Source organism: Schistocerca gregaria, chromosome 4, assembly GCF_023897955.1.
Source record: "Schistocerca gregaria isolate iqSchGreg1 chromosome 4, iqSchGreg1.2, whole genome shotgun sequence".
In the NCBI taxonomy this organism is placed as follows: Eukaryota; Metazoa; Arthropoda; class Insecta; order Orthoptera; family Acrididae; genus Schistocerca; species Schistocerca gregaria.
In genome coordinates, this window is record NC_064923.1 from 213,197,810 (window position 1) to 213,269,898 (window position 72,089).

Below are 72,089 nucleotides of genomic sequence, written 5' to 3' on the forward strand. Positions count from 1 at the left end.
AAAGCCAGCAAACTTTCCTGCTCTGACTCCGCCTGAGCCCTCGCACGGTGCTCCTTCCGGCTCTGTAAAACATAGTTTACAGAGTTAAAGAGCTTTCTATTGAGAACGGCTTGCTATTCCAAAACAACCAGCACGCCGGCAAACAGAAAAGAAAACTCGTGCCGCCCTCCACACTATCTCCCCTGGCTATTTCTCCTCTACAGAGAGCATGCCAAGGGAAAAATGTATTGCTCCAGATATCTCCAACACGAACCGTGCAAAGGAAAATAACTGAAACTAACATTCCCTTAGTGCAGAGGGAAGAAAAAGAGAGGAAAACTAACCGAGGAATACTTACATTCCCGTATGTTCCTTTTTTCAACTTGAGAGCGAATGCTCGAATATTGAATAAAGGTGTTTTACACGGTAGTTCCTAATCGAGTAAAAGCTTTTTTTATTTATTTTTCTTAGCCGTTTTCTCTCTTTCCTAGACCAACAACGAAGCACTCAAACTGTCAAAATGCCTTTTTCTTTGTCTGCAGAAAACTGAGAAAAATCCAGTAGCGCAATGAATTTTGCGATGAGGATAACACTTCAATATTGGTACTCGGTGGAAATACATTCTACTTATGCGGGACTTTAGATTTTAATCGTTCGATGCAGCAGAGAAAAAAAAGATACAAGTCGTTGTCTAACTTATGCAGGACCTCAAAATGTAAGATACACATTTGGTCCCAACCTAACACCATTGTGCAACAAGAGTGGCAGTTCCGCTGTGTTACAGATAACAGGTGCATCAAAGTATACAAGTGAAATGGCACGGCAACTAATGGCGTAGTGAGAAGGCTAAGTACTCGAGACAGGACGATTACAGTGGGAAAACCCATAAATAGCATAGTGAAATTATGGCGGCACATCGACCAACAGTCTTGGTGAAATGATGCCTATAGTTTCACCAAGGCCTCGCGTATGTGAATGATGTTGATCTCCCATAGACTTCCGATCTTGTATCATGTGACCCATCTTTCCGGCAAGCTGAAACAACATCTGGGGATGGAAAAGGCTGTTTAGCGACAGAGGATCTCGAATGGCTCCATGATCACGGAGTGGAATTCTCTCATCGAGGAAATGAAGTTCCGTCCTATTTACATCAACTTGATGACTGCATCAAACTATACTGTCACGTATCTGTGTTGCTTTAAAGTGTAGTACAGTATTAAAAAAAGCTACTTTGTCCGGCCATAATAATTCGTAATGAAGTTCATTTGTAGTAAGTTATTTCTCTTTTAATGTACATTTCACCCTGACAGGTGGTGCAAATGCAGTGATTACTTCGACATTTTCATTACTGCGTAATCACATAATCAGCCACACAAATTAATCCTGCAGAATCTGAGACGTACGTCGAATAGAAGGCAAGAGTTTGTGTTTGAATTGTTAACTGTTGTGGTGTCCCACATTTTCTCTGCGTGACTGAGCACTAATGTGCCTCCCGGTGTTCAGCCGAGTAGTTGAATCCACCGCAGGAAACAATATTTCTGTGAGCGATTCAGTTGTCTCCTGCAGGTGTAACAGCTGTATCTTTGGTGCGACACCAACAATACGAGGGAAATTAAGAGATTAAACGACCAATTAAAGCAATACATTGTTTTGTCGACTTTTCCACGTAATCTCCCCCAACTTCTATGCACTTCGACCATCTTCTTATGAGTCGTCTTGACCCCTTCTTTAGCCTTTACTAAGTTTTGTACTTTTTGTTTTACTTCTACCTACCTCTGGTGGAAGGGGCCGCGCAATCCGTGACATGGCCCCTCTAACCACGCGGCCACTCCACACGGCACTTTCCTGGTGACGGTATTGATTGCTCAGATGCTACTGTTTATATAGTTACTACTCATGTTATTTTATTATTTTTGCATGTGATCCTATCCTCTTCATGCACGACGTAGACTAGTCAATTTTTATTTCAAAAAGTAAAAATGATTATGCTGGTGGATGTCTTTTAATGACACATTTTTTAAAAAATTAAAAATTCATCGAACAGTTGTTTGCGGTTTATGATCGTATTTAGCGTCTTTGCCACAGTTGTGTGGAGAAATTGTAACGCTGTGTTGTGTACAATGTAGCAATGTTGGATTTTATTTCTGTGATGTATTCACATTTTCATGTCTTAGTTCTTACGCTCTCTGAATCTGTAAATCAGATCTTAGTATTATATTTTATTTGTGTAGATAAGTACACTTACAAAACATATGTAGGTGTTACGTATGTTTTGTAAAGGTTTTGTACACAGCTTGTTTTTAAAACTGTGTACTGCAATGGGAACAACCTTTACCGAAATAAAGTAATTACGGCTCGAAGAAGGCGCCACCTCTCCTAAGTTTCCTAGTAATTTCGAGTTTGATAATTATAATTCGTTAAGGAACGTTAGTTGGGTCCATACACGTATATACCAAATTTATTTACTGCTATTTTGGACGGACATTTTACTTGGCAAACATTGGTATGTTCTGGATTCGATACGCTATCCTCTTACGTTTGTACTCTTATGCACATGTCATGGTATGCATTTTAATTTTTAGTTTCGTTCATAGATTGTTTTCAGAATGGGCGTAAAACCGACTAAATAAACGTATATTTTAGTTGCAGTCACTACCAGAAACAAGCTCGGAATCTTACGTCAAGTTAAAAAATCATCAGCGATAACACAGATGCTACTGTCTACTGATACGAGGACGATTCAACGCTTTGGTTGTGTTACCGTTATCAGATGCTGCAAAACGATGGATAAGGAAGAGGAAAACGACAGACGCAGAATACGACATCACACGTGAAGAAGAATGCGAATATCTCTTCGTCTAAATATATTAATTGACACTTTCCATTGATATTGCCGTGTGTTTCAAATCTCCTCTCGAACTCGTGATCCACTGCGTTCGTAGGAACGAACGCTGCAGCAGAGTATAACGGCGTCTACTCGTAGAAAGAAGAGGGGGTGCCTGCTTCATTCGTAGCCGCTTTTAAAGAACGGGCCAGTCGTCTGACGGAGCAGACGGGATAATCTTGCAGCACGCGTCGAGAAATAAGTCGGCATAACTCACTTCTGCCCCCGGCACGTAGCTCTCTCGGAAGAAATGAGTCTCTGGGCGCGCTGCTGCGAGTGGAGCAACGGATGATGAATCCGCGTTCATTTGCTTCCTTCATTTTCCCGAAAGAGAATAAGCTGACTCTTGTATAAACACTGCCCTGCTCAGGATAATCTGCTGCGGTACATCTCGTCCTCACAGAACGAGTGAGCACTTTAAAGCACCACATCTGCGCCAAATGTGACTCATGTACGATGAAGACAAATGTTCATACCTTGAGTAGTTTTCCCTCCCGTGAGGTAAAAGCATTGTTACGTGTTTCATTGCTGTTACATAAATACGAAGAAATCTAGAAAGGGATTTACACACACACACACACACACGCACTTGCACACATACACACACACACACACACACACACACATATATATATATATATATATATATATATATATATATATATATATATATATATATATAGTCATCCATTGATCGTGACCGGGCCAAATATCTCACGAAATAAGAGTCAAACGAAAAAACTGCAAAGAACGAAACTAGTCTAGCTTGAAGTGGGAAACCAGATGGCTCTACGGTTGCCCCGATAGATGGCGAGGCCATAGGTCAAACGGATATCAACTGCGTTTTTGTAAATGGAAACCCCAATTTTTTATTACATATTCGTGTAGTACGTAAAGGAATGCATGGAGAGCTGCATCAAACCAGTCTCAGGACCGAAGACTACAACAACAACAACAACAACAACGTAAAGAAATATGAATGTTTTAGTTGGACCACTTTTTTCGCTTTGTGATACAGGGCGTTGTAATAGTTGCAAACGTATACGTACGTGGTATCGCGTAAAATTCCGCCAGTGCGGACGGTATTTGCTTCGTGATACATTACCCGTGTTAAAATGGACTGTTTACCAATTGCGTAAAAGGTCGATATCGTGTTGATGTATGGCTATTGTAATCAAAATGCCCAACGGGAGTGTGCCACGTATGCTGCTCGGTATCCTGGACGACATCATCCAAGTGTGCGGACCGTTCACCGGATAGTTACGTTATCTAATGAAACAGGAAGTGTTCAGCCACATGTGAAACGGCGACTACGACCTTCAACAAATGATGATGCCCAAGTAGGTGTTTTAGCTGCTGTCGCGGCTAATCCGCACATCATTAGCAGACAAATTGCGCGAGAATCGGGAATATCAAAAACGTCGGCGTTGAGAATGCTACATCAACATCGACTGCACCGTACCATGTTTCTATGCACCAGGAATTGCATGGCCACGACTTTGAACGTCGTGTACAGTTCTGCCACTGGGAACAAGAGAAATTACGGGACGATGACAGATTTTTTGCACACGTTCTCCTTAGTGACGAAGCGTCGTTCACCAACAGCGCTAACGTATACCGGCATAATATGCACTATTGGGCAACGGAAAATGCACAATGGCAGCGACTAGTGGAACATCAGCGATCTGGGCGGGTTAATATATGGTGCGGCATATTTAGAGGTAATCACGCTGTAACAGCATGGGTTCTCAGAAATGATAAGTTCACAAAGGTACATGTATAACATTGGAACAACCGAAAAAAGTGTTCAGACGTACTAACGTTCAGCATTTTAATTTAAAAAACCTACCTGTTACCAACTGTTCGTCTAAAATTGCGAGCTATATCGTTCGTGACTATTACAGCACCATCTATCACAAAGCGAAAAAAGTGGTCCAACTAAGAAATTCGTATTTCTTTACGTACTACACGAACACGTAATAAAAAACGCCTATTAAATAAACGCAATTGATATCCGTTTGACCAATGGCAGCGCCATCTAGCGGGTCAACCATCAGCGATCCAAATGCGATGCAGAATGTCGTCGCTCATGGAATCTTTATATTTGTCCCAGAGGACAGAAGCTGGAGATGGAAAACATGTCGTCAATAATTGGCGAATATGATGAGGAGAGGAACTCAATGCTGCATCTGCAAGTGTAATATCCCAGTGGTTGTCATCTTCCAGCAAATGTAATTCGTGACACGCATCATGATATGTGTCGTTCAAAATGCCATTGACTGTTCGCAGGTATTTCGAAAGAGGTCGGTTCAGGAACATTAACCAACAATAAACGCAAGAAGAAACATTCGCGTTGCTTTGGATGGACTGTGTATAATCGGCCTAATGTATTTCCCGTGAATATACCGTTGCGTCCTTCAACCGGAACACCTCGCTTGCGTGGTTCCGACTTTTTTGACTGTTTGTCCCACGTGAAATATCGTGGCACATCAGTATACATTAACGTCTTGGCGAATTGACTGGAAAAACCTGGTTGGTTGCATAGTGCGAAAAACTTAGTTAATGTGGTTTTGGGGGCAATTGATGCACGTTGTAGAGTAGTCTCTTCCGTGAAATAAACACGCTGCCCATTTTCAAGGTGCACGGCCAAATGTATAGCAGCATGGTCTCTTTCGCTTATCGGAAAACCCAAAATACGCCAAACTGCTTCATTGCTGTTGATATATGGACCCATTTGATACCGTGTTATTTCATCGTTTTCTTTAACATTGTGAACAGAAAATACAGCCATATCACTGCCCTTATGGAGATATTTGCATATATATTTTATGGACTTCACCGAATTGCAGAGCTCAATGTTTATGTGTGCTTTGTAGATTTTACACAGCAATGGTGAATACGTAACCACCCAGTGATTGTCAGTGTCAACTATTGTACCGTTTGACATACGTTATTGATGTGATTGACCACCATGGTCAGTGTCTGTACGACGATACAATGGATAACCATCGATATTAGTGATTGTATCATTTATACAATTTGTTGGAAAACGTTTCCTACGTTTTCCACTGTCCATGCACGGCACCGTCATGTTTATAGCATCGCATGGACCATGGATCGTGTTAGCGGTAACAATCTCATACAATTATTGATCGACATTCCGATCCGAAATTTCTGCTGAGATAATTTTATCAATTTCTTCAGACTGTATTTTTTCGACCAAACAAATCAAAATATGCACGTGTGGCAAACCTCGTTTTCGCCATTCAACAGTATACAGCCAGCAACGTGTTTTGCCAAACAAAGAGGATTGTATAATCAAGTTCATCAACGATTTTAACTTTTGTCTGAAGACACGTGCACTGATATCGTATCTATCTATTTCAGTTTGACCTGGCAATAACGCAATTTGAATTTCATCCCACTTTGGATTACACGTAAATGTAATGAACAAATCTGGTCGTCCGTACGCGCGCACAAGTCTCATGGCGTCTTGAATATATTCTTGCATGTGACGTGGGCTACCAATATATCATGATGGGAGAATATGTGAAGTACCGATGTCGTTGATATTAGTTATTCCATCTACGTTACCTACAATATCATCACGCAAATGAATGTATTCCTCAGCTCGAAGTTTTGCATGATTATACCTGATGTATCGTAATCACTCGCTTTCAATTTTCGCTTAAATATCAACGATATATTGATGAAACATCTGGCAGCATCGGAGAATATTATTGTCTTTATTGGCATGAATCATCAACCGATATGAGTAGAAGTCCATCGCGCTCACTTTCTTGCAGGTTTCTACATCTGCAAAGTAAAAATACACTCCAGGAAATCGAAATAAGAACACCATAAATTCATTGTCCCAGGAAGGGGAACTTTATTGACACATTCCTGGGATCAGATACATCACATGATCACACTGACAGAACCACAGGCACATAGACACAGGCAACAGAGCATCCACAATGTCGGCACTAGTACAGTGTATATCCACCTTTCGCAGCAATGCAGGCTGCTATTCTCCCATGGAGACGATCGTAGAGATGCTGGATGTAGTCCTGTGGAAGGGCTTGCCATGCCATTTCCACCTGGCTTCTCAGTTGTACCAGCGTTCGTGCTGGACGTGCAGACCGCGTGAGACGACGCTTCATCCAGTCCCAAACATGCTCAATGGGGGACAGATCCGGAGATCTTGCTTGCCAGGGTAGTTGACTTACACCTTCTAGAGCACGTTGGGTGGCACAGAATACATGCGGATGTGCATTGTCCTGTTGGAAAAGCAATTTCCCTTGCCGGTCTAGGAATGGTAGAACGATGGGTTCGATGACGGTTTGGATGTACCGTGCACTATTCAGTGTCCCCTCGACGATCACCAGAGGTGTACGGCCAGTGTAGGAGATCGCTCCCCACACCATGCTGCCGGGTGTTGGCCCTGTGTGCCTCGGTCGTATGCAGTCCTGATTGTGGCGCTCACCTGCACGGCGCCAAACAGGCATACGACCATCATTGGCACCAAGGCAGAAGAGATTCTCATCGCTGAAGACGACACGTCTCCATTCGTCCCTCCATGCACGCCGGTCGCGACACAACTGCAGGCGGGCTGCACGATGTTGGGGCGTGAGCAGAAGACGGCCTAACGGTGTGCGGGACCGTGGCCCAGCTTCATGGAGACGGTTGCGAATGGTCCTCGCCGATACCCCAGGAGCAACAGTGTCCCTAATTTGCTGGGAAGTGGCGGTGCGGTCCCCTACGGCACTGCGTAGGATCCTACGGTCTAGGCGTGCATCCGTGCGTCGCTGCGGTCCGGTCCCAGGTCGACGGGCACGTGCACCTTCCGCCGACCACTGGCGACAACATCGATGTACTGTGGAGACCTCACGCCCCACGTGTTGAGCAATTCTGCGGTACGTCCACTTGGCCTCCCGCATGCCCACTATATGCCGTCGCTCAAAGTCCGTCAACTGCACATACGGTTCACGTACACGCTGTCGCGGCATGCTACCAGTGTTAAAGACTGCGATGGAGCTCCGTATGCCACGGCAAACTGGATGACACTGACGGCGGTGGTGCACAAATGCTGCGCAGCTAGCGCCATTCGACGGCCAACACCGCGGTTCCTGGTTTGTCCGCTGTGCCGTGCGTGTGATCATTGCTTGTACAGCCCTCTCGCAGTGTCCGGGGCAAGTATGGTGGGTCTGACACACGGGTGTCAATGTGTTCTTGTTTCCTTTTCCAGGAGTGTATAATTTAGACAAAAAGAAATTAATCGTGCACAAAAATATAACATTAGGTAATGACATGTGTAGATTGTACCTGTTGCTGGACTTCTTTGTCTCATACTTTACTTAATGATATCCATCTTTTCCTACACTGGACCCGCATTCGAGAGGACGTCGGTTCAATCCCGCGTCCGGCCATCCTGATTTAGGTTTTCCGTGATTTCCTTAAATCGCTCTAGGCAAATGTCGGGATGGTTCCTTTGAAAGGTCATGATACACTTGGCCCTGAATCTTAAACGTTGATTGAAAATTGCGAACACCCTCATTCTGAACGATTTTTGGTGCTCGAAATGATGTCATTTGAAAGCACGAATTGTATTTGCGAATTTTACGCAAAAAAATTATACTGAGATGTAGCTCCAGCCAATAGTGTTTTCAATGGTTCTGGCGGCGAATTCAATGGTGGCAATACAACTTTTCCAGACTCGAAGCAGAAACCGGCCGATCCACCTTTGTATTCTACATCTACATCTACATCTACATGACTACTCTGCAATTCACATTTAAGTGCTTGGCAGAGGGTTCATCGAACCACAATCATACTATCTCTCTACTATTCCACTCCCGAACAGCGAGCGGGAAAAACGAACACCTAAACCTTTCTGTTCGAACTCTGATTTCTCTTATTTTATTTTGATTATCATTCCTACCTATGTAGGTTGGGCTCAACAAAATATTTTCGCATTCGGAAGAGAAAGTTGGTGACTGAAATTTCGTAAAAAGGTCTCGCCGCGACGAAAAACGTCTATGCTGTAATGACTTCCATCCCAACTCGTGTATCATATCTGCCACACTCTCTCCCCTATAACGTGATAATACAAAACGAGCTGCCCTTTTTTGCACCCTTTCGATGTCCTCCGTCAATCCCACCTGGTAAGGATCCCACACCGCGCAGCAATATTCTAACAGAGGACGAACGTGTGTAGTGTAAGCTGTCTCTTTAGTGGACTTGTTGCATCTTCTAAGTGTCCTGCCAATGAAACGCAACCTTTGGCTCGCCTTCCCGACAATATTATCTATGTGGTCCTTCCAACTGAAGTTGTTCGTAATTTTAACACCCAGGTACTTAGTTGAATTGACAGCCTTGAGAATTGTACTATTTATCGAGTAATCGAATTCCAACGGATTTCTTTTGCAACTCATGTGGATCATCTCACACTTTTCGTTATTTAGCGTCAACTGCCACCTGACACACCATGCAGCAATCTTTTCTAAATCGCTTTGCAACTGATACTGGTCTTCGGATGACCTTACTAGACGGTAAATTACAGCATCATCTGCGAACAGTCTAAGAGAACTGCTCAGATTGTCACCCAGGTCATTTATATAGATCAGGAACAGTAGAGGTCCCAGGACGCTTCCCTGGGGAACACCTGATATCACTTCAGTTTTACTCGATGATTTGCCGTCTATTACTACGAACTGCGACCTTCCTGACAGGAAATCACGAATCCAGTCGCACAACTAAGACGATACCCCATAGCTCCGCAGCTTGATTAGAAGTCGCTTGTGAGGAACGGTGTCAAAAGCTTTCCGGAAATCTAGAAATACGGAATCAACTTGAGATCCCCTGTCGATAGCGGCCATTACTTCGTGCGAATAAAGAGCTAGCTGCGTTGCACAAGAGCGATGTTTTCTGAAGCCATGCTGATTACGTGTCAATAGATCGTTCCCTTCGAGGTGATTCATAATGTTTGAATACAGTATATGCTCCAAAACCCTACTGCAAACCGACGTCAATGATATAGGTCTGTAGTTAAATGGATTACTCCTACTACCCTTCTTGAACACTGGTGCGACCTGCGCAATTTTCCAATCTGTAGATACAGATCTATCGGTGAGCGAGCGGTTGTATATGAGTGCTAAGTAGGGAGCTATAGTATCAGCGTAATCTGAAAGGAACCTAATCGGTATACAATCTGGACCTGAAGACTTGCCCGTATCAAGCGATTTGAGTTGCTTCGCAACCCCTAAGGTATCTACTTCTAAGAACCTCATGCTAGCAGATGTTCGTGTTTCAAATTCTGGAATATTCCATTCGTCTTCCCTGGTGAAGGAATTTCGGAAAACTGCGTTCAATAACTCCGCTTTAGCGGCACAGTCGTCGATAACAGTACCATCGGCACTGCGCAGCGAAGGTATTGACTGCGTCTTGCCGCTTGTGTACTTTACTTACGAGCAGAATTTCTTCGGATTTTCTACCAAATTTCGAGACAATGTTTCGTTGTGGAACCAGTTAAAGGCATCTCGCATCGAAGTACGTGCCAAATTTCGCGCGTCTGTAAATTTTAGCCCATCTTCGGGATTTCGCGTTTTTCTGAACTTCGCATGCTTTTTCCGTTGCCTCTGCAACAGCGTTCGGACCTTTTTTGTGTACCACGGGGAATCCGTTCCATCTCTTACCAATTTATGAAGTATGAGTATCTCAATTGCTGTTGCTACTATATCTTTGAATTTGAGCCACATCTCGTCTACATTCACATAGTCAGTTCGGAAGTAATGGAAATTGTCTTTTAGGAAGGCTTCTAGTGGCACTTTAGCCGCTTTTTTAAACAAAATTATTTTGCGTTTGTTTCTGATGGATTTGGAAGAAATGGTATTGAGCCTAGCTACAATGACCTTGTGATCACTAATCCCTGCATCAGTCATGATGCTCTCTATCAGCTCTGGATTGTTTGTGGCTAAGAGGTCAAGTGTGTTTTCGCAACCATTTACAATTCGCGTGGGTTCGTGGACTAACTGCTGGAAATAATTTTCGGAGAAAGCATTTAGGACAATCTCGGAAGACGTTTTCTGCCTACCACCGGTTTTGAACAAGTATTTTTGCCAACATACCGAGGGTAGGTTGAAGTCCCCACCAACTATAACCGTATGAGTGGGGTATCTATTTGTTACGCGACTCAAACTTTCTCTGAACTGTTCCGCAACTGTATCATCGGAGTCTGGGGGTCGGTAGAAGGAGCCAATTATTAACTTAATTCGGCTGTTAAGTATAACCTCCACCCATACCAATTCGCACGGAGTATCTACTTCGACTTTACTACAAGATAAACCACTACTGACAGACACAAACACTCCACCACCAATTCTGCCTAATCTATCTTTCCTGAACACCGTCTGAGACTTCGTAAAAATTTCTGCCGAACTTATTTCAGGCTTTAGCCAGCTTTCTGTACCTATAACGATATCAGCTTCTTTGCTTTCTATTAGCGCTTGAAGCTCATGGACTTTTCCAGCGCAACTACAACAATTTACAACTATAATTCCGACTGTTCCTTGATCCAAGCACGTCCTGTAATTGCCAAGCACCCTTTGACATTGCAGCCCATCCCGCACTTTCCCGAGGCCTTCTAACCTAAAAAACCGCCCAGTCCACGCCACACAGCCTCCGCTACCCGTGTAGCCGCCAGCTGAGTGTAGTGAACTCCTGACCTATTCAGCGGAACCCGAAACCCTACCACCCTATGGCGCAAGTCAAGGAATCTGCAGCCAATACGGTCGCAAAACCGTCTGAGCCTCTGATTCAGACCCTCCACCCGGCTTTGCACCAAAGGTCCGCTGTCGGTTCTGTCAACGATGCTGTAGATGGTGAGCTCTGCCTTCATCTCGTAAGCAAGACCGGCAGCCTTCACCAAATCAGATAGCCGCTGGAATCCAGAGAGAATTTCTTCAGATCCAAAGCGACACACGTCATTAGTGCCGACATTGCCATCACCTGCAGCTGACTGCACCCTGTGCTCTTCATGGCATCCCGAAGGACCCTTTCCACATCAGGAATGACTCCTCCCGGAATGCACACGAAGTGCACACTGGATTTCTTCCCCTCCTTAGCCGCCGTATCCCTAAGGGGCCCCATTACGCGCCTAACATTGGAGCTCCCAACTACCAGTAAGCCCACCCTCTGCGATTGCCCGGACCTTGAAGGCTGAGAATGATCCTCTGAAACAGGGCAGGCAGCTGCATCTGGCTCAGCCAGAGACAATGCCTGAAACCGGTTTGTCAGACGCACCGGGGAGGCTTTCTGATCAGCCTCCGGGGACTGTATTTGAGTAAATGACAGTATTGGCACTATGTGTTCACAGCACCGATTACAATTTGTGAATGTGACGAATAGCCGATGTCCGACTCATATTAAAACGCAAAGGCGAAGAAGTGGTGCACGTGCCAATGCGCGATACACTTGCAAACGTTGTTGTTCAATTGTCCAGAACGTGTCGGTGACTCGTTGACGGGCCAGTCTTTGTCACAATGCATTAACTCGAAGGCGTGCTTTGCGTTGCTCTTGACATTCATTAGCACGCCTGATTGAGACAGGTTTCTTAAGGTTTCATTCTCCGTCAATTGATCTTCTACCGATCTATGTAACCGACGGTTCTGGACTAATTGTGAATTCCGAGTCCGTCTACCAATATTTCCTCCTCGTTCACGAAGAAGTGGCATTGTTTTATGTACGTAACTAACATGTGAATATAATACATTTAATATTCACTGAAATGCGGCACCTGAAATATCAAAAGACACCATACAAAAAAATTAAAATGTCAAAATAACGAAACACACATAATATAACGCACTCAAATTAAAATGCCGAAAAAAACGGAATCTTATGCACGTGACTTATATCTGAATATAATACGCTCAATATTGCACACAAAAATTCAACGCCACCTACCACGCTGATTTATGAATGTAAATTTTCGAGGCCCCAACTTGCATGCATACACAAAAATTCATTCAAGTCGATCCACCGTTTAGTTGCAGTATAGATAAATAACCTAGACACCAAGTGCAGCGCCATCTGCCGAGCTGATTTATGAATCGAAACCATCCAGGGCGCCACCCAAACGCATACAAAAAAATTCATTCAAAACGGTCCATCCGTTTAGGAGAAGTTCAGTGACATACACACAGACGTCAGACCGCAGGCTGGTTTGATGCATCTCTCCATGCTCTTCTATACTGTGCAGGGCTCTTCATTTCCGAATATCTTTTGCAGATAGCATCCTTCTGAATCTGCCTACTGTATGCACCTCTTGCTATCTCTCTACAAGTTTCACCCCTCACGCATCCCTCTAGCACTAAACTGGTGATCCATTAATGTCTCATAATTTGTCCTATCAACCGATCGCTTCTTTTGGTCAAGTTGTACTACAAAGTAATTGCCTCCCCAAATCTATTCAGTACCTCCTCATTAGTTACATGATCCACCCATCTAATCTTCAGCATTCTTCTGTAGCTCCACGTTTCAGAATGTTCTATTCTATTCTTTACTAAACTTCTTATAGTCCATGTTTCACATGGCTACTTTCCACACAAATAATTTCAGAAAATCTATACTAGATGCTAACACATTTATCTTCTTCAGAAATGCTTTCCTTGCCAATACCAGTCAATGTTTTATGCCCTCTCTTCTTCGGCCATCATCAATTATTTTACGCCCCAAATAGCAAAACTCATCTACTACTTTAAGTGTCTCATTTCCTAATGTAATTCACTTAGAATCACTTGATTTAATTCGAATGCATTCCATTATCCATGCTTTCTTTTTTTTAAGTTCATCTTATATCCTCCTTTCAAGACGATGCGCATTCCTTTCAACTGCTCTTCGTCCTTTGCTGTCTCTGACAGAATTGCAGTGTAATCGGCAAACCTCAACGACATTATTTCTTTTCCCTGAATTTTAATTCCTGCTCTAAATTTGTCTTTGGTTTCCTTTACTGCTTGTTCAATGTACAGATTGAATGACATCAGTGATAGGTTACAACCCTATCTCACTCCCGTCACAATTACTGCTTCCCTTTTATGCTCCTCGACTCTTATTACTGCGTTTGGTTTCTGTAAAAATCGTAAACAATCTCCCTTTCCCTGTGTCTTGTGCGTTTTACTCCTGCTACTTTCAGAATTTCGAACAGAGTATCCCACCCAACATTGTCAGAAGCTTGCTCTAAGTCTTTGTGCAAAAGTATTTCAGCAAAACGTTCAAATCTGAATTAGCTTCCGTGGCCTGTGCAATTTTCCTGTAGTTCATAGGAAAGGATTGAAGTAATTCAGAATCGTGAACATCGATGTGACAGCAAGATGCAGCAAAAGCTGTCAAAGTCTATATTTCGGCCAATCGGAAGACGTGAAAGGGGATCCTCATTACCTTGTTGAGCTGTCGGACGATAAACAATCTCGTACTGGTATAGAACCAACAACGTCCTTATTTTCAATTTTTGGGCAGTTCTTACAGGAACCGATTTCGTCGGATGAAACAAGGACTGCAAAGGCTTTTGATCCGTTACTATGTAGAATTTTCTGCCATACAAATAGTGGTGGAACTTCGCGACACCATACACAAAGCCAAAGCCTCTTTTTCAATTTGTGAATAGTTACACTGAGCTTTGAAAAACACTTTTGATGCGAAAGCAATAGGCCTGTCTTTATGACCAAATCTCTGAGAAAGCACTGCACCGATTCCGTAAGAGGAACACAAGTGGTTTGTCAGGATCAAAGTGAACTAAGCATCGATCACTGACCAATACATCGTTTAAGTTCTTGAAAAGGTACTTGGCACTCATTTATCCTAACACAGGGGACATTCTTGCGATTCAACCAATGGAGTTGCGATTAGTGCAACATTCGGTAGGGACTGAAGAGGATGTACACCTTGACTCTTCATGACATGACCAAGACACTGCAACTCAGGTTTTAAAAAAAATCACATTGTCCTATATACACTTTAGTCTTGCCTCACGTAACACACGAAACAAAGCAGGTAAATTTGCAATATGTTCTTGAAGTGCACGACCTGCTATGACAATATCGTCCAAGTACGAGGGTGAGTCAAATGAAAACCTTAAATTTGTAATAAGAAATCGAAATTTCGTTCCGTTATCCTGTAAGTTCGTAAGCGTGCTACAAACAGCGTGCAGAATATCCTGTAGGTGGCAGCATAGTGCAGCTTCACACATACAGTCGCAGTATCAGTAGAAAGATGGCCGCCCCACTTGCGACTTGCACCAGAGAAGAACAGCATTCTGTTATTCGGTTGTTTGTAACCAACTGAAATTCATCGACGAATGAAGGTTCAGTACGGTGATGGATGTTTGTCACAGCAGCAAGTCTACGAATGGAAAGTTCGCAAATGATGTGACTTCAGTGGAAGATGCTTCTCGTCCAGGTCAGGCACAAAGAGTTGTGACTCCACAGAACATTGGAGCAGTTGAGGCCATAGTGAAAGAAAACCATCGAGTGACACTGAATGACATTGAAGCATGTTTACTGATTAGTCGTGGGTCAGCACACCACATTCTGCATGATGTGCTCCAGTTCCACAAAATGTCTGCAATTTGGGTGCCACGGCAGCTGACTCCTGAAATGAAAGAACGTGTTTATGCTTGTGAAGAACTTACTCGGCGCTTTGAACGAGAAGCTGATGGCTTCCTTGCAAGAATCGTTACTGGGGACAAAACCTGGGTTCACATCCACCAACCAGAAACGAAGAGAGCGAGCAAGGAATGGCACCATTCCTCATCACCAAGTGATTTCTATATGTTTGGACCACTCAAAGACGCATTGGGCGGAAAGAAGTTCAGTTCTGATGAAGAGGTACGCCACGCGGTGCATGAGTGGTTTCGCCGAATACCAAATGAATTTTTTTCTAAAGGAATTTATCCACTTCGTAAGCGCTGGAGGACTTGCATTGACCACGGGGTAGATTATGTTCAAACGTGATACAGCTTTGTACCACTTCTGCACAATAAATAATATTTTAAAAATATATTTAAGGTTTTCATTTGACTCCCTGTCGTAGTTAGAACAGTTTGGCACTTGTGCAGTCAAGTGTTCCACATGCTGTTGAGAAATTGTGGGTGCGGAAGCACTGTCAAAAGGCAAACGCAAAAAGGCCAAATGATTAATAACTACATACACTTTTTGAAATTCTTCGTCGAGTGGTATTTAAAGATAAGCACCGTGCAAATCAATTTTTGAAAAGTAGCATCCAGTGCCTAGTTTATCCATGAGAACCTCTAGACGTGGCGATGGATAAGTATTGATCACAGTTTGTGTTTTGGACTTGCCCATTGGCTTTCTGATAAGGGTGCAATAACTCCGCTATCTTGTAATTCTTTTACGTTATGGAGCGACTTTGTCCCGTAATACAATGGGAACAGATCTGGCCCGGCAAAATTTCGGCTGAACATTGTCTTCCAGAGTAATATGTGCAAAAAAGTTGACTGGTTCTGCAAGGTTCTCAGGTGAGCTTCTGTGAAGTTTGGAAGGTAGGAGACGAGAGACCGACAGAATTGAAGCTGTGGGTTGCGAGTCGTGCTTGGGTAGCTCAGATGGAAGAGCACTTGCCCGCGAAAGGCAAAGGTCCCGAGTTCGAGTCTCGGTCCGGCACACAGTTTTAATGTGCCAGGAAGTTTCAATACTTACCTTGAATGTCCAAAGGTGTCGCAAGCGATGGGTGACATGCAAAATAATTCAGAATCCTATGATATACACAACGTTCAAACAAGTCTGTCACACAGTTTGTTGAACTTTACAATCTGGTGTTGTAGCACTCTCTGCTAGGCCCTGATAATACTCTGCTAATCCTGTCCACTAATGTCCGTATACTGAGTCGATCTGAGCGGCCGAGGATAGCAGGACAGGCGTTTATATTCACTTCGACTTGAGAGAGCTTCTGTCGCACTGCGGTTCTACTCCACGCAACATTGGCTGACGTCGTTTCAAAGCGTTCTCTGATCTTGCGTTTTTCGCCTTCGTTCTGGCGCTTGTGGTTATGCCAGAACAAAATCGTCATAATTTCTGAACGGTTTGCATTAGGACGTTCGAACTGCACAGTTGGTCGTGGGGCATGATAGGAATTAGTGTGCATTTATTAGTATTCTTTAGCGAAGAAGTCCACTTTCATTTAGGTGTGTTCATCAATAAGCAAAAGTGAAGCATTTGGGGGACTGAGAATCCGTACTTCGCGATCGAGAAGACTCTTCGCCCTCAAAGTGTGAACGTGTAGTGCGCAATGTCAAGACACGGAGTAATCAGTGCGATATTCATTGATGGCACTGTGACTATCGTTTTGGAAGATGATTTCATTCTCATTATCCAAAGTGATCCAGATTTCGACCAGATGTGGTTCATGCAAGAATGAGCTCGACCTGATCGAAGCAGGAGAGTGTTTGATGTCCAGGAGGAGCTTCTTGGGGCCCTTTTTGGCTCTGGTGTACACAGAGCCACTGGCATGGGCGTCGATTGGCCGCCATATTCTCTGGATCTGAACATTTGCGACTTCTTTTTGTGGGTCTACATTTAAGACAAGGTGTACAGCAAAACCTCAAAACCAAAGCTGAGCTGAAACCAGCTGTTGAGGAGGTCATCGACAGGCATCAAATGTCAGCCTGTACATCCCACCTTTCAGCTTCCTCTTCTTTGCTTAGGACTGGTTTTCCATTTGAGCTCTCGATGTTCAAACAGCTATCTCTATTTTCCCCACAGCCTCTTTAATTTTCCATTAGGGGGCATCTGTTTTTTTCCTAATGACATCCGCTTCTTAAATCTTGCTTTCGACCTCTAGCCATTCCTGCTTAGCTATTTTGCACTTCCTGTCAATCTTATTTTTTAGACATTTGTATTCCATCTGCTTCATTTGTTGCATTTTTATATATGTGCAAAACTCTACCAGGAGGCTTCCTCTTTCATTCCTCAGTCCATATTCATCTACTATGTTTCTGTCTCTTACTATCGAAATCCAAGCCCCCCCCCCCCCCCCCCCCGAGTATTAAATTTTCATCTTATTTAACTATCTGAATAATTTCTTTTATAACGTCATACATTTCTTCAATCTCTTCATCATCTGCGACTATATATATATATATATATATATATATATATATATATATATATATATATATATATATATATATACACTCCTGGAAATTTAAATAAGAACACCGTGATTCATTGTCCCAGGAAGGGGAAACTTTATTGACACATTCCTGGGGACAGATACATCACATGATCACACTGACAGAACCACAGGCGCATAGACACAGGCAACAGAGCATGCACAATGTCGGCACTAGTACAGTGTATATCCACCTTTCGCAGCAATGCAGGCTACTATTCTCCCATCGAGACGATCGTAGAGATGCTGGATGTAGTCCCGTGGAACGGCATGCCATGCCATTTCCACCTGGCACCTCAGTTGGACCAGCGTTCGTGCTGGACGTGCAGACCGCGTGAGACGACGCTTCATCCAGTCCCAAACATGCTCAATGGGGGACAGATCCGGAGATCTTGCTGGCCAGGGTAGTTGACTTACACCTTCTAGAGCACGATGGGTGGCACGGGATACATGCGGACGTGCATTGTTCTGTTGGAACAGCAAGTTCCCTTACCGGTCTAGGAATGGTAGAACGATGGGTTCGATGACGGTTTGGATGTACCGTGCACTACTCAGTGTCCCCTCGACGATCACCAGAGGTGTACGGCCAGTGTAGGAGATCGCTCCCCACACCATGATGCTGGGTGTTGGCCCTGTGTGCCTCGGTCGTATGCAGTCCTGATTGTGGCGCTCACCTGCACGGCGCCAAACACGCATACGACCATCATTGGCACCAAGGCAGTAGCGACTCTCATCGCTGAAGACGACACGTCTCCATTCGTCCCTCCATTCACGCCTGTCGCGACACCACTGGAGGCGGGCTGCACGATGTTGGGGCGTGAGCGGAAGACGGCCTAACGGTGTGCGGGACCGTAGTCCAGTTACATGGAGACGGTTGCGAATGGTCCTCGCCGATACCCCAGGAGCAACAGTGTCCCTAATTTGCTGGGAAGTGGCGGTGCGGTCCCCTACGGCACTGCGTAGGATCCTACGGTCTTGGCGTGCATCCGTGCGTCGTTGCGGTCCGGTCCCAGGTCGACGGGCACGTGCACCTTCCGCCGACCACTGGCGACAACATCGATGTACTGTGGAGACCTCACGACCCACGTGTTGAGCAATTCTGCGGTACGTCCACCCGGCCTCCCGCATGCCCACTATACGCCCTCGCTCAAAGTCCGTCAACTGCACATACGGTTCACGTCCACGCTGTCGCGGCATGCTACCAGTGTTAAAGACTGCGATGGAGCTCCGTATGCCACGGCAAACTGGCTGACACTGACGGCGGCGGTGCACAAATGCTGCGCAGCTAGCGCCATTCGACGGCCAACACCGCGGTTCCTGGTGTGTCCGCTGTGCCGTGCGTGTGATCATTGCTTGTACAGCCCTCTCGCAGTGTCTGGAGCAAGTATTGTGGGTCTGACACACCGGTGTCAACGTGTTCTTTTTTCCATTTCCAGGAATATATATATGTATATATATATATATATATATATGTGTGTGTGTGTGTGTGTGTGTGATGTGTGTGTGTGTGTGTGTGTGTGTGTGTGTGTGTGTGTGTAGAAATTCCCTGCAACACTCAGAAACAGATAAGAATACACAAATGTTTGAAACGTATCTCAAGTCTATAAGTTGCCACTGCCACTTGGAGATGTAAAAATGCACTTAATTTGGTGTTAGGTCTAAAAAATAACTGAAAAAGTACAGTTCCTCTGAACCTAGTGTACAGATGAGCCCAATGACCGTTGATAAAAATTAGCATTGTTGCGCAAAAACACTTTCTTGTAATTTATTTTACAGAATTCAAAGATGCAGGCGATGGTGCACTCTGCTATATAATTTAGGATTAGCTATAGGTTACTCTTCCAACAGACTGTGTATTAGCGAGGAGATCTCTCTCACACATTTTATGCTCACCAAACGCTCAAGTTTTACTCATCGTAATTAATGTCCCTATTATCTGTACCTACGAAACACAGGTCACTAGCGCTATTCTGATATGTATACAGCACATATACAGTAACTGAAATTTAAAAGTCCACACCCATGTGACGCAAGTTTGGATTATACAGGGCGTCTGGAAACATTGCTCTACGACAAAAACGGGTGAATAAATAGAAATTTACAGTCAGGTAGTAAGAGACAGAACTGGGCAAAGGAGCAAAGGTGGGGGGGGGGGGGGGGGGGGGGGAGGAAAGCTTTGTTTGAGGCCATCGTCTTGAGAGCACCTCGTAGATTTCAGACGAAAAGGGACATGTCAAACAGAGAACCAAACTAAAGAACAATGATGTTTTTCATATACGCATGCCTTTCTTCATTCTCGACTTATGACTGATGTTTCTTCCCTATAGGCTGACATCTCAAACACAGGTTTTCCTGAAACTGACAGTAAGTATTATATTACAATTTCAAAGTTGGGATATGGCATGATAGTAAGCGAAAGCTAAGTTAATAAATTAAGAATAATATTTAATGATTTTACATTGGTGTGTTGCCTCAGTCATTTAAAACTTTTTGAAAGATACAAGCGACATTTGACTGTATAGTAAGTTTTATTCCACAATCTGGATTTCGGTCTTAGGCATTAGACTTTAGAAGAAGTGTAATGACTTTTGATACTTGTAAAACTTGAAAATGGCCTAAGGCCAAAATGTAGATTGAGGAGTAAAACCTGTTGTAGAGTCAAATAGCGGTTATGTCTTACAAAACAACAAAAATATGTTAAAGCATCTAGACGGCCTTTCACTCATCCAATCTGGTAAGGGTCCTACATGGACAAGCAACATTCAAGAATAGACCCCCACAGATGTTCCATAAGACGTTTATTTCCTGGATGAATTACGTTCCATTAATATTCTTCCAATAAATCTCAGCCATTATAGTAGTTACTTTTTCTAGTGATTTACCACCAATAGTGTAATCTAATGAAAATTAAAAGGGATGTTTTGAAAAAAGAGACGAGAAAAGAGAAGTAATTGAATATCAAGGGCTCAGACGACTGAGTATGCGAAAGAAACGTAAAAGATGGGAACATATAAAAAGGTTATACCAGGGAAATTAACTTGAAAGCAAGGAAGAGAAGACGAAATAAATGAAGATTAGATGACACTCCAAAAAAAGAATTTCGTAAAATACTAAATGATCTAGTTGGAAACAACGACATTGCTCCAGTATTGTTATACCTAGGAAATCTAGACATGACGAAACTGTTTCCACCGATGTGCAATATATTTCAGATAGGTAAAATGCCTTCAGACTTCCAGAACTACGTAAATATTTGCATTTCGAAAAACAAGACAGATGCTGATATGTGTGAATATTACCAAAACATAGTTTAATAGATTATTGTTGCGAAATAGCGACACAAATTATTTATAAAAGAATGGAATAACTATTAGAAGTCTTCTTCGGGGAAACTAATTTGGGTTCTTGATGAATTGTAGACAATACTGCCTCTATGAGTTATCTTAGAAGACAGGATAAAGAGAGGCAAATCTAAGTTAACAGCATTTGTTGATTGCAAGAAAGCTTTTCACAATCGCTACATCCTTTGAACTTCGGAAGGTAACACGAGTAAAATAGGCAAAGCGAAAGGTTACCTACAACTTGTACAGAAACTAGACTGTTTTTGTAGGAGTAGAAGGACATAAGAGTGAAGCAGTGGTTCAGAAGGCAGTGGGACAGTTGTAGCCTTTCCCCAATGTTACTGTTTAAAGTTTAGGTCAAAGAAATAAAAACTTTGAGGCTTGCCAGTAACATTTTAGTTATGTCAGAGACAGGAAAGAACTCGGAAAAAAGGCTGAATGGAATCGACATGTCTTGAAAATACGTTCTATGATCAGTATCAACAAAAGTATCGTAAAACAGTGGTAATGAAAAGTAGTCGATTTAAACTGGGTGAAGCTGAGGGAACTTAAATAAGACACTAAAAGTAGTAGATGAGGTTTGCTATTTAGGCGGCAACATGACAGATAATTGCCGAAGTAGGCACGATATAAAATGAAGACTGGCATTTCTAAAAAAAAAAAAAAAAAAAAAAAAAAAAAAGGAGGAGTTTGCCAACAGCTCATGTACCTTTAAGTATTAGGAAGTCTTTTCTGAAGGTATTTGTCTGAAGTGTAGTCTTGCACGTAACTGAAAAGTGTAGGATGAAGATAATATAAATATTTTAAGTGTTACAGTTTTGAACATGGCTGTTATCCAGCAACCGTGTATTAGTTCAACATGAGATTAAACAGCCAAGCGTTTGCATATAACCGTTAGGTGCATTGACCTAGGTTTCGGTACCTATTAAGGGGTTCTTCATCAGAATGAGCAGTTGCTAAATCGTAAAATTACATTGCTATAAAACAATACTAAGAATTTTGAGCAGCTATGCGAAAGTCAAAAGAAACAAATACCTCTTAGCTTTTTCCACGTGTACCCATCTGGGAACAACATTCAGACCGATAAATGTGGGGCTAGGCAAGAGTAGGGACGGTCAGATAGGTAGGTAGAACAACTACTGTGGAGGAGGAAAATGACATTTAGAGCACAACCTGACTGAAGGAAGGGGCCGGTTAATAGGACTCATCCTGAGACAACAAGAGATCGTTAATTCAGTAACGGGGGGAATGTGAGAGATACTTCACCCACCTTCAGTGTTTTTGTTCAATAAATGTGCAACCAGTTGCTCAAAAGGAATTTTATTTCTTTACCGGTTTAGGCACCTAGTACCCTTCTTCTGAAGGTCAGAATTATCGCACTATTAGCGATATAAAGTTACAGAGGAAGACGTAGGCGTGAATACGGTAAGCAGGTTCTTATGGATGTCGGTTGCAGTTTTTTTGTGGTTGGCAGGAGAGCCAACACCGTGTTACTAGAGGAGGCCGAAAGGCACCCGATTTAGCTCACACAGGCTGGCGTGTGGTCTGGAACAGGACAAGGAAATTAGAATTTAGAAACAACGGACGTAGCTGATGGAATACTTAATTTTAATCCATTAATCATGAACGTCGCTCTTGACGGTACATAGTTCACAATATCAATAGTAACTGATAATGGCGCCTTGCTAGGTAGTAGCAAATGACGTAGCTGAAGGCTATGCTAAACTATTTTCTCGGCAAATGAGAACGTAAGTAGGTAGTGAAGAATCGCTAGCAAAGTCGGCTGTACAACGCGCGAGTGCTAGGAAGTCTCTATAGACCTGCCGTGTGGCGGCGCTCGGTCTGCAATCACTGATAGTGGCGACAAGCGGGTCCGACGTATACTACCGGACCGCGGCCGATTTAAAGGCTACCACCTAGCAAGTGTGGTGTCTGGCGGTGACACCACACAGTTGTTATCAGGAGTGAAGCGGTTTGCACTGGATAGACCAGCGTGGAGGTTCGGACAGAAGACAAGAACAAAAAACCCAAGAGAAGTGAAATTGTTCGTCTATTTATGGCAATACGCTACATTTATTTACTCTTAGAATCAACTGCGAATGCTCTGCATATTATACTTATTATCCAGAGTTATTACTATGGTTCTCTAGGGTCTTCTGGCGCTGATGCCTCTGCATAAACAACTGCATAATCTGTGAATAACATCATGGAGATTCCAACATTATCCACTAAATCATGCATACAGGGTGTTTGAGGAAGAATAGTAAATATCGTAGGAGCTGTTAGTATAGACTAATACGAATGGAACATTCGATTTAACTGGTGCCCAATTTTTACTGCTACACAGAAATACAGTAGTTTACAAAGTGTTCATGTCACCTGTTGGAACTCCAGTAGCTATGCGGTTAGCCGGTCGCAGTGGCCGTGCGGTTCTAAGCGCTTCCGTCCGGAACCGCGCTGCTGCTACTGTCGCAGGTTCGAATCCTGCCTCGGGCATGATGGGTGTGATGTCCTTAAGTTAGTTAGGTTTAAGTAGTTCTAAGTCTTGGGGACTGATGACCTCAGATGCCAGAGCTATTTGAACCATTTGAGCTATGTGGTTTGTTCATCGGCTATCAGTTTTGTTTTGACGTTCAAGTACAATTGAATCTTTAAACACCGTAATTTGTTGGTCAATCCTTCTGTACGTTTAAGCATTCCGAACATATTAAAAAATACTTAATGTGCAGACATGCTATTTGGGTTAGTTGTTTGCAACGGACACGCTACTTCTGCTTGTAGAGACTGCGGTACGCGGTTTTCTAAGCACAGACTACGCGGAAGAGAGTTCAGTTGTTCCTAGGAAGATAGACAGACAGAGAATGTCATGCTTCATGACACACTTGGTGCCTGGTCTTTTCCCATTACATCTTTGCCTACAGAGATGGCTGAAGAGTGTAGTCGATAAAGAACAAGGAATCTCAAGACATGAATTGAATTATCGGAGTATGAATAATGCAACCCTCTTGAAAGAAAGCTGACCGCCGAAGAGCTCCTCGAGGTATTGTCAAGAAAAATGGAATGTGCATTGAAGTCGATGGTGGAATTTATGAGAATATTAACTTTGAACTTAACCTTTTGGATTTGCCATCATCTTTTAGGAGTATTTATTTTGGTTAATATCTAACGAAAGAAGAAAGTACAAACTTGTTCAGGGAATTTAAGGAAAAGAGAAATACAAGTAAATTGGGAATGAAATAAATACTAAGTGCACGGAAGCTAATGCGATATGGCTCCATAAATATGTGAAGCAATCGAAAAATAAATAATTGTTGGAAGGGCTGACTCGATGTACATAAAAGTCGAAACAACGTTCGGTGAAATTAAAAGGAAGGGCAGAAACATGAAGATTACAATGCCATTTCCATTGGTAAATGCAGTGGGGAGAGCGGATGGTTGGAAAGAGTACACTGATTTCTTCTGTGAGGAAGAGGCTTACCTGACTACCTGATAGAAGAAGAAACAGAACTCGGCAGGGAAGAGATAGAGGATCCAGTATTAAAATCGGAATTCAAAGGAACTTTGGATGCCTTAAGTCCAAGGAATAGATAGAATTCCATATGTACTTCTAAAATCATTGGGAGAAATGGTGACAAAGCACAAAACGACTATTCGCGTTAGTGTGTACAATGAATGAGACTGGCGATACCGTCAGACTTTCGGAAAAAAATTACCCAAAAAGTTTCGAAAATAGCAAGAGCCTACAAGTGAGAGAACTATCTCACAATCAGCTTAGCTTCTCATGCATCCAAGACGCTGACAATAATAAAATACATAATAATGGAAAATATAATTGAGCATGTGTTAGGCGATGACCAGTTTGGCTCCAGCAAAGGAAAAGTCGTCAGACAGGCAGCTCTGACATTGCAATTGATATTGGAGGCAAGACTCAACAAAAGTCAAAACAAAGTCATAGCATTCGTCTACCTAGAGAAAGCGTTCGATAATTGTAAAATGGTTCAAGATGTTCCAAATTCTGAGAAACGTTGGGTTAAGATGTAGGGACGGAAGAGAAATATACAATATGTAGAAGAACCTAAACGGAACAATGAAACTGGAAGACCAAGAACAAAATGCTCCGATTGAAAAGACTGTAAGACAAGGCTGTAGACTCTCGTTCCTGTAGACTTCCGTTCCTACTGTTCAATCTGTAAATGGAAAAAAGAACGACAAATATAAAAGAAGCTAGAGCGGGATTTAAATTCAAAGAGAAAGGATTTCAATGGCGTATATCCCTGACTAAGCTGTTCTCCTCAATGGAAGTGAAGAAAAATTGCAGAATGCGTTGGATACAATAAAGAATATGGATTGAGAGTAAATCGAAGAAAAGCGAAAGTGGCAGAAATGAGAATACCGAGAAACTTAACATCAGAATTGTAGGCTACAAATAATATGAAGGAATTCTGCTACGTAGGCGGAAAAATAACCCATGGACAGAGCAAGGAGGACATGAAAAGCAAACTAGCACTGGAAGAAAGGGCATTCCTGGTTACAGAGATATACTTGTGTTAAACATGGGCCTCAGTTTCTGAGAACGTACATTTGGATCACCGAACTCTATCGCTGTGAAACACTGCTGCAGGAAAATCAGAGCAGAAGACAATCGAAGCATATGGCTTGTGGTGCTACAGAAGAATGTTGAAAATTAGGTGGACTGACAAGGCAAGGAATGAAGAGGTTCTCCGCAGAATGGGCGATGGAAGGAATGTATGGAAAACACTGACAGCAAGGAGGGAGAGGATGATAGGACATCTGATAATATATGAGGATATAATTTCCATGGCACTAGAGGGAGCTGTAGAGGGTAAAAACTGTAGGGAAAGACATAAATTGGAGATACATACTTCAAAAGCAGTTATTCTTTACAATATCTAAGAGAATAGGTACGGCGCGAGTTGAAATGGAATGACCACATACAGCTATCGCGAATAAGGTAGTTGCCAGACATATTCATTAGAAGAAGCCTCAGGAAGTGCAACCCATTAAGTGAAAAAGTAGCTTACGATACACTCGTTCGACCAGTACTTGAATATTGGTTGTCAATACTTTAGGTGTCATTTGAGTATTAATCGATTGTACAATAATGTGGCTAGCTGTGTTAAAGTGAGGAAGCAGTTGTAATGGTATGTTTCAAACGTAAAGTCTCAATTTATCGATGTGTTTAATTAAAATGATTATGCAATGATAACTGATCTGAGAAGAAAGAAGTGTAATGGAATTTTTATTTACGAAAAGAGGAATTATAAGGCAATTTCTTTAAATCACTCTTTTATTAGTGCGTCGCCCTGTTTTCACTTACCGTTTTCTTACAATTTTTAAAGGATCATGATAATATCAGAAGTAGAAAAGGAACCAAGTGTGTTCCAAAAATGCTTCGATTTGCAATTAACAGAGAACTCATTGAACCTCACAAGAGTCTCCGCGTAGATATAGTAATTTTCAGCTTAATCATAGCGGCGCGCAAGACAACGCCTTATCCAGGTTTGCACAGAATAGGGGCATGGACTAAATATTTTCATTTTTTTTATTCAACCAAGGCCAACTTATGTCATTCAGAGACAGTTCGATTTTTCTGTGTTGTGTATCTATTTTAGTTCCGGTGTCTGTGATCAGTTTTACAGCACCAGTTATGGTAGGTTTTATGCCGAAGTTCATTATTCATGCAGTTTGTACTTTTCAAAATTCTTCCAGTCAGATTATTCACTTTACCAGTATTAAAGGCTTGCCTTCTCATTACAACAGTTCAGTTTTCTGTTACGAATCATTATTACTTCCCCACAGCTCTTATTATTCGAAACAGTATTTAAAGGGAACTTTCAATATGGCATCCGCGTCAGAGAACCGATAGAGGAAATAAAGAAGATCAAAAGAAGAGCAGTGTGTTACGTTACAGGTTCATTTAGCAAGCACGAAAGCTCACAGCGATGATCGGCCAACTCCAGTGGGAAACGCTGCTAGAGAGGCATCACGGTGCGGCTTATTCTAAAGTTGGCAACGGCCTCGCCGCAGTGGATACACCGGTTCCCATCAGGTCACTGAAGTTAACCGATATCGAGCGTGGCCAGCTGTTGGATGGATGACCATCCGGGCCGTCATGCGCTGTTGCGATATTTCGGGATGCACTCAGCCTCGTGACGCCAATTGAGGAGCTACTAGACCGAATAGTACAGTGTGCTGACAACATGCCCACCGTATCCGCAGCCTCAGCTGAGCTGAGGATGGTCTTGGTGGGCCACATGTGGCCTCATGACGGAGTGCTTTTTTTATTCTAAAACTTATGAGGGCGTAGAAGAGCCTTCATATATGTTGTTACCTTCTACATACATTTTGGGAAAAGACTGTTGTTGTTGTTGTGGTCTTCAGTCCTGAGACAGGTTTGATGCAGCTCTTCTTGCTACTCTATAATGTGCAAGCTTCTTCATCTCCCAGTACCTACTGCAACCTACATTCTTCTGTATCTGTTTAGTGTATTCATCTCTTGGTCTCCCTGTACGATTTTAACCCACCATGCTGCCCCCCAATGCTAAATTTGTGATCCCTTGATGCCTCAGAACATGTCCTACCAACCGGTCCCTTCTTCTAGTCAAGTTGTGCCACAAACTTCTGTTCTCCCCAATCCTATTCAATACATCCTTATTAGTTATATGATCTACCGATCTAATCTTCAGCATTCTTCTGTAGCACCACATTTCGCAAGCTTCTATTCTCTTCTTGTTCAAACTTGTTATCGTCCATGTTTCACTTCCATACATGGCTACACTCCATACAAATACTTTCAGAAACGACTTTCTGACACTTAAATCTATATTGGATGTTAACAAATTTCTCTTCTTCAAAAATGCTTTCCTTGCCATTGCCAGTCTATATTTTATATCCTCTCTTTTTCGACCATCATCAGTTATTTTGCTCCCCAAGTAGCAAAACTCATCTACTACTTTAAGTGTCTCATTTCCTAATGTAATTCACTTAGAATCACTTGATTTAATTCGACTGCATTCCATTACCGATGTTTTGCTTTTGTTGATGTTCATCTTATATCCTCCTTTCAAGACTATGTCAATTCCATTCAACTGCTATTCGTCCTCTCCTGTGTCCGACTGAATCACAGTGTCATCGGCAAACCTCAAACACTTTATTTCTTTTCCCTGAATTTTAATTCCTGCTCTAAATTTGTCTATGATTTCCTTCACTGCTTGCTCAGTATACAGATTGAATAACATCGGGGAGAGGCTACAACCCTATCTCACTCCCTTCCGAACCACTGCCTCCCTTTCATGTCCCTCGTCTCTAATAACTGCCATCTGTTTTCTGTAGAAATTGTAAATAGCCTTTCGCTCGCTGTATTTTACCCCTGCTACCTTCGGAATTTGAAAGAGAGTTTTCCAACCAACATTCTGAAAAGCTTTCTCTAAGTCTACAAATGATAGAAACGTAGGTTTACCTTTCCTTAATCTACCTTCTAAGATAAGTGGTAGGGTCAGTATTGCCTCACGTGTTCCAATATTTCTACGGAAAAGACTATGAAGATAAAATTAGAGAGATTGGATCCCACATGAAGGATAACTGGCAATATTTCTCACCTATTGTTCGCGACTAAACTTGTGGAGTATAGAGGTAGGCATAGATGTAACGTCTTCAGCAACATTATTATCACTCTTAAATTGTCTGTACGTCTGCAAATGTACCAAGTTGTATTAAAATCGTGACTCTATGAAACGTATGACACTAGTGATAGAAGATCAAGGCGGCTTTATTCTGCTAACATCTTTTTTTTTAAGCGTAATTGTGTAATCTCGTAAAATTAAAATCAGATGGTTTTTAAACGTAACACCTGTCTTATGACGCCTTGTGTGAGGTATAGAATCCTTTGCGACTGATGAAAGGTTACTGAAAAGAATGAAATTGATGGAAAGATTTATTTTATAGCTTGTCTTTCGGGAAAGCGCGGCCATAAAACATATAAGCAGTAGAGGATCGAGCGACTTATTAGAAGATAAAGCGTGGAACGCGGTTGCATCGCGCAGCCATTTGCGCGCTTCATTAGACACGTCGGTCGCCACTGCATCGATTACCACTCGGGCACAGAGGGGCCTTAAATCATCTCTTCGGGTGGCTACCCTTCCTTTTTTTTCGCAGCGGAGGACAGCGGACAGGGTGAGTGCAGGAAGGGGTGATGACTGGGGTGGGGGAGTGGAGACAGGGGAGACGGATCGCGCTCATCCCTCCAGCTGACGACCGGCGTCTGTCTCAAACCTACCCAGGAGGGTTTGCCGCATCGATTATGATAATGGACAGATACAGCGAGAACTTATGATTTCTCACGTTCACGTCGCAGAAATAATGACTGAAACCTCCGTTTCTCTTCATAAACTGAGATTAAGCTCCATCTTAAAAAAGGAATTCCATAAATATGAATTGGAAAGTGAACCTGCCTAGAGCCAACACGATTTTTTCCTTTTTTCTCCCATGTGTGCATAGTTCGACTGCAGTTACAGATATGCAGTAGTCACTGAAAGCCATGTATAATAGGTGTGGAATAAAACTGTTAGTTTCGTTCTGGCACCAAAAGCCAGACATAAGATAACTGAAGTACTCTCGAATATTTAGACAGTATTTTTAAACTATGTATTCCACACATTTAAGCTAATACTAATTTTTTTTAAATTTTTTATTTCGATTACGTATTTCGCTCAGTCTGGAGCATTCTCAGATATAAAACACAGTAAAACCAAATATGTACGATCAAATATTTTATATGAGTTGAAAAGAAAGGAATTTTTTATAAATGCCTAATTTACCTAGGTGATTGCATCAGCAACCCGTCTTGCCTACTCAGCACAGTATATCAGAGTACTGTATTTTGCAACTACAGTCAATGTTTTAAATAGATATATGTAGGAGGTAGGAGGGGGGGGGGAGGAGAAATGAAGTGAGGCTGAGTGGAAGAGGGGTAAGGAAGCAGGGCTGGAGCGGTGAGTATGTCATGAGCTTAACACGGGACGTCGTGTTGCGTTGCGTTGTTTTGGGGGAAGAGACCAAACAGCGAGGTCATCGGTCTCATCGGGTTAGGGAAGGACGGGGAAGGAAGTCGGCCGAGCCCTTTCAGAGGAACCATCCCGCCATTTGCCTGGAGCGATTTAGGGGAATCACGGAAAACCTAAATAAGGATGGCTGGACGCGGGATTGAACCGTCGTCCTCCCGAATGCAAGGAGGTCGTATTAAAATGATAGAACGTATAATTATGCAATAAATTTCGTTAGAGAACTCATAGCATAGAACAATTCGTATCTAAGACGTAAAAGATATAAAATAATGAAATTATAAAATGGAACAAGGAGGGAGGGGGGATTGAGAACAAGTAAAGAAGGCAAGGGACAGGAGGCATGGGAGGTATAGTGGCAGTGATGCTATGGGGTCAGCAAGAGAGTGTTTACACTAAAATTGCAATACATCAGTAACGTAAAAAAGCCTTCTGCTAAGATACCAGAATGTAAACCGTAAAAAGGGGACAAAATAGTAGATTTTAAAAGAGTGGAAATAAAGTAGCGAAAAATGAGTGAGTATCTGAAGATATCCGAAGTGTTAAACTTTGGAAGTATAAAGTCTGGAAACATAAAACTACATCTACAGCTATGTGATTACTTTACTATTCACAATAAAGTGCCTCGCAGAGGGTTCAATGAACCATCTTCATGTTGTCTCTCTACCGTTCCACTCTCGAACGGCACACGGGAAAAACTAGCACTTAAACTTTTTCTGTGGGCGAGCCCTGATTTCTCTTATTTTATCGTGATGATCATTTCTCTCTATGTAGGTGGGTGCCAACAGAATGTTTTCGCAATCGGAGGAGAAAACTGGTGATTGAAATTTCATAAGAACATCCCGTCGCAACCAAAAACACCTTTGTTTTAATTATTGCACTCCAATTCACGTATCATGTCTGTAACACTATCTCGCCTATTTCACGATAATACAAAACGAGCTGCCCTTCTTTGTACTTTTTCGATGTCATCTGTCAGTCCCACCTGATGCTGATCCTACGCCGCATAGGAGTACTCCAGAATAGGGCGGACAAGCGTAGTGTAGACAGTCTCTTTGATAGACCTTTTACACCTTCTACGTGTTCAAGAGCTCAGATGGAAACCCGGTTCTAAGCAAAGAAGGGAAAGCAGAAAGGTGGAAGGAGTATATAGAGACTCTATACAAGGGCAACGTACTTGAGGACAATATTATGGAAATGGAAGAGGATGTAGATGAAGATGAAATTGGAGTAGTGATACTGCGTGAAGAGTTTGACAAAGCACTGAAAGACCTGAGTCGAAACAAGGCCCCCGGAGAAGACAACATTCCATTGTAACTACTGACGGCCTTGGGAGAGCCAGTCCTGACAAAACTCTACCATCAGGTGAGCAAGATGTATGAGGCAGGTGAAATACCCTCAGACTTCAAGAAGAATATAATAATTCCAATCCCAAAGAAAGCAGGTGTTGACAGATTTGTAAATTACCGAACTATCAGTTTAATAATTCACAGCTGCAAAATACTAACGCGAATTCTTTACAGACGAATGGAAAAACTTGTAGAAGCCGACCTCAGGGAAGATCAGTTTGGATTCCGTAGAAATGTTGGAACACGTGAGGCAGTACTAACCCTACGACTTATGTTAGAAGAAAGATTAAGGAAAGGCAAACCTACGTTTCTAGCATTTGTAGACTTAGAGTAAGTTTTTGACAATGTTAACTGGAATACTCTCTTTCAAATTTTAAAGGTGGCAGGGGTAAAATACAGGGAGCGAAAGGCTATTTACAATTTGTACAGAAACCAGATGGCAGTTATAAGAGTCGAGGGGCATGAAAGGGAAGCAGTGGTTGGGAAGGAAGTGGGACAGGGTTGTAGCGTCTCCCCGATGTTATTCAATCTGTATATTGAGCAAGCAGTAAAGGAAACAAAAGAAAAATTTGGAGTAGGTTTTAAAATTCAGGGAAAAGAACTAAAAACTTTGAGGTTCGCCGATGACATTGTAATTCTGTCAGAGACAGAAAAGGACTTGGAAGAGCAGTTGAATGAAATGGACAGTGTCTTGAAAGGAAGATATAAGATGAACATCAACAGAAGGTAAACGAGGATAATGGCATGTAGTCAAATTAAGTCGGGTGATGCTGAGGGAATTAGATTAGGAAATGAGACACTTGAAGTAGTAAAGGAGTTTTGCTATTTGGGGAGCAAAATAACTGATGATGGTCGAAGTAGAGAGGGTATAAAATGTAGACTGGCAATGGCAAGGAAAGCGTTTCTGAAGAAGAGAAATTTGTTAACATCCAATATAGATTTAACTGTCAGGAAGTCGTTTCTGAAAGTATTTGTATGGAGTGTAGCCATGTATGGAAGTGAAACATGGACAGTAGATAGTTTGGACAAGAAGAGAATAGAAGCTTTCGAAATGTGGTGCTACAGAAGAATGTTGAAGATTAGGTGCGTAGATCACATAACTAATGAGGAGATATTGAATAGGATTGGGGAGAAAAGAAGTTTGTGGCACAACTTGACTAGAAGAAGGGACCGGTTGGTAGGACATGTTCTGAGGCATCAAGGGATCACAAATTTAGCATTGGGGGGCAGCATGGTGGGTTAAAATCGTACAGGGAGACCAAGAGATGAATACACTAAGCAGATTCAGAAGGATGTAGGCTGCATTAGGTACTGGGAGATGAAGGAGCTTGCACAGGATAGAGTAGCATGGAGAGATGCATCAAACCAGTCTCAGGACTGAAGACCACAACAACAACAACAACAACAAGTGTTCTGCCAATGATCGCAGTCTTTGGTTTGCTCAACCCACAATATTATCTAATATTATCTATGTGAACGTTCCAATTTAGGTTATTTGTAATTGTAATCCCTAAGTATTTAGTTGAATTTACAACCCTCAGATTTGTGTGACTTATCGCGTAATCGAAATTTAGATGATTTCTTTTAGTACTCATGTGAATAACTTCGCACTTTTCTTTACTCAGGGTCAACTGCCACTTTCCGCCCCATACAGATATCTTATCTAAATCATTTTGCAAATGGTTTTAATCATCTGATGACTTAACAAGACGGTAAATGATAGAATCATCTGCAAACATTCTAAGACGGCTTCTCAGATTGTCTCCTATATCGTTAATATAGATCAGGAACAATAGAGGGCCTATAACACTTCCCTGGAGAACGCCAGATATTACTTCTGGTTTACTCGATTACTTTCCGTCTGTTACTACGAACTATGACCTTTCTGACAGGAAATCACGAATGCAGTTGCACAACTGGGGCGATACTCCGTAGGCAGGCAGTTTGATTAGAAGACGCTTGTGAGGAACAGTGTCGAAAGCCTTCTGGAAGTCTAAAAATATGGAATCAATTTGACATCCCATGTCAATAGCACTTACTACTTCATGAGTATAAAGAGCTAGTTGTGTTTCACAAGAACGATGTTTCCTGAATCCGTGTTGGTTATGTGTCAATAAATAGTTTTCGTCGAGGTACTTCATAACGTTCTTATACAGCACATGTTCTAAAGCCCTGCTGCAAATCGACGCTAGTGATATAGGCCTGTAATTCAGCGGATTACTCCTTTCTCCTTTTTTGGGTATTGGTATGACTTGATCAATTTTCCAGTCTTGAGGTACGTATCTTTCTCTGAGCGAGTGGTTGTGTATAATTGCTAAATAATGGAGCTATTTTATCAGCATACTCTGAGAGGAACCTGACTGATATACAATCTGTACCTGAGGCCTTGCGTTTATTAAGTGATTTAAACTGCTTTGTTACACCGAGTATATCTACTTCTGTGCTTCTCATCTTGTCAGTTGTTCTTGCTGGAATTCAGGAATATTTACTTCGTCTTCTTTGGTGAAGGAGTTTGGAAAACAGTGTTTAATAACTCTGCTTTAGTGGTACTGTCATCAGTGATTTCACAGTTGTTATCGCGCAGTGAAGGTATTGACTGTGTCCTGCCACTGGTGTGCTTTATGTATGACCAGAAAATAAAATTGTATGAAGACATTTTCGTAAAAACGTGAAAAGTATAGGCCTAGAACAACAGATGTATAAATAGTGAAAGACATAAAGAAAGAAAAATAACAGAGGTGGAGTTATTTAAAACATTGGCCGCAGGGAAAAACACAGTGCTCTCAAATATTTGTCTGAGTAGACAAGACGGGTTGCTGACGCAACTACTCAGGTATGTTCTACAATTATGTACAATTCTTTTGTTTCCTACTCTTGTAAAATATTAGATGGAACATAAATAGATTTACTTTATTTTAAATACAATGATGATCCAGAGTGATCGAAATACGTAGTCGAATTTTAAAAAAGCGTAAAATTGACACGGAACAATAAATGAGAATAACCTGGCATGTCAACTCGAATACTATTGCTGAATTCTCTCAAGTGGATTGTGTCTACTATAGTATCTCTTTTACTGTCTTTTTATTGTGGTCTTCAGTCCGAAGACTTATTTCATGCAGCTCGCCATGCTAGCCTAATCACTGCATGCGTCTTCACCTGAGCAAAACTACCAAAACCTATACGCATCTGAGAGTGCTTACTGTATTTAAGCCTTGGTCTCCCACTACAATTTTAACCCCTCCCCCCCTTTCATACATTTCCTTCCGTTAGCGAACCGCCAATTCCTTGCTGCCCCAAAAGGTGTCTTAACAATAGATCTGCTCTTATTCAGGCTGTGTCACACTTTTATTTTTCCCAGATAGAATCAGTACCGTTCGAGTGCTCCATCGGGCATGGGTGTGTGTGTTGTTCATAGCATAAGTTAGTTTAGTAGTATGTAGGTCTAGGGACCGATGACCTCAGCTTCAGACAAGACTTCCTAACAAACTTATGTTGGGTATTAATAACTTCCTCTTTTTCGGAACTTCATTTTTTGCTATTGCCAGTTTGAATTTTATATCTCCCCTACTTCCAAAATCATGAGTTATTTTGCAGCCCAAATAACAAAACCTATCTACTACATTCAGTCTCTCGTTTCATAATTTCATCCCCATTGTCTCGCATGATTAATATGACTATATTTCACTACCATTGTTTCGCTTGTGGTGTTGTTCGTCGTATAACCTCCTTACAACATACTGTCCATTACATGAACTGCTCTTCGAAGTCGTTTTCCGAGCGGTCTAGGGCGCTGCAGTCATGGACTGTGCGGCTGGTCCCGGCGGAGGTTAGAATCCTCCCTCGGGCATGGGTGTGTGTTTGTCCTTAGGATAATTTAGGTTAAGTAGTGTGTAAGCTTACGGACTGATGACCTTACTAGTTAAGTCCCATAAGATTTCACACACATATGAACATATATGAAGTCGTTTTCCGTCTCTGACGAAATTACCACAGTTTTCTCGATGTACAGACAGAATAACGTCAGGGATAGGCTACAACCATGTCCCACAACCTTCCCAACGATCCCTCCGCTTCATGTACCTCGTCTCTTTCAATCACTGTCCGGTTCTTATACAAGCTGTAAATAACATTCGTGTCACTGTATTTTATTTCTACTACATTAAGAATTTGAAAGACTGCAATCCAGTTAACATTGTCAACAGCTTTCTCAAAAATATGCAACTGCTGTAGCTCTGTCTTTCCCCAGGTCTTCTAAGGTAAGCCGTAGGGTCAGTACTGCTTCGCGAATTTCTTCCGAATCCAGCTCTTTCGCAAGGCTCGCATCTACCAGCTTTTCCATTCCATGTGGAAAATTTATGCCAGTATTTTACAACTATGCCTTATTAAAGCGATGGTTCAGTATTAGTCACGCCTGTTAACACCTGCCTTCCTTAGAATTGCAATTATTTTGTTATTCCTGATTTCAGGTGATATCTCACCTGTCATAATCTTGAACACCGGGTGAAATAATGTTTTTACGGCTGGCTTTGCTATTTATAGCCCTATAATTGTCATTTAACCCTTTTTTGTGCAACTACTTTATTTTGCTACAAACTGACTGCATAATATTAATAAAAGCATCTGCAACATGCAATGTCTATCCTTGACCGATGATTCTCATAGTTGTAATTTTGAAGGTGTGTCCTGATTTATGCTCATGACACGAAGAGCTGGTTTCTAGAGGATGCCATTAATATGCTCTGTTGTACCGTGTTTTAAACCGTTGTTAAGTGTATCACTCCCATAATAGTGTCGTCCTTATAAGGTGATTATGTTAATTACGAAACTGACAAGTGTATTCATTTTTGAGTTACGACTTATTGTTTGTCATTTTTCCATCAACTTTTAATGTACTGAGCTTGTACCGATCACACTACCGCACATTGGTACAGTACTTCTGTGAACATTGAAACGAACACACTACTTTGCCTATTATTCGCTTGTAATACTCGGCCTCTCTAGCACCCTCGACGTGATTTTTACAATAGTTACTTTTTGTTAGTTCTGTGCACACACTGCCATGACAGCTCACGTTTCACTTTTTCCTCTTCAGACCATCTTCGCTTCTGTCCGTGGCAGGCGCCACCTTCCTGCCTATCACGCTCTAATCACGCGAACTCCAAGCAAGGGCTCACAGTAGCACAACACGCTTATCTCATTTCATAGTCCGACGAGCACAGTACTTTTCTGAACTATGGTTTTTCTCGCTGTACTTTGTAACAAGAGAATTAAATCTAAGAGGCACTGACGCAGTGGATAAATTCAGATATTTAGTTAAATATTAAAAATTAATCATATGTGTGTTACTAAACATTTTACGTCAACCCTGACACATCTGAGAACTGGTCACTGTATATGGCTTTCAAGTGGATTACTTTCTTTTTTAAATAATGGGTCGAAAATGGCATGATAATACATATGGTTTCGGAACTCTCTTTGTTGCATTCATAACATTTCAACAAAGTACACTGATAAGCCATAACATTATGCCCACTTCCCACCACGACGGTGGATGTGATCTGGCGGCATTGGGACCTCATGATGCAGTAACAAAGGTCACCCAAACGAAATCATAGGCTGCAATGGCGAAATTGACTGAGATAATCGCTTTCGACCAAGGACATATTATTACTGTGCAGAGCCTGTGAATGAGTATCTCAAAACGGCGAATCTGGTCCATTGTTGATGTGCTATAGTCGTGAGCACCTACCGAAAGAGGCAGAACTGTGAAACTACCACTAGGTGCTAAATGGTTAGACGGCCACCACTCTTCACAGAACGTGGGGTTCCGAGTGTGCTGCTCAGTACAGTAGGATAGATGGTGATCTGTGGCATTCCTGCCCAAAGAGCACAGTCCTGGTATACGCACAACTGTTTCGGAGAACACCGTTCATCGTACATTGTTGAACATGGAGCTCCGCAGCAGAGCACGCCTACGTGTTCACACGTTGACCTAACGATATCGCCAATAATGACTGCCACGGGCACGGTGCCATCGGGATTCGGTGAATCACGATTTGCTACACTGGGTCGACGGTCGTCTTCACAAACGCCGTCATCGAGGTGAAGGCCGGGTTAAAACATGCAGCGCGCCACAGGCTGGTGGAGCAGTATTACGCTATGGGAGATATTCTCCTTTGCTTGCATGGGACCTGTGGTGGTAATCGAAGACACACTGATAGGTGCGAACCACCTGCGTCCCTTCATCCTTGATCTCTTCCACGACGGCGTTTTCATCTTTCAGCAGTATAATTGTTCGTGTCTCGGTGCCATAACCCTGCTATAATGGTTTGAGGAGCATTATAGTGAACTCACTTTGATGTCTCTGCGATCAGATTCACCTGATGCCAATACTATAGAACCCATCTACGTCGCTTTCGGGCACCATCTCCGCGTCCACAAATCAGCGGTCCGTTATTTGCGTGAATTACATGGCCTGTGCATGGAAATCCAATGCCACACCTCTACAAACTATCGCATCCCTGATACGCGGAATCATTGATGTATTTTGCTCCAAAGACGTGCAAATAAAGTATTAAGCAGATGATCATAATGTTTTGGCTCATCAGAGCATATACCTTAATAGCACATTCTGTTACTCAGGTCTGCCGTCTGAATTAAAGCTGATATTTTCGTACAGTTTGTCATCTCCAGCTAGTAAGGATCTGTCTGTTGTAAATTCCTTATACTGAAGGAAAAGCTTAGAAATAAAATGAAACTGCTGATGGTTGGGTTATTATGCTGTCGGTTGATGTTTATTATCTTACTGCAATTATTTATATGTTACTTTCTGCTGTCAACACTGCTACGTCATCTTTTGACGCAAGCTGACTGGGTTACCACCGTTTCCGAAAAGATTTCAAGTAAACTAGTGACTGCAGGGGATGAGGAATGGGGAGGTGCTGAAAGGAAGTATTCGATTCTGTGTGTCTCGCTGCACAGTCAGCTAAAAAATTCTGGCACTCAAAATCATGTAGCTGTGCTGTTCAGCAGCTGATCTTCGAGCTCCGTGTAGGATGATTCAGAAATATGGACTACGATCAAATGGCGACTACCCTGAAACAAGACTATGTTTTAACTTTGACCGTCTGAACGGTAGTTACCTCTGCTAGAGCTTTTACGTATCATAAATCACACCGAATGTCTGCACTTGAGGGCGCCAGAATATCCGTACAAAAATCATGGACGGGGCTCCTCGGGAGTTAATGTACTTCGTGATACGTCGCTATCAAAGGTTATGAAATTGTCTTTACAGCAAAACCCATGGTTGCTGGTCCAATACAACTAGGATTGTTATAGAATAGGCTCTTCCTCGAATCACTGACGTTTTCATCTGGTTGTCACCTTCTAAAAAAGGATAGACACCTAAGTCTAGGAGACTTAGCACTTTTGCCATCAGTAATGAATTCTCCTCAAATCATCTACGTGATTTTTTTTCTATGTGGTGACTCTTATAAAAGCGTAGTACTACATCCTTAGAATCTCACAATGAATCAAACGGTTCAGAAAATAAGCCATATGAGGGACAGTCATCGAAAGGTAGAAGACGAGGAGCCGGATGACACGCCAAGAAAATGCTTATTCCCCCCGCCTCCATCCCCCCCCCCAAAAAAAATCCTTTCCTCAGACCATTATTACACTAAAGAAATAAAATGTGTTAATTAGTTGCCAAAGGGGTTACAATACAATTAGACAGACATCAAATATGAACTTTCCTGGAAGATTAAAACGGTTTTCCGCACCGAGACTCGAACTAGGAACCTATGCCCTTCATCGAAAAGTACTCTACCAACTGCGCTACATGACTCACGACCCGGCCTCATTTTGTTCTGAAAAATCTCCCAGGCTGTGGCTAATCCATTTCTCCGCAATTTTAAACATAGCTGACAGCAGCAACCGTAAATAAATTTTCAACATACGCATAATGTTTGCAGCCAACCGGTTGCATAAATTTATTGTAAAAACATTAACCTCTCGATACCACTAAGTGTATCTACTTCCACGAGTGCTAGTCTTGCAAGTTCCGCAAGTGAGCTTGTGAAGTTGGGAAGGTACTGGCGGAGGTAAATCTGTGAGGTCAGGTCGTGCGTCATCATGACTGCGTGTGGCCAATGGCTCTGAGCACTATGGGACTTAACATCTGAGGTTATCAGTCCCCTAGAACTTAGAACTACTTAAACCTAACCAAACTAAGGACATCACACACATCCTCGGCAGGATTCGAACCTGCGACCGCAGAGGTCGTGCTGCCCCAGACTGAAGCGCCTAGAACCGCTCGGCCACACCGGCCGGCAATTGGGTGTGAAACAGGAGAGAAAAACACTAGTAGTAGTACAGAGCCCCCTCCGCCATGTACCATACGGTGCCTTGAGGGGTATTTGTGTAGATGTAGATGTAGACTCCATGGTTTGGCTCGTATGTTACGAGAGCTGTACTCCCCACCCGTTTCTAATTTAAACTCACGTTGCGTGGTTAACCAACAATAGGCAAAAAGTTACTTTCCCCTCTGCTTTTACTACAAGCCGATGTACAAGGGAATGTATATTCTTTTAATAATTTTAATAAAGTAATTATTTACTTGAAATTTTCGGTTAGTCAGTATTCGTATTCATAGCTAGGTTTAATTTGTTTGGTATCGATTCGTTTTAAAATTGCGTACGTACACGGTTACAAAATGGTAATCTTCGAAAATGAATTTAATCTGAAAAGCAAATGACTTCATTTACAAAATTCCACAGGTTCTATTTCGAAAACGATAAGAAAATGAAAACGGAGGACAATGGCGCTTATCAATGAGTTTGCTACAATTACGAATCGATAACGTCTATGAAAGACAACCGCATCTACATTTATTCAAAAATCACCGTACTAATGGGGAGGGTAGCTTTAATTCACTAACACGACGCACATATAAACCAACTTAATTATTATTTCAATAATATTAATCAGTTACACAAAGGATGACATTCCAAGACAATACAAGAGTCAGAGAGAACTCGACATTAACATTTTTGTAGAATAAACACGAAGAGCATCTGTCGTAGTTTAATTACTTTTGTGTTAGTTCTTTGGGTATATACATTATTTACTGTCGTATGATATTTATATGACGAAATACATGTGTCACTTATGAAAAACGGCACATTAGAAGAGGTAGGTAAACATGTGTTACCACAGTGGACATTCACTTGCCGATGGATTTCAATATCTTTAGTACTTCCACTGCTGAGAAAACGTATGACAGAACGCAATTCGTCGTTGGTACAGCCAACTTACATTGGTACTGTCACAGCATTTCACATGTCTGCGGTCTGCTGCCACCTTCTGGACATTTTTAAAGGACTGGTAATTATATTGGCAAATTATAGAACAATGGTGCGGGAAAATGAATATTAATTCGAGTCTAAGGTTTTCATTCGATTTCCTTTCGTATATCTAGGCAGAGAGAAGAACATTACAAAAATGACTCTTTTTACGTCACCTTTGCTAACAAAGTTGGGTAGCCATAAAACCGGATTGAAGCGGCTGTGGACACAGTTGCTCGAGACATTATTCCTAGGATGTGAAATGAATTCTGTTGTCGCTTCTGTCATCAAACGTGATGGTAATTTCAGGCACCCCCTGTCGCGTGCTAGGTATCCATTTCACGTGACTGCTGCTTTGCTCGTTAACAATGTCCTTCCTGCCCCGCAAATTTGGAAATTTGTGGTAAAGTCTTATGGCACCAAACCGCTGAGGTCATCTGTGTCTAAGCTTACACACTACTTAGTCCAACATAGACTAACTTACGCTAACGAAAACACACACACCCAGGCCCGAGGAAGGATACGAACCTCCCACGGTGGGATCCGCGCTCCTGCCACTGCGATTCATTCTATCCACTAACAGTCCAACAACGTTTTTCCACGAAGTCTTTAGTAGTAATATAAAAGACGTTACGTATTTTCAATTCGTTATGTTCTTTAATAGTTTTCTCGCTGGTTCATTGCAGAACGTCTTAATTTTCTAATAGAGTCATTAGATCTTCAACAGTCCGCTGCACATCACATTTCGGAGGGATCTAATTCTTTCCCTTCCGTTTGCCGCAATGTCTGTGTTAAGTGCTGGTAGAGAACTGCGCTTGAAGTACGTATATTTTCATATGACCACGAACTTTTTACGCATACCGGGATTTTTGTTATGATGAGTCATGGTGACGGCACGAAAATAATAGGTGCAGTCTCTACAATTGTTAAATACTGTTAAAGTGACGAAGAAACGACATAAATAATTTGTAGATTGATGCAAAACCTATTTTATAATATTTGTACGGGCGATAACGTCAGTTGCCCTAACGTGTCTCCCTGTCATCAGCGGTTGCGCTCGCATATCGTACTGAAATACAGCTCATTAAAAACCATCCTCGTTGTACACATATAGGCGCGACGCCTCTACGTTGATCGTACAGCTTTTAACTGACGCCATTGTTAGGACTCTTCAAGCGTCTTAGAAGCTACGAGCGCTTGTTCAAACGTAATGCCTCCGAATTTTTTATTCTGTTATCAATATCGGCTGCGGTATTACATTTCGTGTATATTACTCGGTCGACTTTCCCGCTTAGTTGATCCAAATTGCACCCCTCTGCCGCTGTAGGGTGCTCAATTGTAGCATTTACATGTGGGCGTGTTACGTACATATATCGATGTGTGCGAAACAGTGTGCTGCAATGGAGTATCAAATACAAAGAGTTCGTCCACACATAGAGCACCCCGTCCTTCAACATGATAATAACAGACCACACACGAGCACTGTGACATCTGCAACAATCGGACGCCTTGGGTTCACCGTCATTGTCTTCCATGCAGTCCCGACTTCGCCCCATACGATTTTCATCTTCTTTATAAAACTTTAAGAATACCTTCGAGGACTTCACTTTAATAGTAACGAAGCGGTGTGGCTGTGGCTCTGCCACCCAAGACAAACCGTCTGCAGTGACGGTATTAACAAACTGGTCTCTCGTTGGGAGAAATGTGGTCTTCACCAAGGTGAAAATTTTGAGAAATAAATGTGTATACATTAAGATAAAAGATGTGGAATGTTAATAAAGTTCGTTTTATTTAAAAATCTGTAAGAATTTTCGTGTAAAAATTTGGAGACATTAGTTTTCAGCACGCCCTCAGATAAGAGATGCGTGACGCACCGCAGCTAAAGTGCGATTGGCTCGTGGCTGATATTAGAATGGAAGTACGGATTGAACACGTTGAGCACTGTATAAGCATTGTATTTATTACGTTGAATTGCGTTTTGTAGAAAATTTTCACAAATATAATAAAGTTCAAAAGTTAAAGAGTAACTCGATTTTTCAAAAAGTAATTATCTCTCCATATTTTGCATTATATTCTTCAGATCAATAAATAATCTGTACTACACGCTTTCTAAAGTAGCCCATGTTATTCCCCAAAGTTCAAGCCATCTCCATACCAAATTTCATCAAAATAGCATTGGCTATTTGGTCGTGAAAGCGTAACACAGTTGATTTCGCACTATAATACTGGTATGGATTATCGTTATCTGATCTCACAGTGTTATTTAAGATTTCCGAAGCCGTTCTTTTTTCTAATGAAAGCCAATTTGTCCAATTTTACTGATGCTATTATGCACCTTTTTATCCATTTCATTTCCGAGGTAGCAAAATTAATCCACTCCTTCAGGAGCATTTTATTCACCACTTACACAGTACATCCAACATGTGCATCTACTGCACCCGCCACTAATTAACCTCCTGTGTCAATCTTTTCACCGCAAAGTAGCACTCAACCCACATTCCACTATTATGCGTTGGACACATTCCATTTTTTTGTATGTCCACCTTTCTGATTGGAGATTTGAGGGTTTTCGGCCGCCTTTACGATGTTATTTATCCTATGGCTACGAGTTTCGGTGCTTCAGTGTACCATCTTAAATCACGCTGAGGGGTTGATCCCAATCGTGTACACGATTCTTCAGTGGACAACATGAATGAACTGATTTTCGTAGACTACCTGTAACAACGATGTTGTGTCTCCAACTATCAACCATCAAGTCACATGTATGACGGCTATAAGTGTTCAATTTTATACATTTTCCAATCTCTGTCTGTCCTAAAAATTTTTACCCTCCACAGCACTCTCGAGTACCACTGCTGCTTCTTCTGCTGCTGATTACGGGTATAAGGAAACATCTAAGTTCACCAATCTCCTACCCTCAGGACAAAAGTAGACTACCCGCTACGTCTGCTTGTAGTGTAAATTCTGTGTGTAAGTGTGCGATATTCCTCTAAACGGTTGCTAGTGTGTATATGATGCGGGAGGTAAGTACTAGCACGGGGATATGGGAAATCGCCAGAAAAACATGTCCTGTCACATAGATGCTAATTACGTCGATGTTTTCCAAACGTTAATGCCCTAGCCAATATTGCACAGAGCTTGCTCACTTGTGAAATTACCAGTCCACCCAGTTTGCAACGTAAGTCTATAGCGCAACTCTCAGACGCTTTGAATTTCTTTTCCCTTCAGGCTTTCCCACAGTCCACGATTCATTTCTATACAATGTTGTGCTCGAAACGTACATTCCCAGCAATTTCTTTCTCAAATTAAGGTCGATGTTTCATACCAGCACTTTTTCGTTTCCTTTGGGAATGATCATTTTTCGTGTTATAATTTGCTCTTTGTGTCCTCCTTGCTTCCTCTGTCATGTGTTAACTTTCCTCCATGGCAGCAGAATTCATAAATTTCATCTACTTCGTGGTCCACAAATTCTATGTTAAGTTTATCGCTCATCTCGTTATTACCTTCGTCTTTCCTCGATTCACTCTCATTCCATATTTGTACTTATGTAACTGTAAATTCCGTTCAACAGGCCCTCTAATTCTTCCTTACTTTCACTGAGAATAACAATGTCATCAGCGAAACTTATTAGAGATATTCTTTAACCCTGAATTTCAATACCACTCTTGAATGTTTCTTTTATTTTCATCATTGCTTCATCGATAGCACAACTTGAACAATAGCGGTGAAAGACTACATACTGTCCTGTTCCCTCTACAATGCGAATCCTTGGTTCTTGGTCTCCCAGTCTCATTTTTTCCACCTCTTGATTTTGTACATATTGTTTATTACCCGTCTATCCCTATACTTCACACCTGTTCTACTGACAATTTCTAAGATCTTGCACCAATTTAAATTATAGGACGCTGTTTCTAGTTGGCTGATGTAATGACTGTGTCTCGATTTTCTGAAGTCTTGCGAACATTATCTAGCACAACGTCAGAAGTGCCTGTCTTTATATTTATCTGCTAGGTCTCTGCATTTCTTTAAGCAGCTGAATCAGCTCTTGTTTTCTTTGAGCGATTACGGCCGTGTCATCTGAATTCAGCTATGGTTTGTCTAAGGTCCGTGCAGTCGGGAGATGCACTTCGACATCAATACAATTTCACGCAAATATAAATAATGTAAGTTGTAATAATGACGTTCCTATATTTCACGCAATATAATAGTATGAAACTGACTTCATTATTTTCCATCAATCTGAGTTTTTACGAATGCCACGCCAGTGTACAACTACTCAACAAATAAAACGTTTAAGCGACGAAATTGTGCAGGAGGGATAATCACAATCTGTGGACTGAAGGAAAGCACGTACATATAAGCAAACCGATTCATTGTCGAAGACATATACTTCTTATTACACAGAATGCACCCTTTATATTTATCTTATATTATTTCAGTATCTACATCTGGAAATACTACCCGAATCCCAGACAACATGAAATACCTTAGTGACAATGGCTCTTAGACCGACCAGAAACCTTCACTGGCATCGTCTGTTACTAAGCCGCATGGCTTCAGGTACACCGATACACGCGTTATCTACGAGTTCGGAATTTATGAGACTTCTGGTGCAATTTAGTAGGACATTCCACATACGAGTATCTGTTCTCTTTGTATGCCACAGAAATGACCGATACCGCAAGGTTCAACTATACAAAAAAAAAGAATAAATGAAAATTAGGCGCGGTATTATGTGAGTAAGACGTGTGCTATAAATGCGCTAAATGCGCATACTGACAGCAAAGACAAAAGAAATCAAATCATTTGTAAACGAGGAACAACTAAAGTACATATAAAATATAAATGGGTTAATAACCAGACAGTGTGGCTTGGATCGCGCTTTCTATCACAGTAAAATACTGCACATTACACATGCACGTACAAGCGCAGGTATGTTCGGAAAACACCGCTGGAAAGTAACGATTAAAAGCATTAATAGAACGTGTATGATTTCTCCGTGGAAATAACCTGCAGTGAAAAGAACAACAGATAGAAACACTGCCAGAAAAACGTTTCCTGATGGCAAGCAGTTAATTACCAACACCGGCTGAATTTACTCGCAAAACGACCTAATTAAACCAGCAAAAATATCCAGAGTGTATCAACTTCTACTTCAGTGCTCGTACAGATATCGTTGATTAGGGCATAAAATTGAGTAGTGGAACTAAACGAAAACCATAGAGCAAACGTTAGGGTGTATTCCAAAAACTCTTGACATACATTTTATTCCCTTTTCATCATCGGCTACGAATACATATCGCCAATTAATCTGATCCCGTGAAATGTGAAGTTTCGTTTAATTTCTTTTCGGATAGACCTACGGCCATATCAGTTACAATATACGTTGCTGGTTATAGAGCACCGTTCCTACCCATTGTCTAAAGGTTAGACCTGCAAGTATGGATTCTGACATTGTGGGTATCGTGTTGTGAAGCAAAGACAGAGTTCTCTGTCAGATGAATAAGAAGAAAGTACCGAGAGACAGCTTAAATAGAAAGGCACGTCAGTATCATGAAGTCGATGAAATTTTCCCGGTAAGACAATTCCGTTTTCGAACGGCATTTTCTCTTTAGAGAAAATATGAAGTATTGCCCTGTCAGTGCATATACGAAAATTCTGATGATGATGATGATGAGTCCCATACTTCTTTACAGAGCGTAGGGGAGTGACGCGGGAGACCCACGGCCCTTACTAGGCAAGGTCCTAGTGGAGGTGGTTTGCCATTGCCTTCCTCCGACCGTAATGGGGATGAATGATGATGATATGATGACGACACAACACCACCCAGTCATCTCGAAGCAGGAAAAATCCCTGACCCCACCGGAAATCGAACCCGGGACCTCGTGCTCGGGAGGCAAGAACGCTACCGCGAGCTGCGGACACGAAAATTCTAGAGCAGTAAATAACAAAATTGTACAGTAGCAATGTAACTTAGGCCTCAGCAAAACAAAATTTCTATTGATAATGGATCGATGCACAGTAAACAATAAAACAGAAAAGTGCGCTCCTCGCATATTGTAACTAGAACAGAAGGAAAATTTGCTATCTTTTGTGGTCAAGTTTTGTAAATAACTGCAAAATAGATTGTTTGGCAATTGTGAAGTTCAGCGTTCATTTATGTTAATTTATCAATGTATTACTGCTGGTAAAACGCTGCTTCTGCCATGGCACCCTTTACTAAAAAATGTTACCAGACTCGTAGATTGCCCTTCAGTCAGTTTAGCATGTACAGTCTTTAGCCTCAAGGTGAAACTTATCCAATATGCAAGCGAACCAAAGAACTTCCACCCTATAGCGCCCCTATGTCATCAGTATGAGGTACATGAAAACAAACTAATGACAGGTGTAGCTGTAGTATAGTTATGTGTATTATGTATACGACAGCATCAACTACAGATCTTCGAGTTTACTCAAGATATGGCGCGAAATAGTTTAGCTTCAAACATCCCTACACGCTGCAGCAGAACCTGTATTCGCTGTATGGAAACAAACAAATAACAGGTGTAGTGTGGTGAAGTTATGTATATAATAGCATCTTCTATAGAATGCTCATGAAAAACTCTATGACGCATTTAAGGACCATCAGCCCAAAAACATGATGAATCGCCATTAGACAATTTTTTGACGGTAGGAAATGCAGACTGACAGTTACCAAGAAGACTGTCTCACAGCATGCCCTTGAAGACATGAGATACCGCTTTCTATCTTCGCTCATACTAGACAAACAGAAAGCTGAACGTTACCTTGACGACTGGAACCTGGAACACAACGACAAACAGACACACCTGTATGTCGTTTTGGCTAGATCACTGACAAACAAATATTACTGCGAGAACATCCGCATAAAGCTTGCCACCAGGAACTAAACCTCATCTCTGGCAGCCTTTCCTCTCAGGATAGAACTTGGTACCTACGTTCTGAATTCTTTGCTGGATATATTGCAATCTCTGTTTTCCTCTCCAGTTTTTACCTACCAGATTTCCCTCTAGCACCATGGAACTTATTACTGATATCTTAACGGATGTATTATCCTATCTCTTCTTCTTGTCAGTGTTTTCCTTAAATTCCTCTCCTCCCTGGTTCTGTGGAGAATTTCATCATTCCTTACCTTATCAGCCTACTTAATTTTCAACATTGTTCTGTAGATTCACATTTTAGATTCTTAAATTCTGTTCTGTTCCGTTTTCCCCCCTGTCCATGTTTCTCTGCCATACAACTCTGTGCTTCAAACATACATTCCTCAAATTAAAGCTTATATTTGATACTAGTTCTCTTAGTCAGGAATGCTGTTTTTGCCAATGCTAGCCTGTTTTTCCTTGCTCCGACCGTCATCGGTTATTTTGCTGCCTAGGCAGCAGTAGTCCTTAACTTAACCTGCTTCAGATGACCAATTTCGATGTTAAGTTCTCTTTTCTGCTAATTCCCATTACTTTTGTCTTTCTTCGATACACTCTCAATCCATAATCTGCACTCATTAGACCATTCCAGTAACAAATCATGTATTTCTGCACTTTCACTGAGGACAGCAACGTCATCAGCAAATGTTATGAGTGATATCCTTTTATCTTGAATTTTTATCCCATTCTTAAACCTTTCTTTTGTGATCGCCTCTTCGATAGATAGACTAAAATACTGGGACGAAAGACTGCATCTCTGTCGTATACCCTTTCTTAATCCATGCACTTCGTTCTTAGTCGACCTCTCTTATTATCCCCTCATGGTTCCTGTACAAATTTTTTACTACCCGGCTTTCCTAAGGCTCTTCCATATTTTTCTCAGAATTTCTAAAATCTTACATCATTTTACATATTGGGACGTTTATCCCACCTCGACAAATCCCATAACGCGTCTTGATTTGTCTTCAGTCTTGCTTCAATTATAAACCGCATCGTCAGAATTGCCTCTCGTCTGCCTTTGCCTTCCTTGAAGCAAAACAAGTTAACGGTAAATGGGGACCCAGACGAACTGAACCAACTGCATTATGAACCAAGCACTTTGCTTTTCGCGGCGGAAATTGCATCTCTTTACTGTGCGAATGCGCACATACCAAAAAAAATTACATGAAGAGTAAAAACAGGATTCATAAAACACGCACCACTTGGGAAGCTAAATAAAACGGCCAGTTTCTCAGATTATAAACCCCGAAGGATTGCATATGAGCATACAGAAAATCTTAAACAGACTTCCTATAAGAATCTCCCTCCACACGGTGCTTCATTGACACCTTGAAGACCTGAATTCAGCAAGAGATGGTTTAGTACTAAGCTACATGAGTCCCCGGAGGACTGTCATGCCTCGCAAGACATTCCCAGTGGCAATACATAAAGTTTAGAGTTTTGGAGAACACCGAACCGCATCAGTGAGGGTGTAGCGCAAGTCAAAACAAACCTACTTAAATAGAGCCTCGAGGTCAAAGCAGACGACAAATGCGAGTGTAGTGAATTCCAGAACATGGAACATCATCTACAAAGTCGCAGCTGCCCCGCGAGATGTACCCATGACAACCTGTAACTTGACAAGAGTGAAGCACTCAACGTGGGCTGATACTGAGCTGAAAAACCTTAGATGTTCTGGGCACGAAAAAGTAAAACAAGTTCTGGTTCTTTTGTTACCGCTCTCTTTGGCCATCAGTCACTAGTTCTTTCTCACGGAGGGAAGAAATAATAGAATGGAATGTCCAAGATATAGCTGATACGAACTTGCAATACGTAGCCCAGGCAGGAATCCTCCTCGCATTCTCGATCATTGTAGTGGAGTGAAACAAACTTTAGCACCAACGTTCGAACCAAGTCTAAAGCATGCCCACCTGAAGCCATGCAAGTCACAATCGGCTGGCTGGAGCTGCACGGTTAGTATTGAATGTTACGCAGCGGGAGACTTTGACTTAATTAATAAAGAGGCGCTCCAATAGCTTTTTAATGCTTGTAACCTCCCAACTAAATAAATTCCGTAATCTTCCAACAGTAAAAAAACAATATAATTATTTATTTAATTCACATTCAGCGTAACCTCCCTCAGACAAATTCTGTAATCTTGGAACAATAAAATGTGACTAATCTCCTATGAAAAAATATGTGACTCATAGATAATCTTTGAATAATTGACTGAGAAATTTGAACGGGTAAATTTTGGACGTCAGCAGTGCTGCATCATGGCCCTGAAAGATCATTCTGAATACATAGAAAATTCTTACCTCTATAAGGTCGCCGGATAATGCATATATATCTGCTCCTATAAGAAATTTATCTCGCACAGCTCAGTGCAATGCTGGTCGATTGATTTGTCATGTATAAAAGGAAAGAACTGATTTTTCTTTACAATAATCAGTATGACCAAGGATTGGAGAAATTAGTAAAATATTTGAGTTGAATGATTGTCGAAAGTTAATTTTTATAAGAAAGATTATTATTAAGAGATTTTTTTAAACATTTACATGGGATTTGATATAACAATACTACATATGCGCGAGGCTGCTTTTTACCTTATACTACAACGCTCAGGCACCGCCATCGCTCCCACGACCGGCCCAGCCAACTCCACACACGCGAGTGCTAGCAAGCAACTACTAAAATTGCTACACAGTTCCTACTGCAGTCAAAACTGCTCTTTGGTCTCAGATTCTATTATAGCTTACATATCGCAGGCAGCGCGTGAGCAATCCATCGAAATTACATCTGCTCAAGTGCGCTAACAACAAATTCCTTAATCATGCACCTCTTACATGCTTTATACACTCCTGGAAATGGAAAAAAGAACACATTGACACCGGTGTGTCAGACCCACCATACTTGCTCCAGACACTGCGAGAGGGCTGTACAAGCAATGATCACACGCACGGCACAGCGGACACACCTGGAACCGCGGTGTTGGCCGTCGAATGGCGCTAGCTGCGCAGCATTTGTGCACCGCCGCCGTCAGTGTCAGCCAGTTTGCCGTGGCATACGGAGCTCCATCGCAGTCTTTAACACTGGTAGCATGCCGCTACAGCGTGGACGTGAACCGTATGTGCAGTTGACGGACTTTGAGCGAGGGCGTAAAGTGGGCATGCGGGAGGCTGGGTGGACGTACCGCCGAATTGCTCAACACGTGGGGCGTGAGGTCTCCACAGTACATCGATGTTGTCGCCAGTGGTCGGCGGAAGGTGCACGTGCCCGACGACCTGGGACCGGACCGCAGCGACGCACGGATGCACGCCAAGACCGTAGGATCCTACGTAGTGCCGTAGGGGACCGCACCGCCACTTCCCAGCAAATTAGGGACACTGTTGCTCCTGGGGTATCGGCGAGGACCATTCGCAACCGTCTCCATGAAGCTGGGCTACGGTCCCGCACACCGTTAGGCCGTCTTCCGCTCACGCCCCAACATCGTGCAGCCCGCCTCCAGTGGTGTCGCGACAGGCGTGAATGGAGGGACGAATGGAGACGTGTCGTCTTCAGCGATGAGAGTCGCTTCTGTCTTGGTGCCAATGATGGTCGTATGCGTGTTTGGCGCCGTGCAGGTGAGCGCCACAATCAGGACTGCGTACGACCGAGGCACACAGGGCCAACACCCGGCATCATGGTGTGGGGAGCGATCTCCTACACTGGCCGTACACCTCTGGTGATCGTCGAGGGGACACTGAATAGTGCACGGTACATCCAAACCGTCATCGAACCCATCGTTCTACCATTCCTAGACCGGCAAGGGAACTTGCTGTTCCAACAGGACAATGCACGTCCGCATGTATCCCGTGCCACCCAACGTGCTCTAGAAGGTGTAAGTCAACTACCCTGGCCAGCAAGATCTCCGGATCTGTCCCCCATTGAGCATGTTTGGGACTGGATGAAGCGTCGTCTCACGCGGTCTGCACGTCCAGCACGAACGCTGGTCCAACTGAGGCGCCAGGTGGAAATGGCATGGCAAGCCGTTCCACAGGACTACATCCAGCATCTCTACGATCGTCTCCATGGGAGAATAGCAGCCTGCATTGCTGCGAAAGGTGGATATACACTGTACTAGTGCCGACATTGTGCATGCTCTGTTGCCTGTGTCTATGTGCCTGTGGTTCTGTCAGTGTGACCATGTGATGTATCTGACCCCAGGAATGTGTCAATAAAGTTTCCCCTTCCTGGGACAATGAATTCACGGTGTTCTTATTTCAATTTCCAGGAGTGTAAATTCGCCTCTATATTTGGACGTCATCATGTTTATCAGAAACGGTGCGATGGGTATATACATGTAATTGTTTTTTTTTAATGTAAGTGTAAAACTAATGGGGGCACTGACAACCTAATGGGATTCAGCGACTGTCTTTCTGCTGTCAAAGGTAGCTGTAGAGACGTTTCCGGTGGCACACCTTGGCGAGCGCATTGCTGCTTTCTCAGACGCACTTCTCCAGAATGTTCACTACCCACAGAAAATGAAACTATATCACATAGCGATATGTGGCAATAACGACTTATTGTCATCAAATGAATTCGCAACTGCGAACAAGGACTTTCATCAGCTGTAGAATGGTTTGATGATAATGAAAATTTGTGCCAGATCGGGACTCGGACCCGGATTTCCTGCTTATACCGACTGGTTTCCTTACCATTCGGCTATCCGTCCACGATTTCCATATGTCAACCATGCGTCTGTGACCTATAGTCGTACATCCATTATGTGTATTCCCGAACAGGTCGTGCGTTCTACTTGAAAGTCGCTTGTCCGGTACCGGCAGATAAACGCGATGTTGCAGTGCCTGTATTCTTCTGATTACGATGAAAACTGAGTTTCAAGTACAACGTGTAACCCGTACGGCAATATACATAATGGATGTACGAGTACACGTCGTAGTGGCGTGGTTGACGACATATGGAAGTTTGAGTCTGGCTGTGAGTCGGGCACAGATAGCCAAATGGTAAGCCGGAAATCCGGGTTGAGTCCCGGTCCGGTACAAGTTTCCATTGTTCATTGTTGTCATACTATTCTGCAGTAGATGGTGGTCCTTATTGGCAATTGCGAATTCATTTGATAAGTTTCTTAACGGATGTGGTCAACATAGTGCCTCCTTCTTTGGTCATGCATGTATGTAGAAAGGAAATTTGCATCGTAATCGGTAGATCACAGGCACTGCATTATCGTACATATTGTCATAGTAGAATCATAGTTTAATTTTGCCGGTTATTCAGGCATGTGGCAGGAACGACCATTAAAGAGAAAAAAGTCAAGTAAAGATGGGATCTAAAATGCATACATTAAGAACTATGAGCATTTGTTCATCTTTGGTACTGTGAAACAAATCTCTTTCACTGCGTGTTCCTTGTTTTACATAGTTTAGGAGGCGGTTGTATGGACCAAAACAAGAAAAAATTGTTTGGTAAACATGAGCTCTAAAATGCGTATCTTAAAAGCTATGCGCTCTTATTCAGCTCAGGTAGTGTGAAGCACATCTCTTTACTGATCAAGTGCTAATAGCTCATGAGGTACGCATTTTATAATACTTATTTACTGCACAATGTTTTCTTGTTTTGGCCCATACAATCTCCTTCCAAAGTTTGGAAAAGCAAAGAGCTTGTGAGAGATTTGTTTCATAATATAAAAAAGTACTCATAAACCATTCCTCATGGGACAGCTTTTGTGTAAGAGTGGGGAGGGGGTGAGGAGAACGACATCTACGAGTACCAGATGAGATTCGTTTTGTGCGAATTAGTATAACTCCTCAGCAGGATGTGTCTCTCGAGGTCTTTTAGTTTGCACATTTATTGCTCTGTGACAATAGCCTTGCAAGAGGCCGACATCTACAGAAGCATCAATATTTATACTTTTTGTCGCTATTGTTTTCAGAATAACTGTTTCTTTTTTTTTGCAAATTATTTTCATTCTTGTTTGATACACTGAAAACAAAACCGTATCTACGAATTATTCTTCAGTTGTAGGGCATTTTTAAATTTATACTGCAGAATTAATTGGAGAATTTATCTTCGATTGCATAAACTGAAGTAAAATACAACTGCGGATAATAATACCTCATATACTACATTAACTATCCTAATCATATACTACATTAACTATCCTAGTCAATACCAACCTGTTTGTATTTAAAATTGGTCTTCAGAAGAAAAGAAAGTTAACGTAGCTGTTTGACAAGGCACTGATAGCGGACTGCGCCACAGTAGTTCTTCCCGTTATTTAGCTCAGTGCTGTACACAACTTCAACTCAGGTGTTTAATGTATCAAAAACGAGTGTAATTACCTTCTGTAATTCCTGCATAATGCTGTTTTCTGTTGTAGTAACGCTTTTTACAAAATATTCTTTTCAGGATGTACACCTCTTCCGAATATAAAAATGAAAAATATTACACAAAACATACACAGCAAATGTAATGAAAATAATAGCAGAGCATGAGTAAGTGAACGTAAGGATAGTGAACTCACAATTAATTGGAGGACGCTTGCTATAGGATGTCGTTTAACATATCGCGATTGGATGTCTTAGTTACAGTCCGTTCGATTCAGACATGAAAAATATATTTTTGAAACTATTCCCGAATGCTAGAGTAAAACTCCTGCAGCATCAGCTGTTCTTAATGGTTTCCGAGGGGGGGGGGGGGGGGGCAGGCCGAAAAACGAAACCAAAATGATATAACTGAAATTATTGTTTCCTAATCATCGTTCTTTAGTATCTATGTTAGAGCATTGTAGCATATAGTTATGTTTGAGCTGTGGATTTAACACCACTGAAATAAATTGCCAGCTACACTCAATTAGGACATGGAAGGATCGTGGACACAAACCCAGAGGATTCAGGAATAAATTCCATACACTTAATTGACAATAAATTACAGGTAAGTCTCTAAGTTGAAACAAAAAAATTTATCATACCGCAGCTTGCACAATTAAGAACAAACTCAAATGACGCTGGCGTTATAGATGCAATGAGCGGTGCAGCATTCACCAACGGCGCCTACGGCCTTCCTGACAGCTGCCTTCACAAATACATTGACAAATTCAAGGTTTACTGATAGATACAATGCTCAGAAGAATGCTAAAACACGCATATAAAATCATCAAGCAACATAGATGAAGCGTCAACGGCACCGCAATACGAAAACCATGAAACTGTCTTAGAAGACTTGAAGCTTACTTGATCTATCTTTCCGTAACGCAAAGAAGTACATTTAATAAAACTTAGCAATCACTAAATGAACCATACAATTTTGACTACAAGAATTACGGGCAAAAATGCCGTGAATTATGGGCAAAAGTGACGTGACTCTTAAAAGAAAATGTAAGTTCTGTAAACAGGAAAACCCCATGAAAATTTGATGTCACTGGACCGTGTATAATAACCATCGTTTGAAAAAGTACTGTGATGTGGTTGCCGTCGCTATGGCAACAGCTCCGCATACGATCGTCGTGCGCTCTTCCACTGCCTTTACTGTAGTGAACCCATGCCAGAGTTGCATACAGGCCACCTATCAATAAACCTGTCCACACTGATGTGCAGCTCTGTTAACGTGCAGATATATATATACAGGGTGTTACAAAAAGGTAAGGCCAGACTTTCAGAAAACATTCCTCACACACAAATAAAGAAAAGATGTAATGTAGACATATGTCCGGAAATGCTTAATTTCCATGTCAGAGCTCATTTTAGTTTCGTCAGTATGTACGCTCAATGGAGCCGTTATCATGATTTCATACGGGATGCTCTACCTGTACTGCTAGAACATGTGCCTTTACAAATACGACACAACATGTGGTTGATGCAGGAGGCAGCTCCTGAACATTTCAGTCGAGGTGTTCGTACGCTACTCAACAACAGATTCGGTGACCGATGGATTGGTAGAGGCGTACCAATTCCATGGACTCCACGCTCTCCTGACCTCAACCCTCTTGACTTTCGTTTATGGGGACATTTGAAAGCTCTTGTCTACGCAACCCCGGTACCAAATGTAGAGACTCTTTGTGCTGGTATTGTGGACGCTGTGCCACAATACGCCATTCTCCAGGGCTGCATCAGCGCAACAGGGATTCCATGCGACGGAGGGTGGATGCATGTATCCTCGCTGACGGAGGACATTTTGAACATTTCCTGTAACAAAGTGTTTGAAGTCACGCTGGTACGTTCTGTTGCTGTGTGTTTCCATTCCATGATAAATAGGGTTTGAAGAGAAGTAATAAAATGAGCTCTAACATGGAAAGTAAGCGTTTCCGGACACATGTCCACATAACATATTTTCTTTCTCTGCGTGTGAGGAATGTTTCCTGAATGTTTGGCCGTACCTTCCGTACCTTTTTGTAATACCCTATATATACAGGTTGAGTCACCTAACGTTTCCGTCGGTTATATTTCGTAAACCACATCAAATACTGACAAATCGATTCCACAGACCGAACGTGAGGAGAGGGGCTAGTGTAGCTGGTTAATACAAACCATAAAAAAATGCACGGAAGTTTGTTTTTTTAACACAAAGCTACGTTTTTTTAATGGAACCCCGTTAGTTTTGTTAGCACATCTGAACATATAAACAAATACGTAATCAGTGCCGTTTGTTGCACTGTAAAATGTTACTTACATCCGGAGATATTGTAATTTCAATTACGAAGTGGAATAGTGTGCGTTCCGTTGGAAACGCGTCGACGTATGTGGTATCAGCATGATGGTGCACCTGCACATTCCGCAATTAACACTAGGCTGACCCTTGACAGGATGTTCGACGGGCGTTTCATAGGACGTGGAGGACGCATAAATTGGCCAGCCCGTTCTCCTGATCTTACACCTCTGGACTTCTTTCTGTGGGGTACGTTAAAGGAGAATGTGTGCCGTGATATGCCTACAACCCCAGAGGATATGAAACAACGTATTGTGGCAACCTGCGGCGACATTACACCAGATGTACTGCGGCGTGTACGACATTCATTACTCCAGAAATTGCAATTGTGTGCAGCAAATGATGGCCACCACATTGAACATCTATTGGCCTGAAATGTCGGGACATACTCTATTCCACTCCGTAATTGAAAACGGAAACCACGTGTGTACGTGTACCTCACTCCTTATGGTAATGTACATGTGCGTCAGTGAAAAAGACCAATAAAGAGGTGTTAGCATGTGGACGTAATGTGCTGTTCCAGTCTCTTCTGTACCTAAGGTCCATCACCGTTCCCTTTGGATCCTTACGTAATTCGGTGCTCTCCGATACACACGATCGAACAGCGGAGGAGTGGTACTCAAGCGTCAACTTTAGGTTACAATATCTCCGGATGTAATTAACATTTTACAACGCAACAAACGGCACTGATTACGTGTTTATTTACATGTTCAGATATGCTAACAAAACTAACGGGGTTCCATTAAAAAAACAGAGGTTTGTGTTAAAAAAAACATACTTCCGTGCATTTTTTTATGGTTTGTATTATCCAATTACACTAGCCCCTCACCTCACGTTCGGTCTGAGGAATCGATTCGTCAGTATTTGATGTGGTTTACGAAATGTATCCAGCGGTAATGTTAGGTCACTCATTGGTCAAGAAATAGAAACCTCTCTGAAAATCTACTAAAGCTTTGTACATATGTGTTCGACAGTGTCTCTAGTATGCCTGCCGGTTGTATCACTTCGATCTTTGCAGTTCTGAGCGCATGGTGAACACATGAAGATGCGTAGAAAATAGTGTCTCCCGTCAAGTATGAGGTCCTGGTGAGAGATTTACTGCAAGGACAATGAAAATCCTCCTGCAGCATTTTCGATGAGAAGTGTTTGATCACCCGCACTACAGCCCGTAATTGGCTCCCTCTGTGTATCATCTCTGCTCACATTAACTACTGGTTATGAAGATATCATTTTCGCACAGACGACGAGCTATAGATAAGTGTAGAGAATTGGCGGGAAGCACAGGCAGCTGCCTTCTATGAAGATGGCATTTGGAAAGTTGGTACAACGCTACGACAAATGTCAAAGTCGGTCTGGTGTAGAGTAGTAGCTGGAAGCTTTAGCTAACTGTTACAGATAAAATAGTTCTGATTATCACAATAATTTCAATTTCGCGATCAATCGGAACTTACTTTCCGAAAATATATAGTGTGGTCCATTGATCGTAACCGGGCCAAATATCTCACGAAATAAGCGTCAAACGAAAAAACTACAAAGAACGAAACTTGGCTAGCCTGAAATGGGAAACCAGACGGCGCTATGGTTGGCCCGCTAGTTGGCGCTGCCATAGGTCAAACGGATATCAACAGCGTTTTTTTTTAAAGAGAAACCCCCATTTTTATTACATATTCGTGTACTACGTAAAGCAATATGAATATTTTAATTGGATCACATTTTTCGTTTTTGTGATAGATGGCGCTGTAATAGTCACAAACATGTGGCTGACAATTTTAGACAAACAGTTGGTAACAGGTGGGTTTTTTAAATTAAAATACAGAACGTAGGTAAGTTTGAACATTTTATTTCAGTTGTTCCAATGTGATACATGTACCTTTGAGAACTTATCCTTCTGAGAACGCGTGCTGTTACAGCGTGATTACCTGTAAATACAACATTAATGCAATAAATGCTCAATATAATGTCCATCAACCTCAATGCATTTGACCGAGCGAGGTGGGCAGTGGTTAGCACACTGTACTCGCATTCGGGAGGATGACGGTTCAATCCCGCGTCCGGCCATCCTGATTTAGGTTTTCCGTGATTTCCCTAAATGGCACGGCTATTTCCCCTTAGCTTGCGAAACGTTCCTGCTCATTTCATTTCTAAGGGATTTTTATTCCTATATTCCTGTCTTTTCTTTACCGTTTTTGAACTTACGTTCATCAACTGAAGTATTTCTCCTGTTACCAAAGATTTGTTCGGAGTTATGTTCAGCTCAGTATCACCACCTCTCAAAATTTTCGACCTTTCTCTTAACTTACTACATCAGTTTTAACCATAGGGACGATGGCGAAGACATCAGTACTGGGTTAGAGTATTTTATTTGACATAAGGCGCCTTGAAAACTAAGAAGATTTTATTTTGTTGGAAACTAACAGATGCACAATCAGGCCCAATAGATATTTCTTTAGCGACCGTTTTCATTGTATTGCGCTACCTTACGTGTGTATGTGTTACTACCGTATTCGTGCGAAAATAGGAAGCATCTTGCAACTTGAAGCCGCTTCGGAGAACAGAACTTAGTTTTTCATTTTCAGAATAAAAATAGTCTTGTTTACGAAATTATTTAACATCAATGACGCATTTCACCTTTTTGGGGCTTCATCGGATTGGGTAAAAGTAGCTGGATATGAAACCCATCCGTCACAAAACCATTCCTCTGTGTTTTTCCCTTATAGTCATCAAAGAGGGTTTGGACGGAGAAGTTTGATCTAATGATGTTATTGACATTTCCAAAAAATGTTTAAATGTTTGTCACTCCCTAAGGAACCAAACGGATGAGGTCATCGGTCCCTAGACTTACACACTACTTGAACTAACTTATGCTAAAAACAACACTCACATCCAAGCCCGAGGGAGGAGTCGAACCTCTGGCGGGAGGGGCCTTGCAATCCGTGACATGGCGCCTCAAACCAAGCGGCCACTCCGCGAGGCTGACATTTCCAGAAAGGGAGACAAGCAAGCTTTTATGTTTGAATGCACAAATTAAATATGCTAGGTCAGGATCGCAAAAATTTGTTTACTGATAACTAACTTCAGTTCATTGGTTAGCCATTTTCATGTCAATGTAAAATTATTATTTTTTTCAGTGTGTGTCAGCCACCAGCCGTAACACATCGTCACAACTTGTTGATTTGAATCGCTCTTGTTACATTGAAGCATCTTATGAGCATGTACACACTAAAGTGCAAGGTTGTGAATGGTGAGCATTAATGCCGGGTGCCAGATACACTCTGAACAAAATAATTATTCTTTATTAGTCTGAAGATGGAATGTCAATGAGCTGAAAATAGTTATAAATACAGATATTTCTGCGATATCGGCCTAGGATTTTAATCCGTACATTTCATCTATTGTTTGTGCGAAAGCAGCAACAAAACTTTTCGATTTTTTTTTAGCTTCTCGGACTGAACGACCATGTTTCTCACATAACTGCACTGACAATCGTTACAGGTTTTGTTTCTCAGGAAGAAGAGTTAGGTTCCTTTCAATCAACAATGGCCTGCTCACTCTCCCTCCCTCCCTTTCTCTCCCCCCCCCTCTCTCTCTCTCTCTCTCTCTCTCTCTCTCTCTCTCTCTCTCTCTCTCTCTCTCTCTGTGTGTGTGTGTGTGTGTCGTAAAAGTATTCTACAGCCATAGTGTGCCTTTATCTTCCCTCGCCACCTCTCATGGCTCAAAACTGTGTAGGCGATGTTTACACGAGGCCCCAGTGCTTCGGCCCGCTGTGAAACTGCAGAAGTCCATTACGGTGGTACGTATCAATTTATTGCACATTTAATTACAGAGACGGTGCGAACAAACCTGATATTCATGGCAACTGGACGGAAGCTGGGATCCAGCGGCGGGCCTCTGTCGCCGTTACTGCCGCTGGCCGCGACATTGCCACGATAAATCATCCACGCGGTCAGCAGGTGCCCAGAATGACCTGCATAACTCGCGTCGCTGCTGCACGACTGTCTCCTGCGCCGGCAATTACATCACAGACAAATGGGCACTCAACAGGGAGCAATTAAAATTTTAGGAATCGAACAATGAGCCGCTCCTACTAAGTGAGCGTTCACATCGAGAGATAGTTTCGCACCACCACGCTTAAATTATTTTTAAAGTTATATACGAATCCTTAAGACAATCATATAGGTACGAGATGCGTTCAATAAGTAATGCAACACTTTTTTTCTGATTCAGGTTTCCAGTACATCATATTATTCCCCACTCTTTTAACTACAAAATATTATTTTTCTTCGTAATTTCGGTTCAAGCTGAAGGCCTTGCGCCACATTACTGACAGAGTCTGTATCCTTACATGGTAACACTCTACTGATAGACTTCGGAGCTTGCTGCAACAATAGCTTCCCCATAATCCCATAATCCACACACTGCTTCCCGCGAAATGCATCCTCCTGCGTCAAACGGTATTCGGAAGGTGCGAGATCCGGGCTGTAAGGTGGATGAGGCATACAGTCCGATGAAGTAACGGGTACGCAGACTTGTGTAAGGCCTAGCGTTTTCATGGACAAGGAGAAGTTCGTTTGCATTTTAGTGGCGATGAACACGCTGAAGTCGTTTCTTCGGTTTTTTAAGGGTGGCACAATACACTTCCGAGTTGACCATTACCCCATGAGGGAGGACATCAGATTAAACCCTTCAGAGCCCCAGAAGACTGCCACCATGGCATTACCGACTGACAGTGCGGCTTTGTATTTTATCGTCGGAGGAGACGTGTGAGCTCGTCTTCATGGCTTGCCGTTTTGTTTCCGATTCGAAGCGATGAACCCATGTTATCCCGCTTGTGACGACGTTCGACAAAAAATTGTCATGATGACCTTCGTATCGCGGAAACAATTCCGCATAGGTTGTGCTTCGTTGCTTTTTAAGGTCTTCCGTCAGGCAGGGAGGAACCCGGAGAGCAGAGACCTCTGAGTACCCCAAATGGTGAACGAGTGTGTCAGCGCTACCAGCAGACGTCGGTTGAGCAGCGAGATGTTTGAGCCTTGATCCGTTAGTCACCTCGATTGAGAATGACCGAAGGTTCCAACAATGCGTGAGTCTCAGTCGTGGTGGGCCTTCCGACAATCGGACAGGTTCCTTTGATGATGGACGCCTCACCGAACGACTCACCGTACTTTTGTACACTGCCAGATCTTCATAGACATTCTGAAAACGTCTCTAAATATCTGCGATGCTCTGGCTTTCCACCGAAAGAAACTCAGTGACAAATCACTGCTTGGAACGCACACCCGTTAAAGAAGTCGTTTTGAAGGATACGTATAGAGTCGCCAGTTATTGGAAATACACTCCTGGAAATTGAAATAAGAACACCGTGAATTCATTGTCCCAGGAAGGGGAAACTTTATTGAGACATTCCTGGGGTCAGATACATCACATGATCACACTGACAGAACCACATGCACATAGACACAGGCAACAGAGCATGCACAATGTCGGCACTAGTACAGTGTATATCCACCTTTCGCAGCAATGCAGGCTGCTATTCTCCCATGGAGACGATCGTAGAGATGCTGGATGTAGTCCTGTGGAACGGCTTGCCATGCCATTTCCACCTGGCGCCTCAGTTGGACCAGCGTTCGTGCTGGACGTGCAGACCGCGTGCGACGACGCTTCATCCAGTCCCAAACATGCTCAATGGGGGACAGATCCGGAGATCTTGCTGGCCAGGGTAGTTGACTTACACATTCTAGAGCACGTTGGGTGGCACGGGATACATGCGGACGTGCATTGTCCTGTTGGAACAGCAAGTTCCCTTGCCGGTCTAGGAATGGTAGAACGATGGGTTCGATGACGGTTTGGATGTACCGTGCACTATTCAGTGTCCCCTCGACGATCACCAGAGGTGTACGGCCAGTGTAGGAGATCGCTCCCCACACCATGATGCCGGGTGTTGGCCCTGTGTGCCTCAGTCGTATGCAGTCCTGATTGTGGCGCTCACCTGCACGGCGCCAAACACGCATACGACCATCGTTGGCACCAATGCAGAAGCGACTCTCATCGCTGAAGACGACACGTCTTCATTCGTCCCTCCATTCACGCCTGTCGCGACACCACTGGAGGCGGGCTGCACGATGTTGGGGCGTGAGCGGAAGACGGCCTAACGGTGTGTGGGACCGTAGCCCAGTTTCATGGAGACGGTTGCTAATGGTCCTCGTCGATAGCCCAGGAGCAACAGTGTCCCTAATTTGCTGGAAGTGGCGATGCGGTCCCCTACGGCACTGCGTAGGATCCTACGGTCTTGGCGTGCATCCGTGCACCTTCCGCCGACCACTGGCGACAACATCGATGTACTGTGGAGACCTGACGCCCCACGTGTTGAGCAATTCGGCGGTACGTCCACCCGGCCTCCCGCATGCCCAGTATACGCCCTCGCTCAAAGTCCGTCAACTGCACATACGGTTCACGTCCACGCTGTCGCGGCATGCTACCAGTGTTAAAGACTGCGATGGAGCTCCGTATGCCACGGCAAACTGGCTGACACTGACGGCGGCGGTGCACAAATGCTGCGCAGCTAGCGCCATTCGACGGCCAACACCGCGGTTCCTGGTGTGTCCGCTGTGCCGTGCTTGTGATCATTGCTTGTACAGCCCTCTCTTACTGTCCGGAGCAAGTATGGTGGGTCTGACACACCGGTGTCAATGTGTTCTTTTTTCCATGTCAACCGATAGGAGCTGCGGCGGGGATATTCCACGACGTCCCACAATAAAATCTGATTTTTTTTCAATCGAAATGGCCGAGGAAAAATATGTGATGCATTACTTATTGTACTTCTATGTTTTTGCACGAACATAATTGAGCCGCTCTCGTCATCTATCATTCAAAGATCCTTACGAAGTGTAATGCCTCCCTCTGATGGATCAACCTTTCCCTTAATTCTGCCCACCATGAGGCTATGAAGGCACTCCTGCTTTGTTATTGTTTGTTTACTGGTTCAATTCTCTCAATTTATGGAACATTAACGACCTGTCGCCACAAATCATTCCCCCTGAGGTTATTCAGCTGAATTGGGAAAGACACGGTGGAAATATCCACCTGGTTCACCGCCGACAAGGCAAGCGTCATAATCGGGAGAGACAGCCCGCTCGTGTAAAACTAGGGGATCGAATTTTTGTTCGTATTTTCGGCTCTGCGTGCGGTAGTGATGCTGGCATTTCTAGAGAGCTTGCGCCGCATTTTCTAGGACCTTATAGGATCCTCCGGGTGCCGGGTCCTCCTGTTAGTACGTAATCTAGCTAGCGGAACGACCGCCCGAGTACACGTCAGTCAGAAATAAGCTTGAGGGGTGGGGGGAGAGGGAGAGGGGGGATATTCTTTCAGTGGAGGAGGTTGAGCCATGTCAGCTGGAGTCGATTTCTCTGCTGCGAGACTTGCTCTGCTTGGTTTCACTTCTGGTTGTCCGTTTTCGTTTCTGGTTGTCCGTTGGTGCTGTCGCAGCGCCGCCTGTGGGCCAAATTTTCTCGGCGTTCGAGTCTCGTTTCGACAGCGCTGCGAGGAAGCTGGGGCTCCGAGCTAAAACGGTTGGGACGACGGTTGTCCAGTTGTGCGGGAAGTGACCAAAGGCTACGTTCCGCGAAAGGCTGATGACGATTGGTTTTACATCTATAGTGTGTTGCCGCCGCAGCCCATTGTGCTGCAGTCTCTCGAAGTGATCTCTTGGTAACAAGGTGTACGTTGGCACTTCCTGCGATATTTTCCCTTGGCGTTCGTCAGCCAGTCGAGCTGTTAAAATCTTTTTCTTTTTTAATTGTGTTATAGAATTACATTGCCTATCCAATGGGGTGTCCGTTAGCCCTAAGTGCACACGGAGGCGGCTGTCACGTAGGGGACACTGCGAACTGTTTATGATCGCCCTATATTGGTAAGGTGCAGCTCTTCTATGTAGTGAAATTTTTGAATGAGAAGTCAGTATTAACGCTGTTGGAGTAGTGGATTTGTAGAGGCAATACACGTTCATAGTATTTGTCGACCTGGAAAAAGCGTTCGACAGTATAAAATGATGCAAGCTCTTCAAGATTCTGAAAAAAGTAGGGGTAAGCTATAGGGAGAGACGGGTCATATACAATATGTACAACAACCAAGAGGGAATAATAAGAGTGGACGATCAAGAACTAAGTGCTCGTATTAAGAAGGGAGTAAAACAAGGCTGTAGCCTTTCTCCCGTACTCTTGAATCTGTACATCAAGGAAGCAATGATGGAAATAAAAGAAAGGTTCAGGAGTGGAATTAAAATACAAGGTGAAAGGATATCAATGATAGGATTCGCTGATGACATTGCTATACTGAGTGAAAGTGAAGAAGAATTAAACGATCTGCTGAACGGAATGAACAGTCTAATGAGTACACAGTAAGGTTTGTGAGTAAATCGGAGAAAGACGAAGGTAATGAGAAGTAGTAGAAATGAGAACAGCGAGAAACTTAACATCAGGATTGATGGTCACGAAGTCAATGAAGTTAAGGAATTCTGCTACCTAGGCAGTAAAATAACCAATGACGGACGGAGCAAGGAGGACATCAAAAGCAGACTCGCTATGGCAAAAAAGGCATTTCTGGCCAAGAGAAGTCTACTAATATCAAATACCGGCCTTAATTTGAGGAAGAAATTTCTGAGGATGTACGTCTGGAGTACAGTATTGTATGGTAGTGAAACATGGACTGTGGGAAAACCGGAACAAACGAGAATCGAAGCATTTGAGATGTGGTGCTATAGACGAATGTTGAAAATTAGGTGGACTGATAAGGTAAGGAGTGAGGATGTTCTACGCAGAATCGGAGAGGAAAGGAATATGTGGAAAACACTGATAAGGAGAAGGGACTGGATGATAGGACATCTGCTAAGACATGAGGGAATGACTTCGATGGTACTAGAGGGGGCTGTAGAGGGCAAAAACTGTAGAGGAAGACCGAGATTGGAATACGTCAAACAAATAATTGAGGATGTAGGTTGCAAGTGCTACTCTGAGATTAAGAGGTTCGCACAGGAAAGGAATTCGTGGCGGGCCGCACCAAACCAGTCAGTAGACTGATGACCAAAGAAAAGAGGCAACTTGTTGTAATTACCTTGGATTAATATTTTGTTCAAAAACTTGTCAATAAATATATATATTGTACTGGAGCATTAAGTGGAAGGGCTGGGGGTAAGGCGGTAGGCGTAATACAACAGTTCTAAGCGTAATTTTTTTTAAATCCAAATTTTTAAAAACAACACGATATAATTTATTCAAAACAATGTGTCAAAAATGGTTTACCATGATACGTTTAATTTAATTTAATGTGGTACCTCAGGCAAGAAAAGCTTTACAGCGAGACGTCAATATAACACATGTGCTCATATTATCAAAATTACGGCTGTTCCTCATTCGTCCATCTTTGCTCAATGCAAACACTTACAAAACAAAACACATTTATCAAAATTTGCCTCTGGAAGGGACACGAAAATAACCATCTCAATACAGTACGTAAGAGTAGCATGACAAGTTTTCGGACTCCCCCTTCCGCAGAGTACTCTTAGTTAAATATACACCACAGCTGAGCCACCTAGAACACCCACGGTATTCAGATCCCTGGATGACGACCGTTCCACCACCACAGCTCACTGTAACTCAAATAGGTTAATTATCGGTACAGTCCACGGTGTCACCGATACCGGCCAAAGGCATCTTCTGTCCGGAACAAGTCGTGTAGCAGGTAGGCGCAGGCCAGGGGTCCGCTCTTCCGTCTCGCCCCCTGGGTGCTCCCTGGTAGCTGGCTCCGGCCACCTCTCGTGGCAGTCGGCAGAGGGCGACACCTGAGTGGCGCTGGTCGCCCCACGCTGTACTACCGGCGCGGGAAAGCTGCGCGCGGCATTCAAAGACGTCGGACAAGTGGCACATCCACCTCCAACCCCCTCCCTCCACCGCCAATACCAAGTCCACCGCAGTCGTGCACTGAAACTTGGACCATGCTTCAGCCTCACCGGCCTGGTTGGTAGCACATATTCGTAGAGTAGTCTGAGCGGGCGAAGTCCATGATCACCAAAAGAATCCACAAGAAATTTTTCACATAAGAGGCAAGGTTTATAGAGAATCTCTGCGGGTATCTTTGATTGAGAGTCAGTGATAGCAATGTTTAAATTCACTGTACGCAGAAAAGTATAGATGACTCAGTCCACTACAATACATAATATTTCTTATCCCCACTAACGTTATGTTTGAAGAGACTAAAGACCCTAAGGTATCCACATATTCAACATTAACAATTTCCAGCACAGAAACGTAACAGAATTATTTGGTGGCACCTGTCTTAATGTACGGCTTAACATGCGTTATCTGGACATGAAAAATTCTTTTATTTTGCGGGTTTATCACCAGAAAGGTTGTAAGTAGGCTGTTTAGGTTTTCTTATTGGTAACGCCACATAGGGCTCGGTATGAAAATCACTGGCTGTGCTGTGTGCAGTCTGTGGCTAGTTTGCATTGTTGTCCGCCATTGTAGTGTTGGGCAGGTGGATGTTAACAGTAGTTGCGCTGTTGGAGGTGAGCCGCCAGCAGTGGTGGATGTGGGGAGAAAAACGGCGGAGTTTTGAAATTTGTAAGACTGGATGTCATGAACTGCTATATATATATTATGACTTTTGATGATATTAAGGTAAGTACATTGTTTGTTCTGTATTAAAATCTTTCATTTGCTAACTATCCCTATCAGTAGTTAGTGCCTTCCGTAGTTTGAATCTTTTATTTAGCTGGCAGTAGTGGTGCTCGCTGTATTGCAGTAGTTCGAGGAACCAAGATTTTTGTGAGGCAAACGATTTGTGAAACGTATAGGTTAATGTTAGTCAGGGCCATTCTTTTGTAGGGATTTTTGAAAGTCAGATTGCCTTGCGCTAAAAATATTGTGTGTCAGTTTAAGACCAATCATGTATAATTTTTCTAAGGGGACGTTTCAAGGTGACCGGGGTGACGATACCCAAATTTGTACAGTACCGACGAACCGGGCCAATAGTTTGACCGGAATTTTATTCGCCTCCCGTCTTACTGCACCCAAATTTTCTACCCAAACCTAGTCGACCGTCTCCAGTGTGATCGGCCGTCTAGCAGCATTATAACGCCTTTCCATTTGCTCGTGGCTCTTCCGCAAATTCTTCTTCGGGGGGGGGGGGGGGGGGGGGGAGGGGGGGCTTTATGGGCCTCATGGGTAGCGGTATTGAAGGCATATCCTAACCACGACTTGGAACTATCCCAGCGAGCCCGACCATCACGGTGGAATGCGATCAGCGGTGCCCACGAGTTGTGCTTCACCCTTTCTCTCATAGACAGGCTCGAATAATATGGCGTGGTGGTAGTATGGGCTACTCCCGCTTCGAAACAAAATTTACGGAAAGCAGAGGACTTAAAGGCTGCGTTATTGTCAAAACCAACAAGCGACAGACTCCAAACACCCCAAACACGCTCTCGAAACGCGATATGGAGGCTTGCGAGTTTACATTGCGGGTAGGCATCAGCCAGAAGAACCGCATGGATGCATCCACGCAAACAAAGATATAACGATAAGTTTCCTTTAATTTAGTCTATGGTCACAAACCTTTTATTAGCAGATTACCGGTTTCGGTCTATAATGACCATCATAAGATCTGTTTTATAAAAACCAAGTCCTAATGTACTGTAGCTATAGTGGCATCGTCAACATTAAATGCATGTTAAGTCACATAGTGCTTAGAGCGATTTGAACCATTTCTGAACCAAACGTTTAAGCCCTATATGCTTGCTTGTTGTTTTTACGTTTATTGCATACCGTGGCATTGAAGCTTCGAATTTACTCTCTTAACCTATTTTGGAAGAATTGTAAATTATTTTGATCTATTTCTGTTAAAGTGTTTCTCTTCAAAACATTTTTAATGGAATATTTCTAAGCCTTTCGGGGCTCTATGTTGATCTCGATACTGTTGTAATACTTGAAAATTTCAAGGCGATTTCTAAGCCTTCTGGCGCTTGGTCATTACTGATTTTGATTTTGCTAAATATTATTTTAAGAGAGAATTTTAAAGTAAGTTCTAAGACTTCTGGTCCTCTGTAATAATTGATGTTGGTCATGTAATTTTTTTCAAAAGAAGAAAGAGATAAATTACAAAGTATATTTTTAAGCCCTTCTGATGCTGTGTGATTGTTGGTTGTTGTTAACTCGCCTTTCGTTTCATTCCGTTGTAAAGGAAAATTTTAAATGTTTTAACGAATTAAATCTAGATGTTGTCAGCCACAAGTGATGTTGAACCTGGGGCTTGACACTTTCATGAATTCCTGCCGCTACCAATGCAAGCTCACCTCAGTCATTAACTGCCTTATTCTCATCCAAGGCATTATAATTGGGACCATTAACCCTAAAATTAAAGTTTCTGTGAGTTTCTCATACTGTCAAACTAAAACCCCTATGAAGTTTTGGTGTTATGCAAAGTCAGTCAATGAATCTAGACCTTCAGTCGCTCGGTGATCATACGGGCACTGAAACTAGTGCGGAGGATGACATACAGAATTCGGTCTTCCGAAACTGTTTCATAGTGGAAGATCGTAAAAAGCTTCATTCTTTCCGTCACTACACGGACGCCAATTGGCAGATAGTGGGCTAATTGATCGAGAAACAGAAAATCTACATTCACATACGAACTTCGCAAGCCATTATACGGTGCAGTATTAGTCACTTCCTTTCCTGGTCCATTCCCCAATAAAGCGAGGGAAAAACGGATTATATGGGCCCTAATTTCTCATATTTTGTCTTCGTGTTGCTTAGGCGAAATGTATATTGGCAGTTGTAGAAAAATTCTGTAATTAGCTACATATTTTAGAACACTACATTTTCTTAACAGTATATCTCTAAGTGAACGTTGCCTTCCTCCAAGGATTTGCATTTGAATTCCCGAAGTATCTCTGCAATACTTCCGTGTTTTTCGAACCTGCCGGCAACAATCCTAGCAGCCCGTCTCTGAATTGCTTGGATGTTGTCCTTTACTTCGATCTCGTGTGCATGCCAAACACAGGAGCAGAGTAGGTCGCACCAGTGTCCTATATGCGCTGATATACAACACTTTCCCAAAATTCTACCAGTAAACGGAAATAGACCATTCACCTCCCTTGCCACAATCGTCATTTCATATCGCTTTGCAACCTCACGCCCAGATATTTAAACGACGTTATTGTGTCTAGCCTGACACTAATGCTGTATTAGAACATTGTTTTTCTTACTCATCTGCCGTAACGTACATTTTTTAACGTTTAGATGTAGCTGCCATTCATCACAGGAATTAGAAATCTTGTCTAAATAATCTTGTATCCTCCTACATTCACTCAACGACGACCCGCTCCCGTACACAACAGCATTATCAGCAAACAACCGTAAGTTGTTGGCCACCCCATCTGACAGATCTTTCATGTGTTTATAAAAAATAGTGGTCGTATCACACTTCCCTGTAGCATCCCTAATGATACCCTTGGTCTGATGGACACACGCAGTTGAGGACAACACATAGTTTAGTGTAACTTAAGAAACCTTCGAGCTATTCAAATACCTGGAAACTTATTCCTAATGCTCATACCATCGTAAACAGCCTGCAGTGGGGCACCGTGTCAAACGTTTTCTTTCTTTTTTTTTTTTTTTTTTTTTTTGAAATCTAGGAACATAGATCTGCCAGTTGCCCTTCATCCACTGTTTGCAGTATATCATGTGAGAACAGGACACGTGCGATACTTTCTAAAACCGTGCTGATTCGTGGACAGGAGCTTTTCGGTTTCAAGAAGATTTAGTACATTCGATGCTACGGTCGCAGGTTCGAATCCTGCCTCGGGCATGGATGTGTGTGATGTCCTTAGGTTAGTTAGGTTTAAGTAGTTCTAAGTTCTAGGGGACTGAGGACCACAGATGTTAAGTCCCATAGTGCTCAGAGCCATTTGAACCATTATTACATTCGAAGTAAGTATATGTTCAAGGACTCTGCAGCAAACTAATGTTAGAGGTGTTGGTCTGTAATTTAACAGGTCAGGTCTTTTATTCTTCTTATATACATGAGTCACTTACAGTTTTTTTTTCCAGTCGCTTGGCACTTTGCGCTGAGGGAGAGACTTGCGATAAATGCAACCTCAGTAAGGAGCCTGTGACATAGAGTAATCTTAGTAAAGCAGAATTGGGATTCCACTACAGATCAACACATCGCACACAAGAACGCCCTGAATCTACATCGACACCCCACAAGCCACGTTACGTTATCTGGCGGTGGGTACTTAGAGTGCCACTGACAATTCCGCCGTTTCCTCTTGTAGGCGCGAACGGCTCGCGTTATGAACGGTTGGTGGTAAGCCTCCGTGCAGGTTCGAATCTCTCTAATTTCAGTTTCACACTCTTTTCGCGAAAGTACATACGAGGATAAAATATATTGGTAATCTCTTTTGGAACTTACACTCTCGGAACTTTAACAACAAGACCACAGCGTGATCCTAAACGCCTCTCTTCCAACTTCTCAGGAGTTGGCCGCTCTTTTGTGAATGTTCCCTAGTTCCTCCATCCGGTACAGATTCCAGAAGAACGAGAAATATACTTTTATTGGTCGAACGTGGGTTTTGTAAGCTGCAAGCTTTATTGATGAGCTACATTTCCCGAAGATCCTCCAAATACACATCAGTCTGGCATCTTCTTTACTTGCAGTACGTTCTATTTGGTCGTTCCGATGTGTCTTGTACCGGTACAGGTGAAAAGAGAAAGCGTTGTCGGGCTTGACTAGAGCTTTGACAGCTGACTGTCCGGTCTCAAATGGTTCAAATGGCTCTGAGCACTATGGCACTTAAGATCTATCGTCATCAGTCCCCTAGAACTTAGAACTACTTAAACCTAACTAACCTAAGGACATCACACAACACCCAGCCATCACGAGGCAGAGAAAATCCCTGACCCCGCCGGGAATCGAACCCGGGAACCCGGGCGTTGGAAGCGAGAACGCTACCGCACGACCACGAGATGCGGGCACTGTCCCGTCTTCCGAGCGCTGTTGGCATGCGGGGTGCACTCAGCCGTTGAAAAGCAGATTGAGGAGGTACTTGATTGAGAAGTAGCGACTCTGGTCACGAAATCTGACAAAGGTGGGGAGAGCGGTGTGCTGACCCCATTCCAGTCCATATCCGCTTCCAACTATGTCTGTAGGCCGAGGATGACACGGTTGTCGGTCAGAACCGTTGGACCTTCCCAGGCCTGTTCGGACGCAGTTTTTTATCTAGAAACGAAAATTTGGTTACTCTTTTGAGCCCCA